This window comes from Thermobia domestica, chromosome 16 (assembly GCF_964235325.1).
Source record: "Thermobia domestica chromosome 16, izTheDome1.hap1.1, whole genome shotgun sequence".
NCBI lineage: Eukaryota > Metazoa > Arthropoda > Insecta > Zygentoma > Lepismatidae > Thermobia > Thermobia domestica.
This window is the reverse complement of record NC_137469.1, coordinates 34,640,881-34,712,969: the sequence shown is the minus strand read 5'-3', so window position 1 is coordinate 34,712,969 and position 72,089 is coordinate 34,640,881. Positions and strand designations below refer to the sequence as shown.

General features: G+C 35.9%; 2 protein-coding genes across 3 annotated transcripts; one reads left to right on the top strand and one right to left on the bottom strand.

The window, feature by feature from the left end:
• Positions 1-19,395: 19,395 nt before the first annotated feature.
• ND-B17 (NADH dehydrogenase (ubiquinone) B17 subunit) lies at positions 19,396-28,665 on the top strand. The gene is made up of 3 exons (XM_081742287.1): positions 19,396-19,684; positions 24,004-24,102; positions 28,344-28,665. Exons 1-3 carry the CDS (start codon positions 19,436-19,438, stop codon positions 28,482-28,484), a joined length of 489 nt encoding a protein of 162 aa, XP_081598413.1. The 5' UTR covers positions 19,396-19,435; the 3' UTR covers positions 28,485-28,665.
• Positions 28,666-39,759: 11,094 nt separating this feature from the next.
• On the bottom strand, positions 39,760-68,668 carry Sgf29 (SAGA-associated factor 29). 2 transcript variants are annotated; one of them, XM_081742285.1, is made up of 7 exons: positions 68,423-68,668; positions 59,976-60,129; positions 55,879-56,013; positions 53,749-53,868; positions 50,842-51,000; positions 45,106-45,334; positions 39,760-41,453 (listed from the first exon to the last, which is right to left on the bottom strand). In XM_081742285.1, exons 2-7 carry the CDS (start codon positions 60,012-60,014, stop codon positions 41,263-41,265), a joined length of 873 nt encoding a protein of 290 aa, XP_081598411.1. In that variant the 5' UTR covers positions 60,015-60,129; positions 68,423-68,668; the 3' UTR covers positions 39,760-41,262. The 2 variants fall into 2 exon arrangements, with proteins under 2 accessions (XP_081598411.1, XP_081598412.1); XM_081742286.1 differs by lacking the exon at positions 68,423-68,668 and adding an exon at positions 67,770-67,927.
• Between the last annotated feature and the right edge of the window lie 3,421 nt (positions 68,669-72,089).

The following is a 72,089-nucleotide window of genomic DNA, read 5'->3' as shown; positions in this document are numbered from 1 at the left end:
AAAACAGTTGACAAGTTCTGATAAAATTCAGTGGGATAAGTCTGGCATTGTACGTATTCAAGGAAAAACAATACCAGGTTCAAATATTATAGATTTAGTAAATGATGTTGTTCGTACAAGAAAATATTCAAGAAATCCTTTAGGTATTCATGAATTTAAAAATTTATTAGAAGATCTTAATGTTCCTAAAGAATTTATTGGTACACCTATTAGGACACCAGCATCAAAAGTGAATAGTAGTAGTAGTAGTAGTAGTATTAGTAGTAGACAACGTATTCGTAAAGTAAGAAAATCTACTAGTCCTGCAGTAGTTGCTAATTTATTTAAACAGTGGAAAGAATATAGTATGTAAAAATGACAAAATTATCAAAAATATATTATGATTATTCAAATCCTGATTCTTTATCAAGTATACAAACATTACAACGCAAAACAAAGTTATCTAAAAAGAAAATTAAAAATTGGTTAGCTTCTCAAGATGCTTATACATTACATGCACCAGCTCGTAAAGTTTTTGAACGTAAAAAGTATTATGTTAGTGCACCAAATGAAACATTACAAATGGATTTAGCAGATATGCAAAATATTGCAAAGTATAATAATAATTATAAATATATATTATGTTGTATTGATATTTTTTCACGTTACGCATATTGTGTTCCGTTAAAAACAAAGAAAGGTCCTGAAATGGTAAAAGCAATAACAAAAATTTTTAAAAATTTCAAGTTACCCGTGTTTAACGTACAAACAGATTTAGGCGGTGAATTTTATAATCGTCATGTAAAACAATTGTTTAAAGAATATGAAATTAATCATTATAGTGTTCATTCTGAAATTAAATGCGCGTTAGCAGAACGTTTTATACGTACATTAAAAGAAAGATTGTATCGTTATTTTACTGCAAAGAATACTTATCGTTATATTAATGTATTAGATCAAATTGTAAAAAATTATAATCATTCATACCATTCAAGTATTAAAATGGCACCTGCACAAGTAAATGATTCCAATGTGAATCAAGTGTGGAAAACATTATACGGAAATAAAAATAATAAAAAGAATATAACATGTAAATTTAATGAGGGTGATTATGTACGTGTTAGTAAGTATAAACATGTATTAGAAAAAGGATATTTACCTAAATGGTCACAAGAAATATTTATTGTTGACAAATGTATTAAGTCAGATCCTGTCACTTACAAATTAAAAGATTGGAACGGTGAAGAAATTAAAGGAATATTTTATGCACAAGAATTACAAAAAGTAATTATAAATTCAAAGAAAACATATCTCATTGAAAAAGTATTAAAACGTAAAAAAGGGTGGATGTATGTAAAATGGTTAGGATATCCATCAAGTATGAATTCGTGGATTAGATCAGATTCTATTCAGTCTGCAAAATGAATTCGAACTTTACACACGACTTTTACGTTACTCTTCCTTCAAATGCAAGTAGCAATCTTTTTGATAATAATACCACATCATCATTTCGAGTTAAATTGGCACAACCTATTGATTTAAGTGATGGGGATTGGGGTGTTGCATTAACACAAATTAATATTCCGTGGAGTTTTTACAATGTTGGTGAAAATGAAGAAATTATATTTACTAGTGTTATCGATGATAAAGTTGAACGCTGCCATGTTCCAATAACACCTGGATATTATTCATCAATTGAATCAATTCTACAATTAATTCCTGAAAATGTTCGTATGTTACACTATTTACAAAATAAAAATCAAGTTGTTATTAAACATTCTTTAAAATTAGAAGATCAATGTATGATTGGTGTTACACCAGGTTTACAACAGATTTTTGGATTTATTAATGAAAATACGCTTGATGTTAAAAATGTTATATACACAAAAGTTAAAAATGTTGATTTAATATTAGCACGTGGAAAATTTCCATGTGATTTAGATTATAATATTCCCAATACAATTAATGTTTGCATTGATATTGTAAAACAACAACAAAATATAGGTCCATTAGTTCGAAAACTTAGTGTATATAATGTACAACACGGTCATGTAAAATCTTTTGTATTTCACACACCACATTATGTTAAAGTTGAAAAGAAATATTTTGATACAATAGAAATAAACTTAAAAGATGAACACGGGTTAAAATTACCATTTCGTTTTGGAACTTCAAACCTAACACTTCACTTTAAACGAAAATGATTTCTGAAAGTATTGATGATAGTTTTTACATTACATTAGTTTCAAATGCTAGTGCTAATGTATATCCTACAAATAGTCCAACACATTTTATTAATCAATTAAAAAATAATATTCGTTTATCAGAATCCGATTGGCATGTAGGATTAAGTGAAGTACATATTCCATTAACATGTTATAATGTTACCGCGGGTGAAAACGTTATATGGTACAAATTTAAAAATGCAGAACCTATGAAAAGTAAAATTCTTGTTGGATATTATCCATCCATTCATCATTTACTAGAAGAATTAAACGCAATATCGAGTTTTATAAGATTTAGTTTTTCAAATGTTGTACATGTTGAATGTGATGAACATGTAGAATCAGTTACATTGTCGCCTACATTAGCTTTACAATTAGGTTTTTCTGAAAAATCAGATCTTGTAAAAGAATCTCATGGATTCAAACAACCATACATAGATATCGGATATCCACATCAAATTTTTATTTATACAGATATTATACAATATCAATTTTTAGGTGATACAAAAGCACCATTATTACGTATAGCAACAATCTCTGATATTAAATATGGAAAAGTTCAAACAATTACATTTGAAGATATTCATTATATGCCACTTGCAAAATTTTGTTTTAATACAATTGAAATACTATTAAAAGATCATGCAGGGCGAAATTTGCCATTTCGTTCTGGGACACTGACCGTAACACTACATTTTAAACGCTCTCCGGCATCTTCTAAATAATAATAATAATAATAATAATAATGAGAGCAAGACATGTTACTTATCATCGTGGGCGCGGAATACCATATTTTTCAGGACCTGTATATCAAAGGGGACATGGTATAGGTAGTTTCTTTAAAGGATTATTTCGTTTTGCTTTACAATTTCTTAAACAAGGTGCAAAAACTGTAGGACGTCAAGCATTACAAACCGGTATGCAAGTTGCGGGTGATGTATTAGAAAATCGACCATTTAAAGAATCGGTTCGTGCACGTGTAAAAGAAGCTGGTAATAGTTTAAAGACAAAAGCAATTAATAAAGTTGGGCAGTTGCTAACTGGTAACGGCAAGAGACGGTCACGCAAAAGGAAAGCTCCTGCAATTGTAAAGTTTGGACCACCAACAAAACGTAAACATATACAGGACATCTTTTCATAATGGCGTTCCTAAATTCAAATAGTTTTGAATGTTGTACCAATGAATTTGATTTCTTTTCTATACCAATGACACAAACAGCTATTGAAGCAACTACAAATGCTGAATATCGTCCTATTTCCACATTAACCTCAGAAGGACCTATTGAATTTGTTATTCCGGGAGAAACAGGTGAATTTATTCATCCTGCATATCTATATCTTTATGTACGTTGTAAAATTACTAAAGCTGATGGTACAACTTTAGCTGACGATGATGTTGTCGCACCCGTAAATAATTTCTTACATTCTTTATTTAGTCAAATTGATATTTCGTTAAATGATAAATTAATTAGTGCTTCATCAGAATCTTATCCTTATCGTGCATACATTGAAACATTATTAAATTATTCTCATGATGCTTCTCAAACACATTTAGCATGTGCCATGTGGCATAAAGATACTGCAAAAAATTTTAATAAATTAGATAATACAAATGCTGGTTTTCAAAAACGTGCTAATATGGTGAAAAATAGTAAATCTTTTGAAATGTATGGACGTCTTCATACGGATATTGTAAGTTTAGATCGTATGCTTCCTAACAAAGTAAGTTTGCGTGTAAAACTACATCGTAGTAAAGATAATTTTTGCTTAATGTCTGCTGAAAATACAAGTTATAAAGTTGCACTTGAGGAAATTATTCTTCATGTACGTCGTATTGATGTAGCTGCAGATTTAGCTATGCAATTAAATACACGAATGGGTTCGGAAACAGCCAAGTTACCTCTGACGAGAGTGGAAACAAGATCTTATACTATACCTGCACAAGTAAAGTCTTACAGCCTTGATAATCTTTTCCTGGGTAATGTTCCTAAAGGTCTGATTATTGGTTTCATCTCCAACACATCCTTCAATGGGAAATCACATCTTAATCCCTTTGAATTTCGAAACTTTAACGTTAACAAACTGCAATTACAAGTCGGTTCAAAATCATTTCCTCCCAACCCCCTCACACCTGATTTTAATAATAATTTATACCTTCTAAGTTACTATACTTTGATTTCAGGTACTGGTATATATTATCAAAATTATTCACATACTGTTACTCTTGATGAGTACCCAAACGGATATGCTCTGTATGCATTTATTCTATCTCCAACAGGAACTTTAGATGATAACACGTGGGATGTAGTACGCGATTCCCCTGTAAATTTAAAAGTATCATTTTCAGAAACTTTAACTGAACCTGTTACATGTATTGTGTACGCACAATTCGATTCTTTAGCACAAATAGACAAAGACAGAAATATTTATACTGATAACACCTTCTAATTTTATTTAGTTGAGTACAATGCGGGTTGTTGTTCACTTCTCGGCGTATCATGATAACGAAGATGAGTTTATTATAAAAGAGCTAGCCATTGTAAATCCTGACGTTCCCTTTTTTCAAAATTGGATTTTTAAACCACCATTTCCCTTAAATAACTTATCTGAGCCAATCATAAGCACAAACAAATATCTAGGTGAGAATGTGTATGGCATTACCTGGCACGAAGGGGATGTAGAATGTTCACATCTTAAGGAAATACTTCAAACATATTGTTCAAATACTACAACCATATACACATACGGAATAAATAGAAAGTGTTTTCTTCAAGAAATTCTTCAAAGAGAAGTTACAAATTTGGAAGAAATAAACTGTCCAAAGTATACTGCATTAAGTTTTCACGTTCATCGGTGTGCACATAATAAGCATCGTTTCGGACAATATAGATGTACTGTTCATGAAGCATTACTGTATAGTGAATATGTAAAAGTGTATGATTATGTGTTACATGTGAATAACAGTGATAATTACATACCTACTACAATTAAAAATAATCTTCATCATGTATAGTGATGAATTATTAAAAGTGTTACTAACTGATAAAGTGACTGGTGCAAGTGTTACTGGAACTTACCCTATTGACAAACTTCCTGTAACGGTAAAACCTCCTGCAGCACTTGTGATTAATCTTGATACATCTGATTCTGCTGGTTCCCACTGGGTTGCAGTGTACATCAATAAGAAAAAACATGGGTACTACTTTGATAGTCTTGCTATGGACATTCCCAAGGAAATAAAAAACTTTTTGTCGAAAAATACTAAAATGTACTTTACAAATATTCAACAATATCAACATGATAATTCTGTGCTATGTGGTTATTTTGTCTTATATTTTCTGCATCATATTATTCGCACTCAATCATTTGAAAAGTGTTTAAAATTGTTTAACAAGAAAATTTTGAAAAAGAATGATGCTATTGTTTATAAACATGTAAACAAATTTTTAAAAAGAAAACACAAATAATTTTTTTATTTTTTTATTTATTTTTTTTAATTTACATTTTTAATTTACAATAAAATTTTTTTAAACTTACACTCATGCATTTTATTTACAATTCCTCATTACAATCTTGATAATGCATTAGTTAATGCTGTTGATCTTTCATATTTCCACCAATAATTCAACTGTTGTGCATTACGATATGCACATCCTGATTTCTTTACAATACTTGTGTGAAAAGAACAATATTCATTAAATGTATTTCCACATAATTCATTTAATGAAGGACAATGTTTTGTTTCTAAATCAATGACATTATCTAATGCAAATATTCTTTTAATCCAAAGAGATTTCTCTAAACCTTTACAATAAAAGGTTGAATTCTTTGCGCATAATTGATATACAAGGTTTCGTATGCATGATACAGTATATCCAGTTTTGCTATTCCATTTCAATCCATGCAAATTTAATGTTAACCAGTCAATTTGTTTTTGACATCCTAGTGATGATAAATTATATTCAACTGGTGATTTTACCAAGCAATGGAAATTTACTGTATCATCGCATGCAGTTAAACAAAACTCACGAATAATAAATTCGTTATCAGACATTTTAAAATCTTGAATATCAATAATATACTGATTTACACATGGTGAAATTTCATTTGTATGAAAAATAAAAAACGGAATTATCTGTCCAACAAATTCTGTATTTTGTAAAAGATCACAAGTTTTATGCATAAAGCATCGAAATGAAATTTCACTATGTTCTTGTTCAAACACTTCAAAGAGTTCACTAAGAGTTTTGTCAAGAGATAAATACTTCACTGCAAATGATCCAGTATTATGAAAATGTCTACATTCATGAGGAAGATGTAACTTGCATTCCACGCATTCCATTGGATTATTGTTGTGTAAGTATACTTTTATAGTTTTTAATACACAGTTCACATTAATGTTTTCATCATTACATAACACACATGAAACACTAGCACTATTCGAATACATTTTTTTTCAATCTGAAATATTCGCTTTCCGTTTGTCTTTTCTTATAAAGATCTCTAGTAATTCCGGTAAATAGTCTGTATCACTTAATAATTCCACATAGGCGTCATAAAATTTTTCTCTTGTTAATAGTCCGATAATATGCGTGTTTGCGTACAAATAAAACACATCATCTTCAACACTAGGACTTGCTATAATACTCCAAGCGCGGGTTTCCAATAATTCTGGACGCGTCGTCATACAATCATGATCAAAATCATGATTAGATCCTGACGTACAACCCTCACATATTAGTGTTTCATTAAAATTCCATTTTTCAATGGCCTTCTTTATACATTCGCGATCCACTTTTTCACTATTACAACAACAATCTAAAGCCCAAAATCGTGATGTTCTTGATAATACAATTGGAGATGATGGCGGTGTTGGTGAAACTGTTAGCGCTGGTGAATCTATTGCATCAAAATCAAATTCTTCATCTGACGATGATTCGTATATTTCTGTTTCAGCATCAGATATTGCTTCAATATTGCTATTGCAAAGATCCTTCTTCTCATACGACTGCATGATGTATCTTTATATATTTTGTCTCTTATAACCTGTATTTAAAGTATTTTCATAACCGCAAGGTAATCACGTGTTCGGCAGTCCCAACATTAAAGTTATTTTTATTAGTTTGTCCCCAATTTGTGATGCTTATCTCCCACGTCCGCAATCTTCCTTTTGTTCACCTACCGTGGCGCCAAAGTTATTTCTATCAGTCTGGCGGTATTCTGTAATGTTTACCAAACGTGTCAACGGTCTTCCTTTGTATTTAAATTCAAGTTTTAGCAACGCCCTGCAAGCACACATCATCACTCCTACCCAACCGGTTTTCCAAAAGCGCGCGAAAAGTTCAGTTCATGTCTTAAGTTCATCAGCAACAGACGTACGAAAACCACGCTCTGTATATGTGCCGGCATTACATATCATACCAAAGTATACATATTTTATACACGACGTCTTTCAGATTATTACCAACGAGTAATATTTTACATATTACGAATGAGTGAAAAAGTCCCGCATGAATAAATATTTCCCTCCCATCATACAGTGTTCACCTGCGATGCTAAGGGCCCCGGGTTCGATCCCAGTACGTATCACTTAAACTTTTACACATTATAAGTGTTCTCACCTTCTTATTTTAAAAACGAGTGTTATTTTAAATAACACGAACGAATAAAATAATCACACTATAAGTGTTCGAGTAATTCATTACGAGAGGTTAAATTAATAGAAATCGAACCGTTAAATATATTAGGAGAATATCTTTTTTATTCTCTCACATATTGTTCGACAAATCTTTTATTCTCTGACATATTGCTCGTGTAATCTTTTATTCTCTCTCACATATTGTTCGAACATCTTATTTCTTCCGACTAATTTATTAGGAGAATATAAATATTAATTTAATCACTACTGCGAAAGTACGTGATACAGAATGACGTATCAACAGATTTAATTCAAATCAAACCAATTCAAATTTCCATTATTGTTTTTAAAAATAGCCAGTATAAAGTCTCTACAGACACGCATACACACTCAAAAAAAAAGAACACATGACATTTCCATGTCAGCACAACTAAAAACAGAAATATAACAACTTTCCAACACACGTAAGCAGGTCATCAAACCCTAATGACCTAATACAACCGACTGCCAACACAGCCCATGAAAGGACATGACTTTCTATATTAATTTTAGTACATAACGGTACTAGGGGAAAAAGAGCGGCGGTTCTACTCACTTTATGGTCAATTTGTCAGGAATAAAATACTGTAATATATAATAATAACCGCATGCACATGACTGGCAATAGTTCGTGTTGATCTCTTCGCGATTCGCTGCTACGCGGTGGTAACTTCAACACTCCGACTCTAGATATCTGTTTCGACTCGACGAAACCCTGCCGCCAATGGCACACTAGCGGCAATCCTTAGACGCATCGCTATATCGATTATCGACATTTACCAGCAAGTGGGCCACTAGGTGTTGAGGACGTTTATGGCATGGGGTACACATGTGTGATACAGTATATCCGTTCTTGTCATTCAAACTTAGTCTATATAAATTCAAAGTTAACTGTTACACACTGTTATTTTTTCTCGGTAACGTATCATTGAGTATATTGTTAGGAAGTGTTGGGGGTCCGAACCCGGTGCACTCCCCGTGGGTGCCCTCCTGCCGAAGCGTATGCTCCTAACCACGTAATAATCCATAAGGAAGCCATGATTAACTAGATTCCTATATTAATGCAGTTTATTAAGTTATGATTAGAGACCGGATGTTAGGCAAAATGCCTATTCTTTAATATTAAAGATATGATCAAAAATAACGTTTTAAAGTTTATATGGGGGGTTATAGTTTCAATTTAAGCCAATTTTATTTTGCCTATTTTGCCTATTTCGACCTTTACTGCCTAAATAATTGCTTTAGTGCCTAATGTTGCCTATTCTATACATTTTCTTCAAATTAAGCCTTCATTGGAAAAAATGTAATTTATATAACATAAATAATACACACATATATGGGTATATTAGGTGTTTGTGAACACAAGCACGTGATACGTGGCAATATATATATATATATATAGAGAGAGAGAGTGAACTTCAAAGATGTGTACATACTTCGGGAAGTGATTAGTGATATCAAAAGAAGACAAACAGTCCTCTTGTATTTTTTTTTTTCATATTCCGTGTCATGTACAAGTGACAGAGTGCCAACTTAGAATCGAAAATCGAATCCTGACAATTGGAACGAAACCGAAAGATGTGCGCATACTTCGAGAGGTGAATCGTGACATGAAAAGAAGACATAAAGTCCTCTTGAATGTCACGAATCACCTCCCGAAGTATATGCACACCTTTATGTCTCGTTCCAATTGTCAGGATTTGATTTTGGATTTCAAGTTCGCCCCCTTGTCACTCCGACACGACGTGGAATTCGACAACATGCAAAAGGACTTTTTGTCTTCTTTTGATGTTATGAATCACCTCTTGACGTATGTGCACATCTTTCCGGTTCTCCCAGTATATATGGAATGCATAACAAGCTTCGTTTTTATATATACAATAAAAGAAGATATTAACAAAGAAGTATGTTTCTATATTCTTTGAACATTATCTATGACTTGAATCTAGTTTTTAATTATGTTGAGTATTTATCTTCATTATTTCGAGTTACATTTTAGTGCCTATTTTACTGCCTATTTTTTAAATTTTTAGTGCCTATTTGCCTGCCTGTTTTCCAGGTTTTTAGTGCCTAAACATCCGGTCTCTAGTTATGATCCTTCACAGTAAAGCTATCCTACAGGTAAAGCAGCTAGTAACATGAGGAACACATTGCGTTACAACTAATTTCACTTACGCGAATCCTCACAATCGCTGACGTGCCTGCTCCCTTTATTGCAGTGTAGTTTTTATGGGAAATATCTGGAACTATATTTATATTGTAATGACTTATAGGTGGAGTCAATAATGGACCGAGATTTTATCCTTTCACCAATTTTATTATAAAATTAAGTCTTTTGTGTTTACAAAAGTTCTAACAACAAAGTGTCTCTATAATGACCGTAGATTGCAGGTTATTATGTTCTGTACGGATAACTCCTTAGCTTCATGGCAGCCTCCAGGGTTTAGGATAGGTTACTATCAGTTGGTCGACTGATACCAGGTCCCTCGATGGTTGGGCTTTTATCTGTCCTCTTCGGGTCCTTTCGTGAGGTCCGTCTTCTTTCGGCATTCCTCGGTGTCTTTCGTGTCGGCTTCTCGTTTGCTACGCTGTTTACAATCAATAACACGTGTTGTGTTGACATGTGCTTTTGTCGTGATGTGGGGATCCTTACAATATCTATAACTAACAAGCCTTCCTAATAATTGAATCTGTCTAAGAATGAACACCTCTCTCAAGAAATAATTCATAAGTTACTAGCAGTCATTTCCTGATGAAAGAACTAGGTGATAAATAGATGTGTGGATCCGTAAAATAGAGTAGACTATTTTCTTGGATTTAAACATTTTGTTATGAATTTCTTTTTGTCCTATTTGCTAAATTTGCACCAAATCGTAGATTAAAGAAGTATCTATTTCTTAAGTCTATGACCAAATTTTCTTGTAACAGGGATAATATACCATCAATGTATGAAACGAACTCTGGCGGCTATCCGTTTTCTCATCATGAGAATGTAATGATGATCTGTCTGATAGACCTGTTCCTAATAAATATCAGAAGTCATCATCAGAACTATTCAATTCTTCTTCTTCTTCAACCTCCACTGAAACTTCGTTTCATTCCTCTGCAAGACCGGAATACAAGGATATATCTTCTAGATTTAATCAGAAACACAAGGAAGTAATCAGGAAATGTTTATTTCTCTCTCTCTCTCTTTTTGGAGGCCCTTTGGCAAATAAATATGATTCGTATTTAGAAACTTTATTACCCAATCTTTATTCTTTACTTAATTACAGTTAGTCTATAGAGCAGTAATGTTTTCGAAGACTTACAATTCATCAGTGGAAGTACTAGATTTTTTCCAAAATTAAATTATTTTCTCGGTATGGGTTCTTTTCATATAAATTCATCATGACACCTTACAGTTGGATCCAGTTCGATTAGAGTTATCGTTAACTTCATACTAATTAATTGAATCAGTATATTAAAAAAGAAAAATCAATTAATGATTATTCTTTAGATAATACATGGAATTATATATATATATATATATATATATATATATATATATATATATATATATATATATACAGGGTGCACCATTTATAATGTCCCACCTTTATAACAGAAGAACCAACAGAGATTGAGAAGCGAAACTTTGCACAAAACAACTACAGGAAGGGGGACATATATCGATGTATTGGGTAACATCACCAGGTGAACAGTGTTGCCAACCCAATATAAAGTTATGATTTTTTAAATGGAATGACCTAAATTTAATTTCATAATTCGAATCAGCAATGAAAACAATGACGAAAGAGATGACACTTGCAGATCAGTGTTGCATACTTTTTGAGAAATATTGTAAAACATGTGTCAAATTTAAACGCCTTTAACACACACAAGGAATGAAGTAGTAACTATTTGTGCACATTAAATGAAATACTGGGAAGAACTCTTTAAAATGACTTCAAGTTTAGAAGGATCAGTTAAACAGTGTTGCCACAACAGGAGAGAGAAAAGTTAAATTTGGAAATAATGCAATAACTTGAAAAAGGTCCCTAGTACAGTATGATTTAAAATTCATACAGCAAATCAGTATGTCATAAGGAGCATTGTCGCGTTTATTTGAGAGCGATAAGTCAAGTACTTACCAAGATATTCGGTACTCTGTAAAAGCTGAGAATTTTGTGCTGTACAAGATGGTAACGCTGTTTCAAAATTCCCTTTTTTCCCTCTGCGTGGGAGAAATATTAAAGTACTAATCTGTGAATAAGTTATATTCTGTGACATGCCAAATTAAAACAAACTATTTACAATAAGGAAACAGAAAATGATTTCTATTTCATGAATTTTGTAATGTATGTTACGAATAATTGTTTCTTGATCATCATAAACATATATTTCTTTAATTTAATTTCTTTCTCCTGAATATAAGTTAGAAAAGACAATAAAACGTAGATATTAATAGTTGTAAAATTTTAATTGAAAATACATAGGCTATGTTCTCTTAAATTTTAGCAAAATTTTTCAAATCATCCAATATTTATACGTACTATCCAATTTTAGGGGACCATACACAACTTATTTTGTATTTCATTCACCACGAAATTAACTACAAATAATGTATTAATATTGTTTTTTAAGAAGTGAGTGCATTTATGGATTCATAGGTGCCGATTCCCTTATGAGGACTCAAACGTGATGAGTAAAAGTACAGTACGTAGAAATATGCCATAAAAGCTATAGTGGAACAAACACCAAACAACCCCTGTTAAGTGGCCATTAATAACAAGAAATATATGTGATCGGATAAGAAACGGAGAACCTGGTGGGACCATGAACGGTTGGATCCGTAGTGAGTTGACGAGTAAACGAGTACAGTATAAAGAAAAATCAAATCTATGCTGGATGGCCACAAAAAGCAAGGAAGTATTTAACCAAGTTAGGGCAGGGCCAAAGTAGTGGAAACTCAAGGTGTCTTTAGGGACCAGACGCGTTAGCAAAGGTGGGTAAGTTGTAAACATACTGTGTAAAGAATATTCCATAGTTCTTCTGCAAATTATATACGAGATCGTATTCCTTAGCGTAGCGTAACTTTCTGTATAACGTCCCACGTTTATAACATTTAGACTAAAGGGGACAATGATTAAAGCAAGTGACTGATGATAGAAGAATTACTGGGATGAGAATGTGAGAGAAAGCGAGAGTACCCGACAACCCCATGGACACGATGTTATCCACCGCAAACTTACTGGATCGGAAATCGTATCAGGGACCCCACGCACCAGAGGTAAGTTCTGTACCACTGATCAACCGTGCCCTCGCAGTTTAAGAAGGCATAACCACACAATTTTCCTATTATAATTCAATCAAAATCTTTTGTTATTTGTACAATCGTTCACAATAATTGAATATAGATTTGTGATATACTGCAAAATGATGTCTGAAAAGCGATTATTCTCGGAAAAATACGTACAAACCTCTGCATGGTGGTCACTAGAAACTATCATTTCATCTATTTGAACAGAACGAAGTTGGAAACTCAGACGGGCTTTTGTTCGTTCGTGTATATGCGCGTAAAGGTAAACAAGCGAGAGACAAGCACCATCCTGTCAGCTACGTGGAACTGTGTCCATAGAAAACAAACACGTCACCACGTAAAAGTAAAAACCGAAATGCTTATTTTCGCTTTGTGTTGACGCAAACCGTTACGAAATTAGAGGGTCCAGGTATAAATACGAGGGTCATTTCAAAAGTCTTGCAGACAGCCTATGCACGATCGTTTGAGTGGTTTGATCAAGTTCACTTTTAGGTCAGTTGTGGGTCAGTGTTTGCGCTTGACGATTGTTTCTATGTTTTCTGGTTTGCTTAGCTGTGTTGTGCGAAATTCAGTGGTGAACCTGCCTGAAATTGGGTTACACATAATGATAAGCGTTCCTATATCAACATCGAAACTCTATGTGGAAAGAATCCAACTGAAATTTACAATGTTTTGTTGGAGGTTTGTCGAATAGTGTAGTGGATCATAGCACTGTATTTCGGTGCTCAGCCCTTTTCCGTGAAGGTCGTGTAAGCACTGCGGACACCCCAAGAAGTGAAAGATCATCAACTGGAACAGACTACACTCCTGAGATTATTGTGAATGACATTTTGAGAGAGGTCGACGAAAACATGTAAGAAAATTGCATATGAGGCCAAAATATCTGTCACTTCACTTTACAGAATCATTACTGAGAAGCTGAAGATGAAGATGAGATGGGTTCCGCATGGTCTTAGTAAAGAGCAGAAAGCATGTTGTAAAAGAATCGCAGAAAAATTGCTTCAACGTTATCAAACAGAAGGAGATCAGCTTTTCAAACGACTGTTGAATTGATGAAACCTGGATACGAGAGTTTGAACCAGAATTGAAGTTTTAGTCGTCACAATAAAACAGTTCAGACTCTTCACGCCCGAAGAAATTCCGCTAGCAACAATCAAACGTTTAACTCACGATGATCGCGTATGATACGAATGAAGAGATGACTACAATAGAGTGACACAGGGGACGTCTATACCAGGCGTATACTACAAGCTGTTTCTGCAAAATGTTTTGCGCCCGAAAATTATTGAAAGGAATCCCGACATGCTTGCAGCTGCTGTCCTCATTCTGAACGATAATGCAAGGCCGCATACTGCTCTACAAGTAAGGGTGCAATTAACAAGTATGGATGGGAAATATTTCCCTTCCCAATATTCTATAGTCCTGATTTGATCCCACCAGACTTTGATTTGTTTCCCAAATTAAAAGAACTAGTCTGTGGAAAACGTTTAGATTAGATTGAGAAAGCTTTCAGTGAGGTGACCCGAGTGATCAGGCACCTCAACAATGAAGGTGCAATATCCAGAATACAGAATTTGCCAAAAGTTGGGAAGCTGTCATAAATAAGTATGGAGATTGTATTGACGGCCTGTAAAGGTATTTTGTACTATAAATTATTAGCTTGTATAACATCTTTCAGTGTGCAGAACTTTTGAAATGACTGTCCTACAATATATTGCAAAAAATATTCCGAATAGTTGCTAGGACATAATATTGTACGTAACGGTACATCTAAACACTAAATGCAAACATTAGAAGCTATTGGTACCATAACAAGTAACAGTCTATGTGCCACGCTAAATAACAGTATATGAGTCTAATTTCGTAATAATGTTCGCAAAATTTGCGGATCGCTAACGAACACAAACAATGCAATAAATAATTGTAATTGCATACCGAGAATCGTAAAAAAAAAAAAAAAAATCTTTACATTTCGTTAACACAATCCACTGCAGAATGAAGCCGTATAAAACATTTTAAGAGATTCATTAATTACGACCTAGCAGTTGTATATGTAAGAGAAAACTTGAATCTATGATTTTTGTGATATTAATGCACAATTCACAAATTTTTATGTTTGCTGCAGTATTATAGAAGGAATTTACCAAATGTATACTAAACTAAGCTAACCAAAGCCAACCTACGTATCCTAACTCATATTTTATGTTCAAGAAAAGAAGAAAGAAAAAAACACCTAAATAAAATTTTAATGAACCCCATCAGCACTATATTACAAAAGTTAAACATATCATGCATTGTTGTGCGTGAGCCAGTGTATAGTACATTACGTCATTCTTACTACTTGCTACTACAGTAGAGCGTCGATTATCCGAAGTAATTGGGGGACATGGGTGTTCGGATAATTGAACTGTACTGTACTGTATTCGACTGTACTTCTACAGCCAGTGCCAAACCCACAGAAGTGTGCTGATTGTAGAAACACAGCGACTGGCGGCTTGGCCGGTCAGCAGCGCCTTATGAAGGCCCCATTAGAAGCAATGTTCCGCCAGCGGTGGCTCAGTGCGGCGACTACTGTGGGAAACGGTTTGGGAATGAGGGGGATGATGGACGGTAGAGTGGGAGAGTAACAGGTGCGAGGGAGTACACAGTTCGGTTAAGCGGTCGTTCGGTTGACCGACGTTCGGATAATCGACGCTCTACTGTACTTGCATTTTGGTCAACTTATTTACCTTTAAATTTATAGTAAATATAGTGCTTTTTTACTTTTGGCGCACCAAATTTTGAAAGATTTACATGTAAAATTCCGTACTTCGCATGAAAAGACATTAAAAAATTTCTGCAAGCGATAGAGTTAAATACAAAGTAATACACTTGTATTTTATGTTTCGATGTCTAGGTTACTATAGTTCGCGTCCCTAGAATTGGCGTGTGGCATCAGCCAACAAGCTCGCAGTGCGCTGTTACTATACCTTCAGGCAGGGACGTAGGCAGGAATTTATTTCGGGAGTGTCCAAACACAATTTCAAGCTAAATTATATTAAAATTTGTAAAATTGCCCCTAAAATTAGACTAAATTTACAAAAAAGTCCGGATTTCGGGGGGTCCGGACCCCCAGGACCCACCCCTGCGTACGTCCCTGCCTTCAGGGAGGAACCTAATCATTCATAATTGTCCACAAATACGAACAAAATTAATTATGAATGATTTGATTCCTCCCTGAAGGTTTAGTAACAGCGCACTGTGAGTTTATTGGTTGATGCCACACGCCAATTCGGTTGACGCAGAGTATAGTGTAAAAGCCTTACGAGTACTTTACTACGAATAAAATAAGTGAGTGCATATAAATGATGGTTGTATTAGAAACTATTTTCCACCAGTGCTGTATTTGTGCACAGTGTACAGAAGTTGTATTTTATGTTTACAAGTGGAACGCTATGAAACCGTGACAAGTATTATTGAAACTCATATCATTACCAAAATCCACACATTTCACTATCTTTATTATTGCATATACCAATCTTCGCTGACGCACCTGCTCCCTTCGGACGCACCCCCTCTCTAGAGCTCGCGCCCTTCAGCTTCGCCCTGCCGTGACTCGGTGAGATAACATTCGTGCTTTGCATTGCAGTTTTTATGCATACACCCGGACGCCGTATTTACGCGCAAATCCTAGAAGAATTTTAATTTTTCAACAATTGATTATGATGGTCCCCTTGAAATTTAAGTTTGACAAGTTTGACAAGTTTCCATGTCGGCCAGCGCAAATCATATCATTTAGTAAACAATAAGAAGAAATTTGTGAAAGACTTGTAATTTTTGAACAATTCTTTCCAGCTGTGCTGCAAAAGTAAAGCTGCACGAGAAATATTCCTAAAAATGTACTTAAAATATTATGTCGAGCTTCACATGAAAAGCAGTAGCGCGTTTCAACTAATTCGATGATTTGTAACTATACATTCAATAAATGAGCTGACAAATACAGATAACGTACAGTTTGACAAGTTAGTGGCAAAGTAGAAATTTTAAAAAAATACACGAAATTTATGATAAATATAATTAGGTATTTCCAGAAAAAAAATGCCTATTTCATTGGTGAATATAGGCTACAACTCATACAGCTAACCTTTGTAAAGATCTATAATATGGTAGCAAAACAATAATAAATAAAAATACTTTAGAGCCAATGACTTTAAAATTTTAAGTTCCTAAGTGAGAGTTCATCTGTACAAATAATACCACATAAAGAAATTTGTTTCGTGACCTAATGGGTAATGCCAGAGACTTGGGGAACTATTCCGATATGTATTGCGTCAACGCAAAGCAATATTTAACATTTTGTTAGTGATCATCGGCATAGCAGTTATAATGACTTCTTGCATTTCTTGTATGTACAATTTCTTGAACATTGCTTCCGAATGATCCCCTTAGACGTGCAAACGAAGAAAGTGAGTAATTATCATGGTTATACCGCTTGGCTACACCCACCAGCTACAAAACAGCCAAAGAAATTGTGCTTGCAAATCATCCTTTGTATTGCTTCAATTGGAACAAACTGTTACTTATTTCATTCATTCGTGTTTAAAAAAGAAATAGTAACAAGTCGGTAATATTTACAGATAATATTGAATTGTTTCGATATTACTCCCCTAAAGTTGCACGAAAATAAGTATATTCACCGCACGAAATAGCTGTTAGGTAACTCTCGTAAACATTTTTTCCATCTTGTTGAAATGTGAATTCGTATTACTAACTCAAGAACAATTTATATCCACATTAAGTTTAATTTGTCCCTTCAAGAACTCAAATGGGTTTCATTTTATTGTATGTCCATTGATTAATGTTTTATTTCATTTTAAAAAGTTCTTCACGATTTCTCTAACGCTGAGGGAAAAAAGGGAATTTTGAAACAGCGTTACCATCTTGTACAGCACAAAATTCTCAGCTTTTACAGAGTACCGAATATCTTGGTAAGTACTTGACTTATCGCTCTCAAATAAACGTGACAATGCTCCTTATGACATACTGATTTGCTGTATGAATTTTAAATCATACTGTACTAGGGACCTTTTTCAAGTTATTGCACTATTTCCAAATTCAACTTTTCTCTCTCCTGTTGTGGCAACACTGTTTAGCTGATCCTTCTAAACTTGAAGTCATTTCAAAGAGTTCTTCCCAGTATTTCATTTAATGTGCACAAATAGTTACTACTTCATTCCTTGTGTGTGTTAAAGGCGTTTAAATTTGACACATGTTTTACAATATTTCTCAAAAAGTATGCAACACTGATCTTCGAGTGTCATCTCTTTCGTCTTTGTTTTCATTGCTGATTCGAATTATGAAATTAAATTTAGGTCATTCCATTTAAAAAATCATAACTTTATATTGGGTTGGCAACACTGTTCACCTGGTGATGTTACCCAATACATGAATAGATGTGCCCCTTTTTGTAGTTGTTTTATGCAAAGTTTCGCTTCTCTATCTCTCTTGGTTCCTCTGTTATAAAGGTGGGACATTATAAATGGTGCACCCGGTATATATATATATATATATATATATATATATATATATATATATATATATATATATATATATATATATATATATATATGATCTTTGGATGATGCAAAACATTTTGTGAGTATTTTCTCTGATGAAGAAAACAATTCATGTGTTGCCTGAAATATTCCTCCCTTAATCTAAGAATGAAAATTTCTGCTTTAATTCATTTTTTTGTTTTGTTTTGTTTTTTCAACAAACAACGTTCGTAGCCTCTTAAAACATCGTTAAGTCAATGAACCCTCTTTATAGCACGGCCAACAAGAGATGGTCTCTGACGTTTCTTACCACATGCGGTGGGTCATTCAGTCCCTACTTTGATACCAGTGTTACCAACCACGATCACTCTGTGTTATAACATTAATTAAATTGCCCCTACAGTTGCACCGAAGAAAAACCTTGACACGCGAGTAGTGGCAATGTCACTGCAAGCTGTCAGAGACGTTCTCTTACTGGACGCACTATAACACTTATATTAATATCTAGAAGAAGAAGAAGAGAATGCGATGTAATTAATGAACTTCAATTCCGTAACGGTTTCTGTCAATGAAACGCAAAAATTTAAGTTCAATTTTGCGATATTCCAAAATCGCTTCTTACATCGGAGGCTTCGAAATTTCTCATACAGGAAGTAGGCTCAGTGAAGAAAACAGTTGAGCGTCACTCTTCCTTTCTGCTGTTGTTGGAATAGTAAACATGGCTTCCCATACAGGAGGTGTTAAGCCTATGGCTATCGAGGGCCGTATGGCCCGAGAGAGAGAGAGATTAACTGGTATGACAGATGAAGAGCGTATGTGGAGAAAAAAATGGTTGCAAGATCAAATACTCTCTCCAAACGAGCCTCGACCCATTACACGTGAATGGTATAAAGCTAGGTACAATCCTATTCGTAGGGCATACCGTCTTCCGTTAGACTTGATTTTCAAGCCTTTGGTACCCTCATTGGTAAGTTTATAATAATAGTGTTTTCAGTGCAATGTTTGAACTCATATACATTAATTTTAGCCTCCATTTGTAAGTATATGTAATGTTAGTGCAAGGTAAATTAATAGTACGGATACTTTGATCTGTATGCAAAGAGTTTCTCAACCGAGGGTGACTGCTTTCGTCACTTCCAGTGTCAATAGAACGACAAAAGGTAATAGTATACATGAGAACGCCGTGATCTGCGTTTCTTCTGTGTTCTATTACCACTTCTACATGAAATACCATAAATTTTCTACGTAGTGCAATAGTAAGAAGTATCCATGTGCACAAGACATGCGATATGCGTTAAATCTCCCCCCCCCCACACACAGAGTCATAGATAAAGTACAAGGGCACTAACAATGCAGATATAAAGTACAGGTATGTTCTTTTTTATTTTCGTATCAGTCGATAAGTAAATCAAAGTCGCTTTGTTACCCCCTTCGTAAGTTCGTAGATACTCAATGAATAATCCCTAAAAGTATGAGCGTCCAGCTCCTTCGGGAACTGACGCGGCTTTACGTATACTATATCCCGACAAAATTCCGAACGGTAAAGTTACGAATTAAAACCGACAGCGGGGCCGCGGTGGCTCAGTGGTAGAGCGTTCACCTCTGGTGCTTGGGGTCCCGGGTTCGATCCCAGCCCCCGCCAAGTGAACTTTGTGGTGGACAAACACCGTGTGCGTGGGTTTTCTCGAGGTTCTCCCGTTTCCTCCTATTTTCTTCATTCCAACATTTTCATTCATTACTCATCATCACCGTCTCCTTTAGCCTAACCGGCATAACCGTGGTACGTAAAACTCCAAGATTTCATTTTTTTAAAAACCGACAGCGAAAACAACGGTGCAGGTTGAGAATAGCTGAATACAAAATGCATATTTGACAGTTACAATGTTGAAAAATGAAAGTCCGGTTTACTTTAATATTACAACTTATGGCAGCGTTTCCCAACCGGTGTGCCGCGAGGAAATTGAAACAAAATTATTAATTCTATATCAATCAAATTGCAAGACAGGGAAAAATGTATATTTGTATTTCACATTATTATGAACCTCTACTATAAATCTACAATTTTAAGTTTCATACTGACTTACTTTTCTGTACATTTTTGATGTTCAAAAAAGTAGTTGTTATCATTGTTATGACCATTATTGCTTCTTAATTGTTACAGACAATTTCGTAACTTGAAATTTTAAAATATCATTCAATCCTTGTGACAAAGCAAACGTGCATACAAATTACCTACATTTGTGTTTTAAAAGTAAAAGAGATTTATTTGTTCGTTCATTATTTACTGATTTTCCTTCTTCGTGAAAGGTTGGATACAGTTTTCGAAAAAGGAATTGTATTTTTAGAAACCTGAGTCCTATATTTCATTGCAATTGTTGTCAAGTTTTAAATTAGAATTGAAAATATGCATAATGATCACGGGGGAAAACCAGTGATCGAGCTTTCTTCTCTGTGAGATGATCAGTAATCACAGAGAAAAAATACTACTATATTTTATATTTACAAATAATAATAATATCTATGAGTGTGCCGCAAGAATTCAAGTTACACCTGTAGTGTGCCGCAAGTTGAAAAATGTTGGGAAACGCTGACTTATGGTGTAGTTTACGAGAGCTACTTCCCGTTTGGGAAGGAGGAGAAACGCCATACTTTTAGGAATTATTCATTGACTATTTAGGATTTTATAAAGTAGGCAACAAACTCTTATTTTAGAATGAGTAAATAAAAAAGGATAAGTGAAAGAACTCTTTAATTCTCCATGGGGAACCAGTACATACTAGCAAAGCTTATCAAGCACGATATAAGTGAGAGTACGAATATGTTGCCTTGAGCCTTGATGCATTATTACTGTTTGGAAAACTTATTTTACTTTGTCGTTCCTGGTTCACTCAAGCAGAACGTTCTTCCAAATATAAAATTTATAGGTAAAATACGATATGAACATATAAGTAATTACTGTCAGTGCGCAAAATATTGAAGTGAATTTTGAGTGATAGTGAAAGTATTGTATGTGTAAGTGCTCTTCCACTATCCTTGTTTATGCGTATGCCCCTGTCGCTAACGTGCCTTCTCCCTACGGGCGCACCCCTCTGTTGCGCTCCTGCCATGACTCGTTAAATAGCATTCGTGCTTTTTAGGGACCACTTACACAAGTTGGTTCGTGTTTTATGCAATGTACTTTTTATGCCATACGTCCACACTGTGCTTATACTGAGACCACCTGAAGTTAATCTGCAAGTAGTAATGAAGCTCCTTATTCAGTGCATGCTCTGCGGAAAGAAATAGCTACAAAACTTTAACCTAACCTGAAAATGTAAGAAATTTGTCAAAATTTGGTAGAACCGTCTGCTCGAATAATGCCGTCGTTCTTTTCTTTTTTCTTTTTCTTGTTTGTTTTTCGTGTGTTACAGAGTGAGACAAGAAGGAATAGAATCTAACCTAACAATCTATAGTTATTAAATTGTGCTCTTGACTTAAAACTCAAAATCTTACCTTGTACCCCTAACTTCCATTCGTGTTTAAGTGCTCATACTAGACGACATTTCTGTTCTCGCTAGGGGGGCGCGGTGGCTCAGTGGTAGAGCGCTCACCTCCGGTGCTTGGGGTCCCTGGTTCGATCCCAGTTCGCGCCGTGTGGACTTTGTGGTGGACAAACCGTGCTGATGGGTTTTCTCGGAGTTATCCCGTTTCCTCCCACTTTCTTCATTCCATCATTTCACTTATTTCTCATTATCACCGTCTCCTTTAGCATAACCAGCATTATCGTGGGACGTTAAACTTAAAGATTTCATTTCGTTTTTCTGTTCTCGCTGAAATTGTCAAGTGCTGATGTGTCACGAACATGAAACTATTTATTAATACATTCGTGTGTGTGTACAAACCTGTAATAAGTAAGCAAACAAACAATAAATAAAATAAAATATCAGCAGCGAGTGTAAAATTGAATACAAAACAAGAGCGTTAAAGTTCAGGTGAACTGGGGTGATACTGTTTTATTATAGGAAAGAAAGAAACAAATGTTAAAGTGCTAATATTGTACATAGAGTTTTCAATCAGAAGGAATGGCTCAATTGATATTTTAGCTATCTGAGTGCACAAAGGATAAGTGATATTTACTCTACAATTTTGCAAACTATAAAACGGCTTTAATCAACCAACGGCAATTGGACAGAAGGAAGTAGTCAGAGTAGTTAGAAAAATAACTTTGACAGAAGTGTACCATTAAATACTCAGTGTCGATTTTTTTTCTTTCTGATTATGGGCTCCGAATTATACACAATGTATTCATAAATAGTAGTATTTCCTGGTTGTGACACACTGGCATTTGACAATGGTTCCAGGTAGAACAAAAATATTGTCTAGGATGAGAACTGAAACATGAATGGAAAGTTAGGGGTTCAAGGTAAGAATTTGAGTTCTAACAGACTTTAATTTACTCAGGTAAACTTCCGTAGTTAGCATACCCCTTAAATGAATCAGTATGGCAAGAGAGTTATGAAATGTTATATTTCCGAAACAAATTCACCACTAAAATTAAAAGCAGAAGAAAACTATATAATAATAATAATAATAATAATAATAATAATAAAACGGTAAATGCGTAATCCTTCGTACTTTAACTTTTCATTGATCTCCTTCGAAAAATATAAATAAAATACTACCAAAATTTAGGACTTCATTTTAGCTTAATACTTTTATTATATAATCACCAAATATTACTCTGTTAATTCGTAAAGGAAAGTGCACAATTAATATTTGTGACGCTGCAGAGGAACCAGTAAAGGTTAGTTCTAATATAGACCTAGACAAATTAAATGGGAGAGTATACCATTTTGAAGGGTTGTAAATGTTTCAGGATACAATAGGTGCTTCATACATTAGCCAGCAAGGAGAAGTGTTTGCCCATGTCATAATATTTAAGTAACTTCGAACGAATGCGCGCTCTCCCTCTCGTCTGTTTTTTTTTTTTTTTTTTTTCCTAATTGTATAACAAAAAAGAACTCTAAACGCCAACCGACCAATAGAGATACGGAGAAATTCAAGAAATAGAAAGACTTCAGAATCATTGATTTTCAGCATCAAGTACTATTTTTTCATGTGAATTCCGGATAACCTAGGTTCGATGCACGGTCACGAGACCATAAATTGATCTTATGTTAAACCATAGCTCGTATGTATCATGTGCTGAGAAAGGACATCACGCTAAAATTGGCTCCATATATTTTATGTATATTATTTTATTATTTCGTTTTCTACTTACATGGATCAATCTAATCTTTCTTTCAGGGTGAAAAGGCAGTTATAGCTAGGTGGTGGGCAGGAAAAATAGGATTAATCCTATTTGGAGCTTATGCTATAACGTACTATTTTAAATATAATCAAAATGTAAGTATGTTAACACTTTTTTTGTTTTTAAGTGTAAGTTTGTTTCATACTTAATCCTCCAAAAGAAAGTTTACTCGGAAGGGTGATGAAAATTCATCAGGTCCTACAGTAAACGAAGGATTGTTGACCAGGTGGTGCACATACAACTGGGTGGTACTGGGTCAGCTCTCAAAGCCATTATTTCTAATTGGAGCTTGCGAATTGTCTGGCTATACGGAATCAAAACAGTGTAATGTTCAAAACCATTTGACTACACACGATTTCGAAATATGAATATCGAAGAGGATAAAGTAATTGAGAAATACTCAAAGAATTAGCAAGATATAGGACAGTATGTTGTAGAACTTATAAAAAAGAAACAGATTTTTTAGCTTCCTATGAGATACTAAGCATAGGACACATTTTGGTTATCCCATTATAACCGGTGGTTTAGCTGTATCCATTTATGATTGTTAATATTTGTTATTTTAGTGGATGAATCGTAGAAGGAGATGGTACATTAGTGTACGAATAGAGGACTTTGAGGTAACTCGACCGAGTAATACATGACTCTATTCCTAAAAATACGATTTGTTACCATGTTTCTTCTCACTTAACTAAATATTAACTGGGAGTAGTTTGATAGACAGCGGTGAGATTTTGAAAACGAAAAAAAGTTCATGAGAATTTATTAGATATGTTTTCATATAAAATAACATTTATCCACACATCAAGCATGATGCTTAACTATAGGTTGATATAAATTATATAATTACCATAACAACTATAAGAAGTTTATTCAAAAATCTAAAATTCTGAGCTCCCTCGTGGCTAAGAAGTTAGCGTATGTGCCTTTGTCGTGGGAGACCTGGGTTTGATTCCCGGCAGGAACTCATGTGGTTCGAATCTTACGTTAAGCTGTAGATTCACGTATCATATACTCTCGCTGCTGAAAGGGACGCTAAACTCAAAATCAAATAAAAAATACATCGTCTTTTTGATAGAATACACGTCATATGTGAAATGGTTTGTAGCATTGTACACATAATTTAGTTCTGCTCTTTCGCACTGTGGATGTCTTTTCTGGTGCAATTATTACCTTGAAATTTCTCCTCCCTCGGCAGGAAGTGTCTTCACGTTTGGCTTACATTAGAAAGACAATGCTAGCGTAGGATTTACTTGTACTCCCTTATATTTAACTTTTGAAAATGAAAAAAAAGTTTACTCCACTATTCTCCATGGACGGACGTAGTTGCGTAACGCGAATGCGAAATTTAGGGAACCGAGATGTGGCAGTTGAACATTCTCAGGCGTGTATCCCTTTGTTTTATTTTTACTGTATTATATATATATATATATGGAAGAAGGGGATATTGGGAGGTGTGTTTTTTTAAAAAAAAACTTTTTTCCCTCACAAGTTATAGGCGTTTTTCTAGTTTTTAAGAACTGATTATATGTTGGAGGTTCTTCTGCACCTACTGTGGTTGTGGTAAGCTATCGGCTTCTTTACTTTTGATGCTGCAACCTTTTTTAGTTGTTGGTTGGTTTCAGAATGATTAAAACCAATGCCGGTGCACATAAACCTGTGAGTGTGATTGGGTATAAATAAAGAAAACTTAAGCTTTCATTTGATGTATATAACTTGTATTCCACTTAGAAACTAATAGTTTTATGTGGCCTAGAAGAAAAATACACCTTTGTTTATGCAAAATAAGGAGTAACTTATTTCTAAATCTAAAATATATTTGAATGCCTTTTCAAGCCTTCCAGTTATTGTTTATAGCATAGTATATTGTTCTGTGAACGTAATCCAAAATGTATCATATCAGATAAACTGTTAAGCGGTTAAAACTTTGGCCGAAAACGTAAAAATAAATTTAAAAAAACAGGCCGTTATTTAAACAAACATAGGAGAAGGTAATAAGACTAACACTAGATAACTATCAACTATTACAAGAGAACATGTGTTGGAACTCTGGATTGATAAACAGGTCCTATTTACAGCATCAGCACTATTGGCATAGGCAACGGCCGATGGAGGTCTAAGTTTAATAAAATAGCTTAATAAGCGCAATGCACTATGAAACAAAAGTGTACACCACAAAAGACAAAGATAGCATAGCATTTAAATGAATTCTTTAATAATAATAATAATAAACTTCAGGTTGAAAACATCAAATTTGGAGACGGTTTCCCCTCTTACATTTTGTTGTAACTCTGATAATAACAGAGTTACCCTATATCAGGGGACTTTTGAGACAACTTGTATATTAGAGGTATGTTCAGTGCCTCATTCGAAAGGACATGTAATGGTGAACAACTTTTATTAGGGATGTTGAACCTGTAATTTTGTTACAAAGTTACATAATTACTCCGTTTATTATTATGTCTGCCGTAAATGACTATCAACGGCGGCCATATTGGATTTAACAGCCTTCCAGATTGAATATTCTTGAGGACTTTTTTAAGTGTGCTTAGAATGTGCTCAGCATCATTTTGGCGCACGTTTAATTTCTATTGCAATTTGTTCAAGGTTAATCATTATCTTGACTGGACTAATAACGAGTAATGGCGTCTTAATATAGAATCTCTCTTGAGTAACAAGTTCTATCTTTGATCTTATTACTCTGTTGTAACTAGTAATTACAGATGTACTACTTTAAATTGGAGTACTGAACTCGCATAGTCTAGTGTAATTTAACGCTGTGAAATGAAACTTACTCAGTTGTAGATAATCAGTCAAGATCACACCTTTATGGTCCCAAAACACCTACAATATGACTTTGCTGGGTGCTATATTTTAATTTTTTGAGGATGGGAGTGTAGGTATTTTTCAGAGTCAAATAAATAACCCATCATTCATCTATAGTTATTAGTACTAATCTGTTTACAAAAGCGAGCGGTCCTGGGTTCGATTATCGTTGGGGACACTTAGTCGAAACAGTGTAGAAAGCTTTTTTAGGTCAGCCACCCTGAATGAGCCCATTCACATCAGGCAAATGCTGGGATGGTACCTCTTATAGGTCCCAAACCGCTTCCTTCCTTCCCTTTCCCTGGATAGTGTGCTCGCCGAGGGACGTCATCCCTCATATCTGACGGGCTAAATAACCATAGATGCCGGAAGTCCAGAAATCTAAAACCTAAAATCCTGTTTACAAAAGCATCCTTGTCCTAGTATAAATCCAAAATGCTTTGTGCACATTGCTGTTTTTAAAAAGATTCAACAATCGGGCGGCTCACTGTTGGAAGATAATTAGTATCTTAACTACCTGCTCATTGCAATGGGAAGAGTAGGAACAAAAGATGAAAAACGAGTGTATTATGTGATTGATATGTTCTGTTTTGCTTGATTTTAGACTGATCCTATTTCGTAGTTGTATAGTTAGTAGATTTTGGCGGGAAACATAATTGGAATTAAAGTACACATCCTGTATTGGTAAACTGGTATGATTTATAGGATATATATTTATACAGGGTGTTTCAAGACAACACCGACAACGTTTGGGAGATGATTTCTGACACCAAAATAAGACAAAAAGTATAGACCAACTTGGGTGCAGAAGTGCGTCATTTCAGAGTTATAGGCTGCTGCAAACATGAAAAAATGAACTTTAAAGGTCCATAACTCCAATACTATGAGACTTACCGTAGTCAGGTCAAGACTTCAGTTAGGAACTAATATGTGCGCTATTCAAAAATGCATGTTTCAGACTCCTACAGTACTCACGCAACTACTTTTTGGAGGGAGTTTGACTACGGGCATATAATTTGAAGTACTCACCAACTACCTCTACAAAAATTGTTGCGGAAGTACCGCACGGTTCTAAAACATGGATGTTTGGATAGAGCATACACTAGTTCCTAAATGAAGTCTTGACCCGACTACGATAGGTCCGATAGTAATAGAGCTATGGTTACGGGTAAAGTTCGCTATTGGTAAAGTTCGTTTTTTCCTGTTTTCGGCAGCCTATAACTCCGAAGGGAAGCATTTGTGCACCCAAGTTGGTCTATATTTTTTGTCTTATCTTGGTGTCAGGAATCACCTACCAAACGTTGTCGGTGTTGTTTTGAAACACCCTGTATATGATACTTATGCTTGATATCGGAAAATGATGAAATATTAGTCTTTCATATCCGCTTTGAAAAATTCATTTTGTTAAAAATCTTTTGCGTTATGTTAAACTGTGATCTGTTACTGTTTAGATCTAAGCAACATTTTTAACTTTGCATTTGTATTTTCATTTGAATACTTTCTGTTATAGGATTGGACCAGAAAGGGCGGATGGTATGTGATGACGGCAAGACGTGCTGTGTATCCAGGTGATCCAGAATTTCCAAAAGTATCCGATCGTACAAAACCATCGGATTATGCTAATCGAGGATTTAATAACTCACCAATCTGAGAACATAATGATAATTTAAGTAGATAATCAGAAACTTTTGAAACTTCAGTGTTGTGTCTAATGTAAATAACAGGCAATGTAGTTGGTTTCCACAGGGCCTAAATGTAGACAGTTTCAGCTTTGAATGTGTGTGTATATATAGAGAAAAAGACCTTAATAATAATTGCTTTTGTTAAATGTTCTTCCTGAGTTTATTTTAATTGGTTCCAAACCAACCACAAAGTTGTTTCACAAAATAAACCGTTAATCTTCTTTAATAAAATGTGCGTATGTGTCATCAGCTTTTCGCAAAGAAGTCATTTAGAGCCACCAAAATTTGTTCACGGATATATCTTCACCAGGTCTAATAACATACCAAGCTTTTTTGCCTGAGGTATGCCACATTCTCTCTAGGTCTCCATTGTTGCTTCGCGATAGTCATTGTTGGAACTATAAAGGTAACCAAGAAAGTTCTGTAGAAGTCTGTGTTACATTGGCCTTCACAGCGTGAGTTGAATGCGGATGGAGATAAGGCAAAGTCAGTTTTTATGGGTATAACCAACATACTACCTGGTTGTGGCAGTTCAGTTACGCCGTGAACTTGCGTAAGGACAGAGGGAAGGGCGTCATAAGGGCTTGTATGCTTTACCAGTTCAAACTGGGGTCAAACGCCGACGCAGCGGGGCGGAATGTATACCAGGTCTTTGGTGAGAGTGTCGTGACTACGCGGACAGTGCAGCGGTTGTTTAACAAGTTTAAGGATGGTGACAACACTCGAAGACGCACCACGTGCTGGAAGACCAACACATGTACAAAATGAAGATCTTCAGGCAGCAATTGAGGCGAACAGTAGCCAGACATGTGAGGAATTGGGACTATAATTCAAGGTGGGTGGAGAAACCATTCGGCAGCACCTCCATCAACTTGAGAAGCACTACAAGTTGGGTCGATGGGGTGATTTGACTCCGGGCCAGAAGGTAACGCGATCAGACATCTGTGTTTCTTTGCTGTCTCGTCTGAGGAAGGAGCTATTTCTGGACAGGGTGTTGACATGTGATGAGAAGTGAGTCCTATACGAAGCTCCACGGTGCCGTCATGATTGGTTAGCATCCTATGAACGGGTTCCAAAACAGTCGAAACCAGCACTGCACCAGAAGGTCCTCCTCTGTGTTTGGTGGACTGCTCGCGACATCGGGAGCTGCTACCAGCTGGTCAGGGCATCAGTGCAACTGTGTACTGTCAGCAGTTGAACCGTGTTCAAGAAAAACTCTTGAGCCAGCACTTCTGAATCGCAGACGCTGACATTCTACCCTTGGATGGGAAACACTGTTGCATCCGCCATATTACCCGAACGTTGCATCGTCCGATCATCACCGGTTCCGTTCCTTGGACAATCACCTTAGAGGATGCCAGTTCAAATCCCTAGTAGAGGTGCAACATGCACTTGGTACCTTCTTCGCTTTACGGCCCGTTCTACCGCTATGAAATCCATGGCCTTCCAGAAAGTTGGCAGAAGGTTGTCAATGCTGATGGGGACTATTTTTGATCTTCCAGGTACGTCGTAGGTGACATATCGATGTTCGAAGGTGGTGGGTTAAAAAGCGACAGAACTTTCTTGGTTACCTTATAGCTAACGAAAAGGCGCCGTCCCACGTGCTTGGTTAGGAGACATAGCACACCAGTGCACAAAGCGTATACCAAGCAGAGCATGATAAACTGTCTTTGTGCTATGCAGCCGCGCGTTATTCTGCTGGAATATGGAGTCTCACATGTGTGCAGAAAAGGTCGGACAGAATCGACTAAGTTATGAATGTACGATACACTAGTCACACATTCCTCAATGAAGTCTGCCTGAGGTAAGTAGTTGTAGCTTCCTGCCATATACCAGAACGTCAGGTGTGAGTCTTGTGTAGCAAATACGAACACGCTAGAGTTTTTCACGTGCACGTCTACGGATACGCGCATCATTGATTCCCCTCTGTAGTCACTTCTGAAAACATTCTTAGTGATGAGCAAGTGTAATCGTGGAAAAGAATGTGGGAAAACAGGCTTGCATCCAACAATCGATTGTTTAGTGTTTGTATGCTTACATGAGGTGCCACGGTAGCTGTGATTGCACCAGTGGTAATAGTCTTGGTAGAACGGCCTGAACGTAACCCCTGCTTAGTCCACGCACAAAGGCTCGTAAACTGGGAATGTTATGCCTTCCATCTTTCTATTAGCGGACCACTGACATACTAACCCCGCAAATGGCCACCTGCCTCTCGGAGCTCTACTATACAACCACCTTCAAGTTCACTTAATTGCACAATGGGCATTCGCTAGTCTTTGTGGCATTTCAGAGAACTTATTCGTACACCTACATGCGTCATGTTAACGGACAACATTCACATACCATCGTCATCCTGCTCCTAAGATTCCCGGTGTGGTGGAACCTTCAAACCAACATGAACACGCTCTCCACACAAATTGTGTGGTGCGAATACCGTTCGAATCAGATAATGTTTACGGTGTTCCTATATGCGTTTCCGCCAGTTTCCCATTTTCTTCTGAAAATTAATTTAAAGAGCTTATATTTTAGAGCTGATAAACGAAACTGTCAACTTGTATGTTGCATTTTTTATTTGTTCTAGAAGTTATTTATTTTGCAGGTTTTTTTTATTTATTTCGATGAAGAAAACAGCTGAATCCTTGACGCACTTTGGTTTCTGGACCATAGAAGATCCAGGCTTCGTCCACCTTGTTACGTCCCCCCTCTCTCTCGAAAAATTTCACTAGATTTTTCTTCATGTATACCCTTTGTTCATGTGCTTCGGAAGTTGTGTGTCTCGTCATCTGCTATGCAGGTTTTTTTTCTTCATGAACTAATGTTTCTATAGCATGAGGAGTTATTACGGTGGATGCATTAATTTTGGGATGACTTTTGTATCATGAAACACAGTAAAGGAAAGAAAATGAAGAGGTATTATTTATCTTTTTCATAAATAGTGAAAAGAACAACTGTATGTACCATGAATGCTTTTATGGTGCGTACTAACAGCAGAGATAGGTATGGAAAGCAAACTAGTTATGAAATCTTAAACAGCCAATAGCTTTTAAATCCACTTGTTTACATGTATATAAATTATGAAAATGAAAAATAACTATTGCAACAAATTACATATCTTCTCACTGTATGAATCTTGGGATGGATCCATTTTAACTACTCGTACAAGGTTAACAGGATTTCTGGCTCTAGATTGTCTTGATACTGGATAGAATAAAATGTTGAGCTTTTTCGCTTGCTTTCATGGTAATGGCAAGTGGGCATTTACAAAGAATTGGAATCAAGACATCCATGCATTAATTCTTTCCAGTCCTTTGTCATGTGGAACACTGCATTTCATTTTGTTCACCAGTCCAATGTCGAGTGTTAGTTGATTTCTATGCTACTTACTATATCTAGTGGACAATAATTAAACCATTATTTTCATCCGCTTCAATAGATTGCATTAATGTAGTAAGTTTTAACATTTGTGGAAAATAAATCATTATATTCTAAAGATTTAATTGGCAAATTCATTGAGACCTGTTCAGATAAATTCGGGAAATATAAAAGGACAGCAGAATTAAAATATTACTCTGAAGGATCATTTCTCACTAGATCTCACATTTCACCTAAACTTTTTTATTTCATAGATACGTAAACTAACTTAAATTCCCTTTGAAAATGTCATGAAATTAGTCCTTGATATCTCTAATTTGAAACCTTTGGCATAGGAGACCCGGGTTCAATTCCCGGCGGGAGCTCATGTGGTTCGGATTCCACATTAATCAGTAGGTCCCGTCTCATATAGCCTCGCTGCTGAAAGGGGCGTTATCTTAAACTCAACTCTAATTTGAAACCTGCCTTTTCTACAGGTCAAAAGGCCTACCTACCTTTTCTGCCACAATAAAAATAAGTCGATTTTGAATAACAGTAAATCCCTTTTCTCCACCACCGATTGTGTTCGATGTGAAGGCCAGGATCCAAACAATCGCATAGTAGCGTGGTTTCCTTTGTAACAAACTTATGTATAGACTGGAAATGCATCACCGCTTTGGTAAATTTCAGAAGATCCTGCAAGGTTATGTGGACGGCGTCGAGCAAGTGTTTAGAAGTCCAAACTTACAGTAGTTCGTTGGTGAGGCGTCCAGGATATAACAGGGTTGGACGAAATTGGGATCACTCAAATTACAGTCTCTTCTGCCTCCCTTGCGTAGAACACCTGCGATGATCGAGGCAGTATGGTTGAAGGCCTTACCCATGTGGATCCATACATTTGTGGTCTCGTTACCGTACAGGTGAAGAATGTGCGTGCCATACAGAGGGTGCACGACATTCTGGAAGTAAGCTGCGTTAATTGTGGTGTTGAAAGACACTTCGATGAGTGGCACTGTTCCACGACTACAATATGCCGGCAACTCCAGATATCTCTTGGAAAAATCATCTTGGAGTACAAAATCAGAACGGCTGTTCAATGGCAGATAATAGAGCAAGCTCTCTTGTCTCATCTAGGCACACCACCAATTTCCATTTGTCCACTGCGAGGCGAGATATATTTAATACAATTTCATGGGGGTCTTGAATCTCTCTTGGATTTGGCGCTCTGTGAGGCGATGTCTGCTCGCTCACAATACGAGATTTTTCCGGATGATATTGGAAACTACCTTTTGAGATTCCGTGTTATATGATTTAACTTCTCTGCTTTGGGGAATTCTTTTACACCGTTTCACTGTTTCTGAGTGGCTATAATAGGCGGCAGAAAGTCCTCAAGTAAACCCTTTCCAGAAAGCTGTCACTTCTACATTCATCATGCCACGGACAGTGCTCAGCTGATACTGTTCAAGTGCAGTGCCCAATGTATCGGGACATAACATTGTTCGGGAGGGCCAATGAAAGTACTGTTTTTATCGTGGACAACCTTCTGTACAATTATTTAAATCTATTCCTCATTCCTGGCAAATTTCATGTTCGGTGACGAATTAAAAGATAAAAAGACAATTCGCACCTGATACATCAATCCATGTTGGTTTACATAATAGTAACCATTTTACTGTCATTGTCCGATAATTTCTTTCGTTCTTCTTCCTAGTGCTATCCGTGCAGTATCAATGATGCTTAAAATCATGCCGCCTTATGCAGAATCGTTTTGACGTATGCATAGCGTCATGCTAAAGGCCTGACTACTGGAGGAAACGTATGTTAGTCGAACTCTTTTAGTATGGCACTAATCGCGCGTCAGAAATACACTGCATAAGGCCCGTTATGTTTATAACTGTTATCGGAAGAAGAAGACATTCTTTACAGTGACTTCATAGGCCACTACATCTTGAAATATGGCGAAACAGGGCAACATATTATTTGCAGTTTTTTTTTTTTCCCCATTCATTCATTCATTTGAACAGGAAACTGGAAACATCAAAATTCTAGCGTATCAGTTATATATAAACTTGGTGCACACCTGTATAGGCTCTCGTATCCCTTAAACATTTTTTACTCAAAATAAACAAATATAAAACTGCTATGTATTAACTACATATATTCTTCCAATACGAAAAATCAGTATTCGATACCATATTTTAGTACTGGATTTTGGGATCGAACCAAAGATACTTCTTGCTCGAAAAGTATTGATGATGCAAGAAGTTAACAAGTAGTCATTAAGTGTACTAACTCAAGACTAACTTAAAAGTGGGGATGTTCCATAGTAAATTATTTAAATAAAATGAAACGCTTCGATAAAAATGTTGCAGAAACCAAATTATAAAAACGTAATAATAAAAATTATATACAGAATTAGGTTAAAGGGTGAGTGAGTTAAGGAATGCTCTGACATCTTGGCATGGAAATTTTTTAGTATTTTCCTGGAATTAACAGAGTTCCAGCCATCCAATATCAATTTCATATTCCTATTGGGGAGATCCATTCAAAGTCCATGAGATCCAAGGTTTAGGTCTCAAAGGATCTGCGTCTGATCCCTCTCTACGATACGAATGAGTAGCCAGCACTAGCTCTGGCCCTAAAGTAAGATAATTGATTTCGTTATCTTAAGTTTTTATATGGCGACCAAACGTTTCATAGACATGATTCTTCCTAGTTCCTGGTTGTAGCAGACGATGTTAGGTGCTGAGCTAAGAAAGGTTAGGTCGACAGAAAAGTTATTATTTAAGAAAAGCTAGCGAAGGGGTAGTAGAAGAAAAGGGAAGTGTTTCTTCCGTTTATTGCAGTCTGTCTGTACACATGAAATACATTAATTTGCGTCTTCTTGTGATGCTCTGATATACGTAAACAGACTTAACTGTCATGTGCTGGTTTTCCGGGAAGGCTTATGTTACGAATAGTCGGATCGAATCGAGTCAAGGCAGGTCCCAATACCACTAAACTCCCACACCAAACTCGAAGTCAAAATGGTAAGATCTCTGATGTGCAAAAATTTCATATTCCTGAGGGAGTTGATTGGAAACTGCTGCGCCACTGATTGTCTAGTATGGCAATACTCGATAGCAACTGGAAGAGGTGGTGAACTGTAATGTCGAAGTCATCTCAAATCTTCAGTTCAGGCGTTGATCTGTTGACTGGGTGGTCATTCTTCTGGTAATTATGCGTATAGTATGTACTGTATCATGTTTAGCTAGGGGCGCCGGAATATATTTTACGCGAAGGCCGGGGAAACAGAGACCGAAAAAGTTGAGAACGTGAACTGTACAGTTACACGAGGTGTCACGAAAGTTCAGTAATTACCAAAAAAAAATTCGATGAGCGTCGTACAGAAAAGGTGTTCAATTAAATTTTAAACCATCGGTGTATCATGAAATTTTAGAATTTAAAAATCACCAACGATTTAATAATTAGTTAAAACCAATTTTGAGACAGGCTGTAGCAGACAACGTCTCCAACAGAAACAATAATGTTCAATACTATATTACAGAGCCACTGCTTTATCGAAACATAGACGCTTAGATCAGTGGCGTATTTACGATTTCATCAAGGGTGTTCAAGTACTCAATTTCATTCAGGACAAGCGTTTTTCTAAATATAGTAAATTTTATTTTTCCATATCTTGCTCCAGTGGAGGAATGGGGGTAAATACTGAAAACCTCCCTGGCATATGCCAATGGCTTACACTACTATGATTTCTATTAAACAATTGTGCCGTCAATCAAAAAAGGTTGGGGATCATTTGGTGCGAGCTATACTTCGAAGAAATAATATACTACATGGATAAAATCAACTAATTATGAAATTTTATACTTTATACTCATAGAAAAAGAGTGAATATAGCAAATAATAATGAAAACTCCAAATATAAAAGTATGAATGATCAGGGATCATCAGCGCATAGGGCGGCCCGGGCAACTACACTGCCCTTGAATTTTTAAAATATGTATGGCCAAGTGCGTCATCCGATAAAATTACGATGTTCTAATCGATTCGATCACAGTTTTTAAATGATCATCTGCAGGACATCAGAAAATGCAGCATGGATAAAAGTATTCCAATTATTCCCTCCATCAGCGTGAGATTTGCGACTAGGCAAACGGTCTAGGCCCGCTGAGCTCAGGACCGCAAGAAAAAAAGAAAAAATCAACCTTTGGAACAATATCATTAGTGGATAGCGTATCATGAGGTAGTGCAGTGACGGCGAATGGGCCTTCGATCATAAATTGCCTAGGCCGCAAAATACCTAAATCCGCCATTGCCCTCCATCTACGTATATATTCAGTGTATTAGTTAGTCCCGCTGTCCTTCAGTTTATCCTGTAATATCCTTGTAGATAAATTGGCAGGTGGGTGTGTAAAGTGCGTTAAGTCAAAAGTTAGTATTTTAGGGAAGTCGCTTTTGAAAGTTCAGGTAGCTATAAATCCAAAAATCCGGTTTTGGGTTTCAGACATAAATCCAAAAAACAGTCTTATTAACATGAAGGGCTACTACAGCTAACCACTTTCCCAAAACCGGATTTTGGATTTATGTCTGAACATTCAAATGCGATTTCCCTAAAACACTAATTTTTCACTTAACGTACTTTATACACCCAACCGCCAATTAATAGTGTTGTAAAATTCAAATTGTATTTTCTGAGCAGTCTTACGCAAGCGATAGCTTCCTGCAGCGGCATAGCGACGTAAAACTAAAACATTAAGGTTATTTATTTATTTTTCAATACTAGTTCAACTTGCTTTGGTGTGGAAGCAATTAAAGGGAAAAGAAAGCATCAGAGTTCGCTGAAAATGATTTTATTATATGCTATTAAAATCCATTCAGGTGACTTGCACACAATAGTGAGAATAATTTTGTTAATGAGCTGTTAACGAATGTTTTCGAAACAGCTCTTCCCGCTGGTATATTGGCCAGTCCGTGAGCCATTATGTACGTAGTTCCGGGTTCGATTCCTATTCAGAGAGCGTTGAAAATTCCAACGCATTACGGTGGTTCCAATTCCACCTTAATCTGTAGCTCCTAATACAGCATAAACTTGTTCCTAAAAAAGGGATGCTAAACTTCGTAGACATTTTCGAAGCATTGTACGTTAGGGATTTCATAATATAGTGTACTATAAACACACATCCAGAGCAGGGGCGGATCCAGGACCGACTTCTGGGGGGGCGGTGGGTTGTCATACTGCTACTTTTAAGGGCTCCAAACTTTGGGATGAGTTTTATTTATATATATAAAATAAGAAAGTTTCCTCTTCTGAAGGGGGGGGGGCGATTGCCCTGATCCCCCCCGGATCCGCCCCTGATTCAAAGAGAGAAAGAGAAAACGCTGTAATCACCTCACCTCTACTGTCACTCTCGCGAAGGCGAAATACACAATAGTGGTAAAGTTGCTAATGCAACATCTGAACTTTCCGCTAGTTTCTTTTGTAGGATATTAGACACACAAACCGACAAAATTAGTAAAAAGAAATCGTTCTTCAACAGCATGTTATAACAATTTAACATTTTATAGAGGAAACTCGAAAGGTGATTTAAAATAAAAATAAACAACAAGAAAGTAGTGTGCTTCTGACACTTACAAATCTATCTTAAAACAAACTAGACTGCCAACCCTGAAAAGACGAAGCAGCTCCCGTCTTCTGACAGGCTCTACAAAGCGAGTATTTATTTGGCCCATTAATTGAGCACAGCTCATATTTCTACGCTTCTATACGTTGATCCAAGGAATATGGATCTAACACAGGGATACTGTTCACGGTTCTGCGAGACGGTCAACGATATGTCTTTGTAAAGAAGGATCTATTTTCGACTTGAAAAATTTTATATATATATATATATATATATATATATATATATATACAGTGGAGTCTCGTTAATTCGAACTTGGATAATTCGAAATATTGGATAATTCGAACAGAAGTCCATTCCCCTTGAAAACTGTATTGAAAACAATAGTAAAAAAATCGTGGATAAATCGAACTTTTGAACCTATGTTTTGGATAATTCGAAGTAAATACAGTTGAAAATTGTTAATGTTGGACAGATGCAAACAGAGAAATACAGTTTTAACGTGTTTTCAGTTATCCAGATGCAGCCATAAGGAAAAGTAATACAAAAGATAAATAGAAAATCTATCTAATTATAAAGATGAAGGTGAGTTGGGGAAGAAGTAAAGATAGAGAACGTGTGCCAGTCTCATCTTGTTTCAGAATTGATTGAAAATTTAAGATGAAGTATTGATAAAGTCAACCAAATGTTATTAATATCATATTCCACGCAGTACATGAAATTCAAGATTTATTGACCGTACAAAAACAATCAAATTTAAGCAAATGAGTTTACGACTTCTTAAATTGAGAACAGAATATTCAAATTGTTACTGGTGTTTAATTGTTTGGGCTATTCAATGTATGTTGTAGTGTTGTACGTAAATATATTTTCCATTGTACACGTAGTTTGAATTATGTGGAGTCAATGTCGTTTGTTAGTTTGCGATATTCGATCACGCAAATAATAAGCTGCTTTAAAGGTAAAGTCTACATCATATGAATATGTTTTTGATGCACAATACTTTGGTTTGTTTGTTGTTATATATGTGAAAATGAATGTTGTTGGTTAATTCGAATTTTGGATAATTCGAAGTTTTTTCGTGTCCCCTTGGACTTCGAATTAAAAAGAGTCCACTGTATATATATATATTAGGTTAGAAAAAGACCTAAACTTAATGCACTTGAAATTCTAACAGGTTGACGCTATCTCCTCTGTCTCTCCTCAAGCCTCGCTACTGCCGGTGGGAGCTCATGTTCGAACTCCACGTTACGCAGCTAGTTCGCGTTTCATAGTCCCGGTGCTGAAAAAGAACGTGAAAGCAACCCAACCACTTTATTATGGCTGCGTTATATGCAAAATCAAGGAAACAGATTCTTTTCTTATACCATATTCTTTATAAATAAAAATTCAAGAGATTTGTCATTTGCTATTTGTTTCCAGAAAACCTCTACATCCGGGGATACACGTTGAATGTTTCAAGTAGTTCCACGATTAACAAAAAATTGGCTACTTACCAATGAATCCTCCCTTGGAAAGTTTCAACACTTTTTTTTTCTTTCTTTGACGTTTCGGAACTCTCAGCTGGTTCCTTCTTCAGTGGCAAGGTGAAAAGGATTAAAGCGGAAAGGAGATAAAAGGAATAAAACAAGAAATACATACCACTATATAAAGGTAACGTACAAAATGGATCCAGAAATGAGCAGAACAGAGTGATAAAAAGGAATGAACTGAATCAAAGAAAACGCGGTGTCTATGTTACGTCACTGTTGCTAGATTCAAAGTATGCATCAAAGGTAGGTACCCAAGTTCGATCAATGTTAACAGTATCAAGGTTTAATGCAGGTTTGTATTTGTATATATGAATAAAAAACGATTCCTTAATTTCCTTTTTTTTTCTCTCTTCTTTTTTTCTGAACTTATTATCTTAACCTCTTTTATATTGTATGAATGTGGTTTTAAATGGAGCGCCAAACCCGACATGCCTTCTTGGGACTTTTTTTTTATTGTCTAACATGTTCTTTAACACACGTGTTAATATTCACGTTTTTTTTTTTTTTTTTTTTTTTCATAGAAAATATGTTGGCTACCAGTTTGAGAGGTTATTTACAGAATTATTTTCAAAAACACTATACAATCCAACTTATTCTTTTAATGCTAGAAAGGCTATAAAAAAGCATTCAACTATTGTTATTTGTTTTTGTTTGTTGGGTGACCCAACACTATGATTTAAAGGAGTCATTGTTTACGAAACGTACCACACGTCAGTACGTCACTGAAACCTATGGCATCAAAACCTAAAATTTATTACTAAACAAAAATAAAATTTCTAAAAAAAATGTAAACATTAAAAAATGAATTGTTTTAATAAATTCATTTTTTTTTTAGTCTTTTACAATATTTTATTAAAAATTTGAAAATATGCTTTGGAATTAATTTCATAAATTTACAACAGAATTTTTTCTGCTTCAAACTAAACACACTCACATTTCGAAAAGAAATTACATATTACGGAAAAAATATACACAGGACTTTACTATATGAAACTAAGTTCAGTCAAAGCAATTAGTCAAGAATCATTTTACGTCACTTAGAATATATACACTGCGATAAATTGGCCAGTCGGATTACACGGAAGCGCTGATGTTGCTTTTAAAAAGTTCAGTTTTTGTGCGTAGTAGAACTGTAAGTCAGCACAGAGTATACATACATAATCAATGCGTTTGTTCCGACAGGCCCTTTGTCAAGTTTTATTTGAGGAAGTATGGAAACGTAACCGAACTGAGTAATTATGTTAGGACTTGTTTTAACTTAAAATGGTGCATAGTATTTACATTAATTTGAACGTTTCAGGTGTCATTCATTCCACATTATTTACCAAACCTAGTACCACAACTGAAATCACTATTGTCAAAAATACAGAAATCTTGTTCAACATTCAGCCTGAATCCCACAACTATTATCAACAGTACTTGGTGAATAGAATACTAATAGTTCATAACTTTCAGTATCCCTATTAGCTGAAAAATAGTACAGTAGATTGTCTGAAACTGGTGTATTCAGTCCTCCAATTTAGTCCTTGATCATACTGTATGCATTATACTTAAAATCATGACTGCAAAATGCACTACAATAAAATCCCAAATTTTAACTACGCCTTTTTCCACTTCAAACGACCAAGTGCTAATTTCGAATTTACTGTTTATCTAATTATTATTTTTAGAAGTCCAAGAAATAAGCCTAATATTCCGGTCGACTCTACCTACTGCACACTCACGTTAAGTGAATAGAGTCTGTTCTAACATTATTCAATTACTTTTTAATATTTCCTCATAAAATTAAGGCTACACAAAGCTAAGTTGTATGTAAGTGTAGAAAAATGTATGACTTCTTACAAAATCAAATCTACAATAATATACGTATTAAATTCCGTCCTATACATATACAAATATCAGGTATTATATATAGTGCATGACCACCTACCATGCACTGAAATAATAACAGCTTCGGAAGAAATTATGTATATGAAAATAACAGTACTTAAAACAGAAAAGAGGAAGATATGGGAAGTATTATGTTTTATAAACACAAAATAGTTCAAATCAGTGGCATACATACACACCACTTTCACAAACGATCACATATAAAACACACCAAAGGTAAAATGAAGTCCACTTCTCACTGTGACTACTGATACAATTATCAGATTATCATCAACTTTTCGCACTTGAATGTTAACTGAGATCATTATAAAATAGCTGTCCACTAAAAAAAATAACGCAAACCATGTCTGTTATTGATCTTTTTTGCTCTTTTTGTCTTTGATGGAGATCACATATCGTTGAGCTACTGTAAGTGCTGGTGAATAGCCATCTGGATACGAGGGGTCCTCGAAAAGCACTTCATACTCATCGGTTGCCGTAGCTGGAAGTTGGTTTACTACAGCCTTATAAAAGCATGTGGTTTGGGGATATAAGGCCATCACTGAAATGAAGAAAGAAAAAAAAATACAATTTATTGCATACTCAAGTAAAAATTTAATAAGTTGTGTGGTATAGTTTCAAGCTTTTCGCTCCTTGAAGAACACAGAGGATTCTCAACCGAACAAATTTCAAAAATAATCCTTTTATACACTAAAAAGTTTTTTTTTCTTTTTGCGCGGGAGGGGGGGGGGGTAAAATTAAGAAATGAGACTACTAAGTATGAAAGTTTCTGAAGTTTTTCTGGATAATATCAGAAAACTGGCTCGCTACAACCGATTATAATCAATCGTGCAATCCATAACACACGAAGAGTGAAAAAGTGACTAACTGGACCGTGACTCGAATCCGGGACCTCCTGCATACCGTGCCGATACGTTAACCATTACGCCACCCACTTTGCTTCCCAGAACAGCCATTCACTCTCTCACTCTCGAGGTTGGTGCTCTCATTCGGACCAAGAAGGTTGTACCACACACCCCTGCTGTGATTGGACAATCCTGTGTCCATATACCGGGCACCTTATGACGGTTGTGATTTCATATATACTGATGAAAGGAGGAAACAAGAGATTTTCGCACCTATAGAGGATCTGGTGTGTAAAAAAAATCGGTTGTTGTTTAAATAGAAGTTTTATGGAAATTATATTCTTACGAACGAATACGCTAATTCTCCCCTAGAGGCTTCGGCCCGCTGTGCACCACAGCAAGGGTCTATCAACCTTTTTTCACTATATCATTTAGCGGCAGCACGCGTACCACATGTTAAGAAACCATGTAACATAGGTTAAAATTGTGCTTAAAGGAGCAGTTCGACTTAGAAATGCATTTTTTACAATTTATTTCCATTTGTAGAGTTGAAAATTCTAAAAGGAATGGTGTTTGTTTGATCGCGATACATTCAGTCGTTAGCGAGTAACAGAGGAAGAAAGATCTTGTGATGACGTCATAGGTGGGCAACGAGCGAGAGCAGGCTTACATACTACACAGTGCCAAGCATTTCGTTTGTGAGAGGTGCGGTGGCACGTTCTAAGTGCGGTTTCCTTTTCCAGAACTGATTGCAAAGACTTACAAATATCATCTGCATGTAGAAAATGATATCTGATGGTGGGCTGTACAAACGTTTTTATAATATTATCAAACGTATCCTATAAAGCATGAGTTCAGCGTTTCAAAAAAAAAAAAAAAAAAAAAAAAAAAATCGAAACCAATGTGTCAATAGATGGCGGACGAGATTGCTGCAACACCTAAGTACCTTTTCTTTAATCATTCGATTCCCAAACATAAGTATGTTCATTTTCACGTTTTGTTGCAATTTTTAACGCTGACCCTATTAATTTTGTGCTTCTAGGTATGTACAGGAGCGTAACATATGAGGCAAAAATGAAATAACATCTGTAAAGTTTGCCAGAATACGAAAAAACACTTCACCGGTTAAATTTCTTTTATTCTCATAGCTGTCCGCGGAACAACTCTCATCACCCGTTTCATCATCATCGTCACATGATACAGAAAAATTAAACGATAGATCAATGTCTTGAGGAACAGTCATTTCCACTGATTCCTTCTACAAGCCGGTATATTTCACTCCCTAATTCACATTGTATAGCTTACTTCTAAAGCAGTATCTTCAGAATCATGAGTGACATCGTCTCTATTACCCTCTAATGCCTCGTCTTGACTACAACCATCAATCGCGTCTTGTACGATATTTGTACGTTGGTAACTGGACATAGATCGGTGCTAGTTCAATGGCTCAGATTTTAAACGTTTCAATAATATACTTGGAACAACATTCTTTCTCAGTTTGCGTGTAAATAATTCTCCTGGCATTAGCCAGAAGTGGATCTAGACGGTAAAAACTCAGGGAGGGGGAGTCAGAACCCAGACTATGTTTACTAAAAACTTTCAAAAATATCTAAATAATAGCTTAAATCAATTTTGTCACTCAAAAACTGGGGGGCCTAGGCCACCGGCCCTAGCCTAGATCCGCCACTGGCATTAACTTTTCTTTCAATAAACTTGACTTCTCGAAGGCAGGCTCTTCAAGATGTTTGGAACACGAGTGATTTTATTTGGTACATTTTTTTCCCATTGATTTTCTTGGGCCATAATTTATATTGATCTGGTGATTTCTCACGACTTAGAATCATAAGAAAAGATACTTTACGTCCTCAGCTTCAATTGCACAAGAATTACAACCGAAAACACAGTAGGTGTTAGGCATTTCTACTTCACTTCACAGACACAGCACGCACTGTACTAACACGTGTTTTGTACTTCACACTAGTGTTTCTTTCAGAAAAAAAAAATAAATAAAATAAAATAAAATCTGGCGGGGGGGAAGGGACACTTAGTATTCGGAGAGGCACATTATTTTTACACAATATTATTATATTTATTACATTATAGACGTATTATTTTAGTCTCCTCCGGGGATTTTCTCAGAGCTCTGGGAGACAGTGCCACACTAAAAACATGTCTGGAAGAAACACTGTTTCGCACAACAAACGTAATTACTGCTCTCTCTCTCTACTCTTTTTTTTTATACTAATGCTATAGGAAAAACAACTAACAAAAACTTCCCTCAAGAATTCAACACAGAGCAAGACTGCTAACAAATCCAAAACACAATCTATTAAATCCAATGCACTATTAAAGGTTTATCAGCTGCGTGCAAGAGAGTGGTTGCTGACTCACATTGAGTTTCTCACGTATCCCACCAATGACGTCAGCATTTACGATTCATCAAAAACAAATGCCTGTAGAAGCTGAACGAGAAGGCCTATCAAGATATAAAAAAATACGGGTCTCGTTATTTTTTGTTTCTCTTTCTATTGCACCAAACTTGTTTTTAACTCGAACTGCTCCTTTAATTAATACTTCTAATTGTTTACATTTAAATAATTCATAATTCTTTTTTAAGTTTGTCTATCATCCACTTTCCCAAACTCCATACCATATTTATGGAACTATTCAAAGTCTTCCGTTATAAATAACGTCTATTCTTACGAAGAAATAATTTCTAAGCTGACAACACAGACATCTTTTTCCTAACTTTTGTTTTTAAAATGGGGTGTCTTCAAAGAAGTTCAACTAGTTTATATTTTGATGTGTCATATTGAACTGTTTCTTTCTTATGTATGTAGTGTCTTCTTGCCTTAATGCATATAAATGCCGTGTTATGAGCATTGGCGGATTTAGGTATTGTCTGCTGTGGGAGTGATTCTTCCGAGGATTAGGAATATCCCTCAGTCGAGTGGGGATCCAGGACCTTTTCCACAGGAAATTGTTAATATAAAAACTCGATTTGTGAGCATTTTAGTGTATAATTCTGAATAATAGAGCATAAGAGGATATATTTTTAATTTAATTTAATTTATTTATTTTAGAAAGTTGTTGGCTAGGAATCAAAGTCTCTCCATGCCTCCCCCCCCTTTTTTTTCGATAACTAAACAGAAGCTCTCCAGTGGTTTTTAGTCATTATGAATAGAAATGCAATCTTATAGGCAACATACTCTCACTGTATTTCAGCATTTAGATGGAACATATCGCCTCTGCTTTTTTTCCACTTCGAACACTGATTGAGATAGATGGCATTTGAATTTTTCTGAAAAACCTAATGGATACAGTAAAACAGAAGAGGAGAATACTTACCAATGGATCCTTTAGGGAATAAGGCATGTGGATCAGTGGCAGGATTTGCCCTCATCAATGGCAACGGAACCACTCGCCGGCGACTCAACGTGTGTCGATCCTTCTGCTCCTCATCTATGTCATCCACTTCATATTTATTTGTACTTGTATTGTAAGAGACAACCTCGGCCAAAATCCAGTTTTCATCCTCCTCCGGACCCTTCACAAGAGCGGCCACCATGTCACCAACCTGCAAATAAACAACAGATTTATTATTATTCTGCAAATACATAAATAATTACAAAAGAAAGAAAAAAATTCCGATAACGTTGGCTTTATGACGACGAGGAATTAACGTATTGGATACCTAAAGAATCTTTCCTGTAAACTCAAATTGAGAACTTTCTTTCGTTTCTACAAGTCAAGAAAATTAATACTGTTATTTCTTCTTTCTTGGTAATTTTGAAGTTGGGATATATTGAATTTAATTCATGTATCAAAACAATCAATCCTTTTTTTGTTTTTCCTTGTAAAGATCACTTCGTCCACAAAACGAAAAAAGTTTTTTTTTTTTATTTTTTTATTATTATTTTTTTTTTAATACACTTGAAAAATAAGTTTTTCTCGAACTATTACTCACTGCAACGAAAGGTGAAAACGGTTTCCAAAGACATATATTTTAAACTTCGCATATTAAAACAAGAAATTCGAAACTGAAAACTGACTTCTAAAACTTAAAGAATTGGGCTCCAGCCAGTTAATTGTTCATTTTAATTCGTGCCACTGGACAAGTATCACTAAATCCTGTTCCGTGAATCTAATCAAACAATCAGAACCACTTCGTGCATATAAGTGAATGTCACATCACGTATTACAAAACATGTAGTTACTCTTTTTTATTTTTCTTACTCACTTACATTTACGTATTTCTCTAAAAATACTTCAAATTAGCAGTACTCTTTTCTTAAATCAGTACTAAAAATGGAAACAAGTTTCTGTAAAAATTTATATTGTATATTTTACGTTTTATTAAGAATGTTGACGAATCAGCACGTTGCATTAGTTTCTTTTTTCTTTCTTTCAATAAATTATCTCACTATCATTTGACTATATTTCAAGATGGCTCTGTCAACCTGAATGTTTCAGAGCTACTTTCCTGCTATTTATTTTTTCTTTTTTTTTTCGTAATTATTATTCTACTGATGACCCTACTTACAGCGAAAGAGTTTATAGTGACACTATTTAGAATACAAGATCTCAGTCTGTGTGTAACGCAAATTTATAATAGTATATAGTTAAGATAATAGGTGTCGTTACCGGCTTGATGCCAATAGATGGCGATAGCGTGCAGCCAACTTGCAGTTTTAAAACTATTGTGACGATTTTATTGCAACTTAAAAGCCACGTTGTTATTAGGATAAATACAGAATCAGAGCTTTTAATTAAGCACGATTTTAAGCTATACTGTACACAGGGCTGAAGGCGAAACAACTAATCTTTTACAGTGCTTGATGCTACTTTTTCTATTTTCCCCTCCCATTTCGAAATTCCTTGTTAGGACTCCCTAACACTATTGTTGAAACAATTTCAGTACGAATTTCCACAAGAAAACCGAAATATGGTCTGTTTTAAGCCAAAGGAGACTTTATTTGAATTGCTCGAAAGTTGATTATGAAAGGAAAATTATCGGACAATTGCACTTCTACTAAAAACAAGGTTTCTCAAAATGTGGTCCTCGAAGACTGCTCTTATGCTTCCCTTAGATTAAACATTAGTTATAAGAGATAAAATATCAAATTCAAGTAAACTGCGTATAACATGCTATAGCTGAAAATCACAAATAGGTACAGATTGTACAAATTCTAATCGCTTACATAGATGTATTATTATGAAATAGTTTTGACACTTCATTTAACTAAACTAACTCTATGGTCTATGGAACCCGGAGGTTCAATGCCGCGTTCACAAAAGCTCTCCACTGACTTCTATCCTTAGTCAATTGGATCCAGTTTCTACTTTGTATTCCAATCTCTGCGAGATCCATCTTAATGTTGTCCTCCCATCTGCGTCTGGGTCTTCCTAATGGTCGTTTTCCGATTAGTCTTCCAGTCAAGACTTTCAAAGCTTTCTACTTTCTTCCTTTCTAGCTACATGACCCGCCCACCTAAGCCTCCTAGACTTGACGACCCTAACAATGTTAGGTAAACCGTATAAATTATGTAGTTCCTCGTTATGAAGTTTCCGCCATTTCCCATTCCCGTTCCTCCTGGGTCCGAATATTCGTCTCAGGATCTTGTTCTCAAATACTTTCAGTCTATGTTCTTCCCTCAGAGTAAGCGACCATGTTTCGCAACCATACAGAACAGGCATGATTATCGTTTTGTATATTTTAAGCTTCAGATTCCTCGACAGAATTCGCGACAACAAGAGATTTTGAACCGAATAGTAACACGAATTCCCTGCTTTTAGACGACATTTAATTTCTTCGTGAATATGATTTTCCTCTGTTAATATTGATCCTAGATATTTGAAACTAGCCACTTTATCAAAAGTATTATTTAATATTTTAACGCATCCATAATTTGCTGTATTACGGTCCCGACGCACTTCCATGCATTTAGTTTTCTCTGTATTTCTTTCTATTGTTCTCCTATCATCCCCTATTAAATTTACATCATCAGCATGTGCCATAACCTGGTGAATACCGTTCAACTCTAGGCCCTGGTTGCTATCTTTGATTTTCCTTATAGCGTATTCCAGAACAAAGTTAAATAATAATGGCGACAATGCATCTCCTTGTTTCAGGCCATTTTCAATGTGAAAGCTCGTGGACAAAAATTCTCTTACCTGGACTTTACTTTGGGATTCATTTAAACATATCTTTAATTAATCTAATTAGCTTTCTTGATATTCCAAGTTCTGTAAGAACGTTGTGTAATATTTCTCTTCTTACCGAGTCGTACGCCTTTCTAAAATCAATAAATAGTTTATGTACCGGGGTATTGTATTCCCACCTTTTTTCGAGTATTTGGCGAATGGTAAATATTTGGTCGATAGTTGATCGATTTCGTCTAAATCCGCACTGATGATCTCCAATAATTTCATCTGCATATGTGGTCAATCTTGCTAATAGAATATTTGAAAGGATTTTATAGGATGTTGACAGAAGAGAAATGCCTCGATAATTATTAGTCAGTTTTGTCGCCTTTCTTGTGAATTGGAACAATGATTGATTCTTTCCACTCTTTTGGCAATTCTTCCTTGTTCCAGATAAGGAGAATGAGTTTGTGTATCTTGTTCCACAATTTTTCGCCTCCAGCTAAAATTAACTCAGCCGGAATTTCATCTATATCCGGAGATTTGTGTTCCTTTAATTTCTTTACAGTGATTTCTACTTCTATTTGGTTGGGTTCTGGATTATACGGTTCTGCGGTGTGTATTTCCCTTTCTCCATCCCCACTAGTTTTAGGTTGCGTGTTAAGCAAATCGTCAAAGAAATCTTTCCATCTATTTAAGATGCTATCCGTATCAGTGAGAACTCTACCGTCAGATTTCTTTAGTATATAAGCACGAGCTTGAAAGCCTTTCTTAAATCCGCTGATCCCCTTATACATGTCCCGGATGTTTTTATTTTTGCTATTATCTTCAAGTTCCTTAATTTTAGCTTTCAAAAAATCGCGTTTCTTTGTTCTAAAAGTTTTGGAAGTTTCCCGCCTGATATCGGCGAAATTTTGTGTAGTTATTTCATTCGGATTTTGTAGCCAACGTAATTTTGCCTTTTTCTCTTCTCTGTTAGTTTAATGCATTCCTGGTCGAACCATGGTTTGTTCCTACGTATTTCCGCGTGTCCCAATTTTTCTTTTGCTGAAATTTTAATGCTATCTCTAATTTCAATCCAGGTATCCTCAACACTAGTGCACTCCGAATCTTCTAAAGCCGAGAATCTATTCGAAACTTCAGTCTGGTATTCCTCTCTTACCTGGCCCTCTTCTAATTTCTTTAAATTGAATCTCTCCGTTTTCGAACAATGAATATTACCTTTATTCAACGATAATCTTTCTCGTATTATCGCTGCAACCAGGTAGTGATCAGTGTCACAATCAGCCCCTCTAAACGACCGGATATCAATTATGCTAAATTGCCTTCTTCTATCTACTAAAACGTGATCAATTTGATTATGTGTTTTCCCGTCTGGTGATGTCCAAGTGTATTTATGAATGTCGCGATGTGGGAATTTTGTACTCTTCACGATTAGGTTTTTGGATGTTGCAAAGTTCGAGTCTAACACCGTTGTCATTACATTCCTTATGCAGACTTTCGTTCCCTATAATCGTTTTGAAAATATCCTCTCGTCCTACCTTCGCATTGAAATCCCCTAATAGAATCTTCAGATGGTATTGCGGGAGTTGGTCAAATATCCGTTCCACTTCTTCGTAAAAACTGTCTTTTATATCGTCATCTTTATCTTTGACACTTCAATTACTAAAAGTAATACATATACAGAGTCTTCGACAAAAAAATAGTGAGACTGCTGTACAGTACTTGGATGATTGTTTGTTGCAACAGTTTGTTTTCCCACAAATTAAGCTATGGAAACACCTATCTTTAAAATTATCTTCCAGTACGATGGGGCACCCTCTCACTTTGCTCGTATTGCTTCATGTACTTTGGGTGTTCAATTTGGAGATTAATGGATTGGACGTCAAGTACCAGTTTCTTGCTCTCCAAGAAGCCCGTGACCTCACAACGTTGATTTTTTTTTCTTGTGGGTTCTTATAAAGACATTGTGTACCGTGTTAAAATAAATAATGTAATCTACGTGAAGCAAATACCAATAAGTCAATTGGTAGTCTTACGCCAGACATGCTCAACAGGGTTTGATGTGAAACTAATTATCACCTGGACGTGTCTTACTGTAAATAGTGCACACATAGAAACATAGTAACATGCAAACGCATTTTAACATGTTTTTTGTTACAGTATAATCGATTTTGGTAGTGCTGCGTTTGTCGCTGCACTGTATACCCTATGCGAGTCGCCAAACAAAACGGCGACACCACACAAATACCATTCTCTTGCTCAGTAGCCCCAAGAAACGTCACGATTCCTTCTCGAAGATCCAGTGTGTATGTATTTTCTTTTTGTTAATACCAATGGAATTGCTATCAATACTATTTTAAAATACACATAAATAAACACATATATAATGCTGGTATATGCTGATATTGAAAAAGAAAAAAAAAAATCTTCCAAAGGAAACAAAAGTAGGATGATCGGTAGAACATTCTGACTAATAAAGGTGGCCTTGCCGCAAAAAATTTGAGAAACGCTGCTCTGTAACATTGACTCCAAAATTGTGTGCGACGGCAGTTTGGACTGCTGTCACAATTTAAGGGAACAGAAGAAAACACTGCACAATATAAGAAGAATGATCCCATATTCCAATTCACGGAAGTATGAGAATGACTAGGATTCTCAGTTCCTAGTCATAGTGAGAACTTTTTCATTATACATACTGTAAAGTCCCCCCCCCACCTAAAAAAACTGCCCCCGACTTCACAGCCATACATACTATAAAAGCTTGGATGACAAGTTCTTAGCAGTTCTGGAGAATACGCATATGAAATGTTCATTAATCTGAAAATTAAAAAGGAAAACTGACATCTCTTAACCATTGCACTCAAGAAGAGTAGATTAATACAAACGGTCATAGATACATACATATATAACATGCAAATAGAAAAGCCACGGTCCTACCTTCGCTATGTAATTGGCATCTGCAGGTACAGCACCACACAATGGCGGAATTTTCTCTCCTGGTTTGCCCACCCATAAAGGCAACGTCTGAGCAGAATTTTGTAGCATTTTCATTAATGCTCCACGCCGAATGGTCTCTTTGTTTCCAGCATTTCTTGCCTGGAATAAAAAATGTACAAGAAAACTACAGTAAAACCTCAGTTAATACAGTTTAATTTCGCAAGAACGCCTTTACAGGACTGGCCAACATACGGAGTATTTATGGCACATGCCATATCTTCGAAAATTCCTCACATATGCAACCTAATAAATCAGGAGGCCAGTTTAACATGTTTCACTCTCTTAGGATTTCTCATTTTTTGTTATGTAAATTCACATTCTAATAATACTAGATGATCTCCAACAGACACGAAAATTAATAAAATATGAAAGCTTTTGAGAACACACATTTATAAAGTGTACAGAATATGACGAAAAGTGTGAATCTTGTTTTTAAAGTACCCTGGTAACACGTACGCAGGGAGTGGGTCCTGCGGGTCCGAATCTCCTCCAGAAATTCCGACTATTTTTGTAAATTTAGTGTAATTTTAGGAGATCTAACAAATTTTAACATCATTTACCTTTATATTGAATTTGGACCCCCCCCCCCAAAAAAAAAACCTTTTGACTTTTAAAAAAAAAAAAAAACTGTGTACCTGCCTGTGGTGCTAACATTTTCAAAATATGTTAAAGAGTAATGAATAACCTTTATTGTTTTATAGTGGTATCTTGTTGAACGGCCTGACTGGTGACCTCCCCAAAATCACCTTAAGTTTTTCTTTTATTTATTTATTTATTTAACAATCACCAGATACAGCTCAGAGGCAATTTTACACTGGATATTCAACATCAACAATTATTTTAAAGTTTATTCAATTTGACTACTAAATGTTTGCACTGGTAACTTATGCACTCAAAAATTTAATTTTGTACAGCGATATGATACACTACATGAGATATTCAATCGTGAGGAAGAAAAAAATCTTGCGACAATAACAAATTCTTCCAGTGCAAATGTGCAGTGCTTTCAAAAACTATTTTCTTCATACATTTTTGTTTTCGCATAGTAGTGAGGTTCATTTTCATAGTACGAAATGTGGTTTTAGCAATTGTCACAAGGTAAAAGGGCAAATTTTAAAAGTAAAAGACGGTATTTCTGAACGTATTTGATTAGTTTGCGAAGAAAAATAATATACCCAATACTATCCAAGAAACTACACTCCAAAAAGGATGCATTGAAAGAAGTATTTACAACATTCGAAATACAGTACAAACTGTTCTTTAAAAACATTATAGCCATAAACAAATTTTACAAAGAGTGGTTTCCCGCTTTCCTGTTCACGCTTTCCTGTCCCCAGAAGACCTCTCTACTGCATTTAAATCCTTGGTCAGTCTTTAGACGGATTTCGTGTCACCTTAATGCACTAGCCCCCTATCACAGAACGCCACATCAACACCAACAATTTTGTGCCTTACCAAATAGAACCTGGAACCACCTAACTAATCCTCAAATCTTTAGTACTTGTATTCTTTACTAAAGTTGTATTTGAAGGAAGCTACACTGAAAGTGTACTATCAAGATATGATCTAGAATTATATATTACAAGGTAAATTAGTATTTGGCTGAAATTATATGCGGTACGCATATACTCTTTACTAAGAGGCTTGTCAGGAAGGTAAAGATACAAACGGAAAATATGATATACATTAAATGTATTGGACGCAAAGGAAGCTACAATGGAAACACTGCTACAGACAGAGGCTATTTCTCCACATACACACCATTTTTTTTTTTTTTTTTTTTTTTTACTTTTTAACTTTTTCTTTTGCTATTGTTAACTATATTCTTTGATTTTTCAATTTTGTATCATGTTTAGGTGTTAGATAACGCTTTATATAGCCTTAACTTCGATATGTAAAAATAAGTCGAAATAAATAAATAAAATAAATTGTCCAAATACTTGTTCAAACGCAGAACAAGTTTCTGAATCACAGAATCATAAAAATGCGGCGCCTGTATCTGGGATCATGTTGTGAATATCTTCATCGAAAATATCATACCGATCTTCTGTGAAGGTAAGGCAACCATTTCGTCACATTTTGCCGATTCATTACGTTCCGGTACACAGACATTAGTATTCGTTGGACGCTTTCCCTGTGCCTGCAAAAACCTAATCAAGTTGCGCACTTCGTATTGCCACTGCCATTTCCAACGCGTGCTCCTCGCACAAGACTTAGCACAACAATGACGAATCACGCCCAATCGTTGTCGTATGGATCAAGATTACTGCTAGTGTTGCCAACTTTGGTACACATTTATCCCCTAACATGCAAATGTGTTTGTGTCCACTTTTCTGACAAGCCCCGTATATAGACTAACCTTGTTATTTATATTTCTATGTATATTTTTAAAATCAGGTAATGGTAGTCTATTAGAAACATTCTGACTTTAAACGGTATAAATTTTGCTATAGACTTAACGATTTTTTAAAAAAATATATACTGTACATATAATTTATTTCTTAGCTCATATTTTGGAAATCTAAAATTCTTATTTGAAGAAATTATTTATATTGTCGGTAGTAGGAATGCCATTTTCTTCTATCTAAGTATATTTTTTAAAGGAATAAGTTTCAAGGAGTGGGTGGACTGTCTCTAGCAGTGAAGTGAATTACCTGTAACAGAATTCTTATTAGTTCTTTGATCTCTTCCTCCTTCGGCACAGTTTACTTTTAGATACATAACTGGTTATCTTTTTTATGAATACCTAAATTAAGTACTTTATATATAATATATATATATATATCTTCTAAGTAACACAAATAACAAGATTGGCATTAATCTATAATATTGACCTGCTTTACTTACCTGAATTCGTCTTTCATTCCTGATCGAACGTATTTCATTGACTTTTGTCAGAGCCTTCCTGATTAACTCCTCTTCCCTTTCTGCGTCTGCTATCGCCGCTGTGTAAAGACTCTTCAGCTTCTGTTATCAACAAGAAAAGCAATCAGAAAAAAGGGCTTTTTTAAATATGTTTTCAATACATATTCAATATACAACAGTGTAGCAAAAAATCCAGGTTTGGGGAAGCTTTGATTAGATGTGTGTCTGGATGAAACGAAGGTCGCCTTTATAGGATTTATATATGTTAGGCTAAAAATGAAATAAATAAATAATATACTGAAGTATATTAATATATGTTAACGAGTCATATATATCAATTTGTGATGGTAGTGCTAAAATAATGTCGAATTTATTACCTTTATCTTTTTTTCTTCTTTCTTCATACAAATCGTAACTTCTGTGTAAGTGTAGATTACTGTCTTTATATTGAAGATTTACATAATATTTAATTTCTTAATTTTCTACTGGATTTTCGCGCACATGAAAATCTTAACAATTCTCACTATTAAAGATGCCAATAATTAAGACCTAACATGGTCTCTCTCTTTTTTTTTTTTTTTTTCTTTCTTTCTTCCATGACCCACGTTTGTGCCGTGTAGGCTAAGGCTAAAGGAGACAATTAATGAAAGCGAGTGATTATGAAAGAATTACTGGAATGAAAATGTGAAAGGAAACAGGAAAACTCCGAGAAAACCTATGGATACGTTGTCCACCAACTCACATAGCCTGGGATCGACACAGGTATCCCTCGCATTACGGATGAGCGCTCTACCACTAAGCCATTCTGTCCTCCCACATTTGGTCTGATATTTCCAGACAGTCACAACTAGAAATTAATGAATGTAAAATAACTTATTTACCTTATTGTGCAGTTATTTTGTATCTTTTCCTCGTCACAGGAACATATAGTAGGCATCAAAATACCCGCAGGACTCAATAAGTGTTAAACAAGTTTACATATTCAGAAAGTTTTTGGTAATGGGAACATGGCGATTCAAAAATCAAATATGGTTACATTTAGCGTTTTTCAGTGTTGTTTCCATTGGTTTAGTCATCAAATAGTTTTAATAATTATACATTTAAGAGTACTTCTTTACCGGGACTGAAAAGAACACAAAGACATGTCGTAAAGGAGCAGTTCGAGATTTTTTAAGAAATATTTTCCTTGGTAGTTCTCAGAAGGCATTAAAAGTACGAAATATTGGAGAAAAGAACAAGAAAAAATAATTTTAAAAAATAAAATGAATAAAACAATAAGGTAAGCAATTTTTATCTTACATTGAATAATATTAGTGCGCAAAATTATGGAAACTCTTTCTGTAGTTCGTTCTTTTGCTTCGTTCTCAAGTAGACAATTAAGTCAATCCAGCAACAGTAGAATGGGCAGGTCTTTCTCCGTAATTCAAAACTATTTGAAAACTGGAGGTTACCGAGCTGGAAGGAAGGAATATAAATCAAGATTTAGGATAAGAATTACCATGTTCCAGGAACGCCTCTGTAACGTAATCACAAAGCCGCATGCCTTCCCAATTAATATGAACAAAAATAATTAATAAAAAATAATTATGGACATTTATTACTGCATAGGGAAAAGGAGTGATCGAACAATTTTAGTTACTTTATTATGGACTTCGCAACCCTGACTGATGTCCATGAGAAATTCATCAACATAGCATAACTCACGATGGGTGTCGCAATGTTACCCCTTGTCCACGTGTTCTGGCTTGGCTCTTTCCCGTGTTAGCCTGCCTCAGAGAACAGCCCTTGTGAATAAAGTAATCATTCTTTTAACGTGACAGAAAAAAACGTGCTTCGTATCTACCTTCTTGCGGCCAGCAGGAGAAGAAAGGAAGTGAAACCCTTCGACTCTGCTGGTTTTGCGTCCTCCACACGATGAAGGTGGGCGTAGAAAGAAAAGATCTGCAAGTCACGGGAGAAAGAATGACTCATATCATTTCAAAGGCGACATAACTTCACAGTAGATTTTAGACGAAAGATTGTTTAAGACGCTCATATATAGCATTATTGAGCATGTCAACATGAAGAACCTAAATAACAGTGAGGTTCACTTCATTTATACGTTCTTCGTACCTGGTAATACGGAGTGACCTTCTCCTCTTGTTGGATTTTCTCATGAGCCTTGGCGATACTGTTTAAATTATGTTCACTTCGCTTTCTTTCTTCTTCGATCTGATGGACAAGCGTATACAGAGATTTCAGTCTTTCCTGAAAAATAAAGTAAAGGAATTAGATCTACAAATGCATATTCGGTAATCTGATTTCATTATACATCACGGCTCAAATACTAATTACTAGGAACAAAAAACTGTTACCATTCTGTTTATGTTATTTCAAAACGAACAAAAAACTGCATTGAAACCAATTCTCTCTTCCACTTCAAAATTCAAACTTCTGAGCGATTTCTACTCTTTCAAGCTTTTCGTTTTTCCTCAGGAGATCTAGTCACTGACTCGCATGGAAAAAGAGGTGTAGAAATACTTCACCGTGTGACGCAGATGCTCTGAGTCAAGTGCATTTTTATGCTTCGTGATCAAGATTCCAGGAGGGACTCAAAAGTTCTGAAATTTAATAATCACTGAAGAGTTTGAACTTGAAGCAAAACTATTAATAATATTACATATTTCTAAATGGAGATGTAATTAATATGTAGAGAAACATTTGATGGGCTATCTTCATTTTTGACGAACTATCTCCAAAATAATGTTACAGGCTTTCCAATACTAATGAAAAAATATAGGAAATCATGTCGAAAAATATAGGAGGTTCCGTAAAGCTGTGAAAAAGGAACATTCGTGCATTTGGAACATTGAAACAACAAGGAACAAAGAAACTTATAACAATATTTCTACCTAGTGGAAGGAATACTTCAATTATCTAATGGGTAGAAATAAAAAAAAAAAAAAAAATCACATGGAAATTACACCAATTGTTATATGAACATACATTTTACTCTAAATATAACTAAATGGGTAATTATCTCGTTTCAAAATTTTATACGAGTTTCTTAGTGTTTTCGTACGCAGCTCACCAGTACTAAGCAACGACCATAAGGAAAGTGTAAAAGTATTGATACACTTAGTCTTCAAAATCACTATTCCATTGAACTTTTTAATGAATATGACGAAACTAGTTTCTTTTTTGTTCCATTTAGTAGGTGTATGAATACTTTTTGCGCTAGCTGTATATTGTTTGGTGTAATTATCTTTACTACCCGTTTCAGATAGGATTGCCGTTGTTTATGGTGGCAAAACAAAAAACTAAGAAGTAAACAGAACGCAGCTAAGACGTGACAGCCCACTCGTGATTCAATAATCTGCAGTGTTGAAAACTCAGTACGTTTTATCAAAAAACATGGTACGCTCTTTGTTGAAACAAGCATGATTTAAGTTAGCGATGGGCATGTGACTGACAAGGATTGTTTGCTTCAACTGCTCTCTCTCTCTCTCTAAGCCTATCTATATTTATATCTCTATCCATCTATTTATCTCCCGCTCTCTCTCTCTCTCTCTCTCTCTCTATTTCTCTGTCATAGTCACAGAACTCTCAAGCCGGGGCTTGCTGCCAGTGTTCGAATTAACGGCGGATGCCGGGAAAATCGCTCTCTCGTGAAAGCTTATTCCCGGCTCATATAATGAAAATACACAGCATCACTGATAGGAATAATTAACCCGTCCTAGTGTACTAAGATTTCCTTCTCTCGTTTAAAAAATTAGTTCGAACATTGCTTGCTAGGGTCTACTACATGCCAAAAAACAAACTGCAAACGAATACAATTATGCTTGCGTATCAGTTACACAAAACAAATAGCAGGTTTGCCAGTAGAAAAACCAACCTGACCATTGCTTTCAATTTGCAGTTTGTAGAGGTTTTTATCCTCTTTACACATCCATTCACCTTTCACTTTCGTCACATCAGATAGTTCATTCAATGAATCAAAGTTTTATTTCTTTCTGCAGCCTCATGCTCTTTTAGAAGGTTTTCTAACTTTGCACAAATGGCTTGATGAGATATATAGGGAAGTTCAATATTTTGCTCCATAGGGTTTTAAGATCCACAGCAATTATACCGATCTTCTCTCTCCGTTCATTGGCAGTGGATTCAAAAAATATGCGACTCCGTTCATCAAGAGTGCTTCGTAAAATTCCAAGTTGCATCTTCTTGACGGTGCATGAAACCGGACTAAGTTCTTTGTCCAGGTTTCCTTGTTCTCCGTGTTCGAAGAACTCTTCTTGAACATGTCTTCTACTCCGCAAGAGAAATAGAAAAGGCCTTAACGTAAACATTAAATAAGTTACAAATTAAAGAACCTGTTATCGGGTTTTCATATATTTTATTTAAAAACAAGCAAATAACAATTACACAATATGAAAAAAACAGACAAAATATTACCGGTATATGCTCAATTATAATCAGTGGGAGAGTGCAATGTAGCTCGCGAAATAATACAAGGATTTCTTTACAGTGAACTCGACATATATCTGCATCTAACCTTCACTTTTCGTACCTGTTAAACCCCATTCGTCGCCAGATTAATAAATGAAAGGGTCAGCTTGTAATCAATAATAATAATAATAAGTAGGTCGCCACAAGTTACATATAAATGTTGTTAATATGGCCTACATAACATTTCAAAGTGGTTTGTGCGTGACCTTTTTCAATATTACAGTGGAATCAACGCCATTTTAGTCATGGATAGATAAAAGTTCATTCCTTCATGCTACAGGAAATATTTTTTTCAGAAAAAAAAAACTCAAAAAGTCATCACCCTAATGTACATATATTTCATGTTTTTAGGATGTAGCACGTTTCATAACATGTTCCGTACCTTGTGTTAAAACGTGACGTTTTGTTCAGTTTGTTTCCGATACTGTGCATTAGCAACACTCGCCAATACAGAGACAGGCGGCGCATGACTCACTGTTGACTACATCAGCGCCCCCAAATAAACAACGGCACTCCTGGATGAAATAGGTAATAGACAATGACCAGGAAAGGACAAAACAGAAGAGTCACCATTCAACCGCCCTACTGTGGAGATAAAAGGTCCTCCAACCACCCACACTTTATTTCCGTATGTTATTTTCACAAGTGGAAGTAGCAATGCCACAAAAATATAGGAGGTTTCGTTAAAATGTAGGAAATATAGGAGCATTGGAAAACTTGGTGTTGGCTCCCAAGTCTTTCGCACACGTAATTAATCATATATTGGAAACAGGAACATTACCATAAAACGCATTAGGGATATTAAGGGCGAAATTAGTTTTTCTTATTTTAGGGTTGTCTTAGAGTTTGAAAAGTAACTATTTGCATGATGCAAAAGAAACAGAAAACTCTGCGTAAATCCAATAACAATATAAAAGGAAAGAAGTGGAAGCCAATGCATTACAAAGACTTTGTAACAGATATAACGTCGTTACAAATGATTTTACACTTGCTTTCACCTTGTTTAATTTATGTTAGTGGATTGCATATTGTTATTGTTTAATTTATTTCCATTTTTATGTTTTCTTTTCATTCTGTTATACTTCTCTGCTTTAATTTAAATGCAATTTTTACCATTGGCTGGTATATAACTATTTCCTCGAATTATAATCCAGATCCATTTGTTTCTTATCCAGACCCATTTGTATTCATGCAGTTATACATATACAACTTTACTGTATTACAATGGCTACTTTCACATGTATCTGTACAGAATTTTCAGTGATTTGAGAGAAAAACTAGATACAAAATACTGAAAATTATGCCATATTTTAAATTCCCTCTTTTTAAAAATTTTTCTCTTCTTTTCTTTAAGTACACGGAATAAGTCTGCCGATACATAAAGTTTTCGACTTGTAAAATATAAGTCTAGTGTTTCACAATAATCACTGTCGTAATCAAATATAAAATAAGTCTGGATAAGATTAACTTAATTCATCGCACTGGGATTAAAGAGAATAGAATAGTAAGTATCACAGCAGAGCATAAATATTGTTCGTTGAAGTCTGATATTTCTCAAATACTTTTTTTCTTTTTTTAAAAAAAAATTAAAGGAAAAAACAAGTAGTGCATTTGCATCATACAAACAACATGTAGTCCAAAATGAGCTCTTGTTGACTATAATTCAAGTTTTAACCCCAGCGTTTATCCACACACATTAAAAAAAAGCAAGAAAAAAAACTCACCTGGACTTGGAAGGCAGCAGTGTCTGCAGAAAACGCCATTTTGTTAGCCGATGTTATGACCTATTCATAACCTTGTACACATATGCCGTTGGGAGACGAAAACACCAGCTGCTATAACATAACCCCACGAAATAAGGACTATAGCAGTCAAGATCTGAAATACAACAAAAGAAAATAGATTATTATTTTTATATATCAAAATACCACTTTCATATAGGAAAAACACAAGAACTAGTCAACACACTGGTGAAAGTCCAAAATGAAATAGATCTTCAACTTAACGTCCCACGATTATATCCTTTGGGCTGCAGAAGACACATAAATGATCAATAAAAGTAAGAGAAATGAGAAGGTGGTAGGAAACGGGAGAACCTCGATAAAACTCATAGATACAATGTTTTCCACCATAAACTCACATGGCGTGGAATCGAACCAGGGACACTTATTACAAGTGGTGAGTCACTAACAGTGAACCACCATGCCTCCTGTTGGCAATAAATCTATCTTTGAGTTTAACGTCCCACGATTACGCCTGTCAGGCTAAGAGAGACGGCGACCCTCTGCCAGTAACCATATCCTCTGCTTTCGAAATTCCGGGAATGTTCAATATATATATAAATAAGTATTCCTAACGTTTCTTAATAACTACGTACGTTGTTTACATTACGAAATTTTGTAACACACAAAATAATATTGCTTATATAAACTACTGAAAATTATTTCCATGTGTTGCAGACATTGTGTTGTATTTTTGAACTTTTATTTCCCATCTTCTACCCTTTAAGATAAAGAATTTATTTCTGGGCATTGCTGGCAACCACGGCCTTTAGCCCGTCACGCACGATGGATAGCGTCCCTCGGCGAGGACACTATCCGGGGACGGAAGCAGCTGGGGACTTGTATGTTAGGTATCATCCCGAAATTTGCCTGGTGTAAAGGGGACCCAGGAAAAGACTAGCCTATAAAAATGTCATACCTTTCCAACGGGAACCTAATCCAGGACCGCTCACACCAAAGGTAAGTGCGTTAGCGACTAGGCTACGCGGGCCTTTCCGGATAAAGAGGAGGAGAAGTGATGGCGAAAGGACAATAATACATAACAAAAAATTACATGTTAGAACAGAAAAGACTGCGAACGGTTTCGAGGCACTCTTCACCTCTCCCTCGGTGCAACTCAAGAAGACTTATTGCTACATAAAAGAAATGTTGTCTGAAACTTTCTGCTTATCCATCCTGTAGAATAAGAATAATGGGATAAGTTTGTAATTCAAGATACCATTTCCTTCTCTTCCTTATATATGTGTATTCAAAAGTAGTATGTATTTCTATGTACGATCACAAATAATCAATTCTTAAGTTAAGATCTTGAACTAGTATTCACATAGTAGTCTTGAACTGCGAATCACTCAGCAAATTGATAATGCAATACATATCGACAGAAACTTTTTAAACTTGAAAAATTCACACACATACTTAAGAAGCATACACAGATTTGAGAATAAGAACTACGAACCAACTTGCCACGGTTCTGTACAATTCAACTTTTTCGTTTCAGAATTCAATATTTCAAATCGATGAAAAACTGAAGATCAGATTACGGTAGTTGTTGCACATAACAAAATTCATCTCTGAGTGGCATTCGAATCTGCGAGAGGCAGGTCTTGCAATCGCTTATGTCTTTTACCAATCGGTTCAAACTCCGCTAGAAGTATGACTCGGATTGGAAATGGGGACTTGAATTCGATTTGAAAACTAAACTGAAGAACTAAAAGGTTCTTCATGACCTCTGTGTTGCGTCGAAACAAAGCTAAAATCTCAATTACAAGTCATACAATTAAAAAAGAAAAAAAAATATTATTTTATATCTGCAAACGCATCTAGGAACTAAGAAATATTTGTAATCGAGAGGTAAACTATACTACTTCATATTGGATTAAAATGATTGGTTTTGAGTGTCGTTCTTTATCAGCATTGAGGTTATATGACACGTGGACTTACAGTTCAAAGTATAACCCAAACCAGGGTAATGTATTCAAATTTAAAAATTCTCCCACCGGAAATCGAACCCGGGAACCCGTGTATTAAAGATGCGCGCGCTAGCCACTACATTACTGGAAATGACTTTCCTTTAATCACTATTAAACATGAGATCGCGTATTAAGATCCTTCATAGATGCGAATCCAGTGAAATTCGGAGTCGGAGATCTGGGTTCGATTCTCTGCAGAAACTTATGGGCTTCTGATTCCACATTAAGCTGTTAGGTTTCCATTTAAACTAAATGAACGAATGCACGGCTTCTTAACAGTTTTCATGGTCCAAAAAATTTCAATTTCATGGTCAGAAAGTTTATTAAAATAACCTTCACTGACTGCTCAATGACAATAAAATCACCAGGTATTGCTGCTGATATATATAATTATAACATTAATAATAATAATTATCATGATTATTATGAACATTTTAGCGATTTTCAAGGTTCATAACAAACTTCACACAGGGTTCCCACTTTCTTTCGCAAAAAAATTCCAGGACATTTCCAAGACGTTTCCAGGACAAATCACCAATTTTCCAGGGCTTCGACACGGGAAGGTATAATAGGATTGCAACTGTAAGTTCAAAACTCACAACAGTGAAATAAAAAGTACAATAGCTTATGCAATGAATATTAATGCAAGGACAGTATTAATACACAATAATTAAATACAAAAAGCGGAGCATAATGTGCTGCTTTTCTTCGGTGGCCTCATAACTCCCCTTATAGCCACCCGATCTACCCACATCCAGCACATGTATTTTCATTCTTTCTACATAACATTTTCATTATGCTCCGAACAAATTTACAAACAACAAAAATCTGTTTTTCGTACATGGCATCTTCATTGGATGACAGTGTGACAGATATAATTAGGGGGAAAAAATGGAATTATATTACAAGTTTTTTAACTGAGTATGGAGTTGTGTGATTTTCTAATCTATTCGCATAATCTATTTCTTCTTTAGCGACGTTGCTCTACGGAAGGCATTTGACTTTGTCAATAAAGTAGAGCTGGATCTCTGCTCTGCTTCATGTGCAAGAAAATTAAAATTTCTTTGGTATAGCAAAGAATTGAGTTTCATCTAGATATGACCTTGTCACCAATAGCATTCATATGAAATTTTACAGAAGAGTAAGTACTGTTGCGAAAATAGACTGATTATGGAGGATTGATACTGGTACAGAACACAGTTTCTGGAGGATAGTGCTAGTGACGATAGCATCCAAGAACGGGTTGACAGACTAGTGGATGAAAGAAGAAGACAAGTTCTCCCAGCCAACCACCCTGCTGGGAGAAAGCCCACCAAACCACCCACACATGCATGATTATGACAAATTATTATTCAGCACAAAAACAGGAATAGCAAACAAAAATAGCAATCAATTAAAATCTTCATTATAATTATGAAAAATCTGACATTCAATATTTCTGTAAATATCAAGGACAGAAAAGCATTTCCGAGGACATTTCCAGGATTTCCAGGACGAGTGGGAACCATGTTCACAGTTGGGTGGGCACCTTGCTGTAGGTCCACGTTTCGTACAGTCTCGTGGCTGGGAGGCAAGCTTAACTCTAATCCAACCCATGAATTTACTGAAATTCAAAGAGTGAAAACTAACTACTGTGCTACGAATCGAACATATGGCTTATGGTGGTGCGTAATCACTATGCTACCCCGTCCATTCTTCGGCCAGCACTATTGAAGATAAGCAATCAAATTAGCTACATGAACTGTACACAATTTCTATTTTGCTTCATATAGCAATGGATGAGTTGTAAAACACATCATATAATTTAAAAAAAATGATCAGTGTTTTCTTCAAGAGTAAAAATATGCGCCTGGTCAGGGGATGGACTAGGTAGCCAACTCTAACTTGGATTCAACTATCGGCAAAATAGCCATTTCACTTTTTGAATACTATTGAATCATGTTCGGTATTTTTCACTCATCTTCTAACGGAAGTCACCTTGGATGGCATGTAGTATCTCCCCCAGCTCGTTTCACGGTTCCAGAACCGAGTACCTTGTTTTTGTCTAAATTGTGATAAAGGCAGAAGTACAGGGGCCCTGGGGGCTTCTAACTACCTTCGCTAGCTGTCCCTAGCTCAGGCATATTTTGTAAAGTAAGTAACACACTGTAAGTCTTACATGTGCAAGATTGGAGGAAGGGGGGGAAATACTAAATATCAGCCGTCACCTTTAATATCGTATAATATAATCCAGTCTTATTAGCATTTGCCGGGAACAAAATTCATAATAAGCATCTTTGTTCATAGAACTGCTATATTGATTTCCCTTAACATACTACAACTCCTAATTGATTGACCTGAACGTGGTATACCATCTTCGAAAAGTAGTGGATGAACAAACATTTTTTCTGTTTCTGGCTTTATTTGGGAAGTCAGTGGTTTTAGGGAAAAGGCCAGACAACTAAATTCTTATTATACTCCGGTTTTTCTAAGAGGTCTATTACTTTCTCCCAAACAAAAATGTTGAAATTTGAAAATAAATAATACCTACACACACAACTTTCTATACGACGTTTTTATTGTAATTTTTGGCTGTGTCCAACTCGTGTTTTGATGTAAATACTGATAGAGTTCTGAGTATATACACTCATCGACATTTGCGGAGTTTGCTTGTACTGGCTCCGATCTAGTGAAGCTAGATAGCTCTGTCGAAACAACTTGGGACAATTTTAACAGGATGCAGTCGTTAGTAAGTTCTGTCTTTCAAAAGCATATGTCAATTCATTCAGTTAAATCAGTAAAACTGTTTGAAATAAGATTTCGTTGTGAAATGTCAAACGATTTTCCCACGATAGCTGTCAGTCATCTGAGGAAAAGTTTTACTATTGCAAAAGCATTTTTATATACAAAATAAAACATTATTATTATTAATAGTTAAGGATTTATAAATCTTTGCATTGTGTTACAGGGGACAGGTCATTAGTGTCGACTTCTTATAGTACTAATCACTCAGAAGCGAATTTTTTCCGTAGCACTAGTAGATTACTAGTAAAATCAATCTCAGCTACATCGTCCTTTGCATAAATTAATATTGCAGACGGTTTCGATGAACCCTCTTCGTCATCAGCGATATTAACAAACTACGCTGCTTTATTGGTTGGCTGGACTGCTGTTTAACGTCCCTTTTCAGCAACGAGGTTATATGATACATGGGTCCACAGTTTAAGATGTAACCTCAACTACCGTAAGGCGTTTAAAATTTCCAGGCTTCCTAACGATAATAGAACCTCAGACCCCGTGCACGAAAGGTATGCGCGTTAGGAACTAGAGCAGCGGGTAGGGTTCGCTGCTTTATTAATAACGTAGTAATGTTCTGTTTGATATGCGGAACAATATATGGCTACGTACAAGGAAGGAAAATTATTTAGTCCTTACAGCGGTATTTGTTGTGAAAAAAAAAAAAAATATATATATATATATATCTAGGAATTTTTGAAGAACGTTTCGATCAGCAGTAAGGCTACATAAGACGTAGACTTAAAGCTTAACGTGGGATCCGAACCACATAAGCTTCCACTAGGGGCCTGCACACGCCATAATCTTTAGCCCGGGCCCGGCCCGTGAATTTACAATGTGAGGCCCGACTCGAGTTCGAAATATGTTTTAGCCTTTAGGCCCGAGCTCGTGTAATAATTAATTGAGCAAGAATTACAGATTTTAATAATTAATGCAAAATTGTATTTTTATTTACAGCAATTAGAGATTTAATTTTGCAGTTGTGCTTTAAAAGTTCTCTAGAAAGAACAGTCCAATAAACATTTTTGTACAGTATACTTACAAAGTTAGACCCGAAAAGGCCCGAGAAATATGGTTGTATATCTAAAAATTTACGGCCCGTGCCCGAAGTGATATATGCTTTGTAGGCCCGAGCCTGAGAGTCCGTGCAGATCTCCAGCTCCCACTGAGAACTGAATCTTACTTAACATGACTACGCTAAGAATCAAACTGCTGCTTCTAATATCTAGCTAGAACAGGTTGGTGCGTATTTCGTGTTTTTATTTGCACGAATAACCGATTTTGTGCATATTCATCGTCGCTTCGCGCCTGCTCCCTGTGAATGAACCCTCGTGCGAGACGAACTTCGCCCTGCCCTAACACGGAAATACGAAATGAAAAGAAATTTTTGAGTTAAAACGTCTCATGATTATGCCCGTCAGGCTATGGGAGACGATGATTAAAGCAAGTAAATGATAACGAAAGAATTGAGAAAGTGGAAGGAAACAGGAGTACATCGAAAAAACCCACGAGCACGATGTTGCCAACCACAAACTTACTTGGCCGGGATCGAACTAACAACCCTACGCGCCAAAGGTAAGCTCTCTACCACTGAGTCACCGTGCCCCTACCCGGAGATATTTACAATTCTTGCATCTAATAGCCACCTAGCATAGGTTTGTTCTTTTTTTTTTTTTGCATGAACATTTTTTTTTGTATGCCTACTCCCGAAACATTTTTTTGGTGTTCCTTCAGCCTGCTCTCTACGGATCCACCAGCTTTGCCCTGTCTGATGCAGAAAAGATATGATTTTTATCAAAATTATCCGTGCTTTTCACATGAAGTATTTGCTTTTATGGCATATTATTTTCCACGCATATTATCACTCTAAATAAAATTATTTGAGCACGGACCAGGAAAATATGAGCGCATAATGTCTTAGGGATTCACTTGAAGAAACACAGTTCAATAATTTATTTTGAAATTGATGATTTTTTATAAATCTGCATCCTATCCCTGGATTCCTAGTTTATATCTTCATTAGATACCACCGCAGATACTAAACCATTTTATGATAACTATAAATATGGAAACAATGTCAACCATTGCCCACCTTTAAAGGTATTATCATCAAAGCAGTTACCTGCGGGTAATCAGAAATTCCTATGAACACGGACACGATGAACGGGATCAGTACTCATTAAGAATATTCCGTCGTAAAAATGGTAATTTTATGCTTAAAATGAATGAGTGCATATGAAAGAAGATTTTATAGGATATTAAATTTCACTGATATTGAAATTCTTCACAATATAGGAAACCAGTATTTCATGTTTACAGGTGCAATGTTACAAGCGTGAAGCCATTAGAAAGGCTATATTAGTATTAAAATAAATGCTTACAATTATGGAGTTACAAGTGTTCAAATCTACGTGATTTTATCCTGTATCAAGTGTTTTCCTTGCACTATTTTCGTTGTTACGTATATCCTCCGCCGCTGACGCGCCAGCTCTGTCGACGCACCCCTGTACAAGCCTCCTGCTGCGATCCTCTCTGAGTCGGTTAGATAGCACTGTCGATTTTAGTGGCCATCTAGCACAAGCCTTTTTTTCTTGGTTATGGCTTATCTTCCAATGCATACTTATACTTGTAAGCGTAGGTACTCGTGAAGTTAATCTGGACCCATGAATACAACCTCTATCCTATGAAATCTTTTAAGGCGCCGCGAGAGAATTCGGTGATGAAATAATTGCATATAACAGCATTACACATAGCCTAGTAGAATAGAACGTAGTCATTTCTAGTGCACATCAGTTTTTACGCATATTATAAATCTGTACGCAATTTAGGCCATGCGCCTGAGTAACGACAGTCCAGAACGCCTTAAAGAATAACTGAAAGCACGAAAAGTGATTTTTTTTTTTTTAATTTGACGGACTATTCTTAATTTGCACCGAGCATTCGAACCAAGAACATCTCAATTTTGAACTGAAAACAACAAGTGTTCACCTACCTCCCTCGATAGTTTGGTAACAGTTGGATCACTATTTGTAGCGAGCGCTGACTGATCTCTTTGAATCATATAAACGCAATAACTTCGAACAAGGTATGTATGGTGCCGCTCAAAATAATAAGTTTTTTACAATCCATTTCTGCTTTTAAATAAATAAAGTAACTTTCATTTCGGACAGTGGAAGATTTCAAACTAGTCAAATATAAACCAATGAAAATTTAAAAGGCTCAGATAATTTTTTTTTTTTTTTTTTTTTTTTTTTACTATTCTTAAAATATAACTTATATTCTAATATAACTTGGTAGGCCCACGCATAATTAATGTTCTCCTTTCTTTTTTGAATAATCACTTTTAAAAAGTATGATTTTCCCGTTTTAAACTATAATTACAAATAAAATAACAAGAATCTATTTTTATTTTTCCTGTGATACAACAAAACTGACACTGCGTTTTAGAATAGCGTTTACAAGAAACAAAAAAGATTAAAACTCAGGATTCCTAAGTTGGCACAGTAATGTACGTATGTATTTATTTGGTGGACCTGAATTCATACGTTAAGCTTTGAAGTATGTGTGAAAAGACATACACGTGCAACTTAATTTCATTTTCTGTGCTTAAATGTTATTTTTCAGTAATGAAAATTTACCACTTACACAATTGATGAAAAACTCAGCCTTTTTTCTTCTACTAAAAAACAGACGTAACATCAGTAAGATATTACTTTTATAAAGTAATTTCTGTTTATAACATTCACTATCCTTTTGTTCTTCACAGCATCACAACCTGCTTGCACGAACTCCGCTCCGAGAGAACAGACCAGGACCCAATAGGACTTTGTCACAAAAATTAAAATGCTTTCAAAATATAAACGTCGATCTTAATGATAATATAAACTCCCAGCAGAATTGCCAGCTCCATCAAAATTCTCATATTCTTAGATTTTTCTAGTCATGTGGCCAAAATCATCTTAGGAAGTACAGTGGGCTTTCGACATCTGTGGTCATTTTACAATTTTAGCCCATCACATATAAAGGGTGACATTCTTCGGCGATTACACTACTCTAGGAAGTGGGAAACGAAGGAAGCGGCTCGGGACTTTTATGTTAGGTACTACCCGACATTTGCCTGGTGTGAGTGAGGAAACTCCAGAATAAACCTTACTCAGGATTGTCCTCTACAGTTATCAACCTGTTGGTTTGCAGCAGCTCTCCAGGTCGATCTTCTAGTCTTTTCAAAGTTCGGGCAGCCCAGGGGCGGATACAGGCTGAATGTTTGGGGAGGCGGTCATTCGAAGTCAAATCAAGGTAGGAGTGTATTGAAAAAAAAATAGCTCTTCTGTAGAGTTAACTTATTTAGAAATTGATACTAATGGATTACAAATAATAATAACATACTATAATAATAAGTAATAGTAGAGTAATAATAATAAGAACAAGAATGCAAATTCCTTTTTAATCAAGACCATTTAAATATCTATTCATAAGCTAGTTTATATTACTTCCTTCTACCTATTTTAGGTTTTATGTTACATATATAATACAAAGGTAAAAATTCTTAGGATAGGTTTTATTTTTAAAATAAAAATATCGAATTCTGTGGGGGCAATTGCCCTCCCCCTGGGGTAGCCAGTGTCCTCCATTATTTGGTTGATGAATAGTAGCCGTGGTCAGCAACTGGCATTCCTATTCTCCACCGTACCTTCGACCGTGGTGTTCGAACTTGCCTCAGAATGTGACCTATTCAGATTGTTCTTTCTTCCTTGATATTTCCCACAAGTACAGCCTTGCCTCTCCAGCCCCAGCTCTCCGCAATACCTCGTAGTTGGTCACTTGCTCAACCCAGGGAATTTTCAATATACGTCGGTAACTCAGGATGCCTGGTTACTCAGCCATCCATCCGGTTATGCTCAGGATGACTGGCCTCAAAATGCTTTTACGCCCCCGGTTATGCCCCCCCCCCCATGTCCCAGGCTAGATCCACCACTGCTTGCTTTACAATTGGTAGGATCCGAATTTTAATCCGGTGGCCAATCATTCTGACTGAATTTTCCCCTCATGTTTACAAGGAGAATAATAGGGTTGTTCGATTAAATATACCGTAGGCTCTGGCCGATTTCCTTCTACTACCTATCTTTGACATATTCTGCCGTTCCACTGGATTAACAGTATTGCCAACGTAACACAAAGTTGTAGTTTTTCAAATGAATCTATGTTAAGTTGTTACATAAAATGTGTGTCCTAAAAGTCATGAAATATATTTTTTCTGTGCCCCGCTAGGTTACAGCAAGTTTGGGTGTGTTGAATAAGTTGGGCTGGACCTCGGCTTTGCAGCGCACTCTAGATCAGTCTCCTCCGAGCATCGGTGGCTTCACAATCGCTGATATAGTACAACACTGTTTTGAGACTACGTCATTCTGCACAAAAATCGACAAAACCGTTGCACAAACTTCTGCTTCTTCGTATATGCAAGTTACGAGGTGGATGAAGAATTTCAAGTGGGGCCAGGAAGAGATGGACGATCATCTTCGCTCTGGACGGACATCAACAAGCCAAACTGATGAAAATGTGACTCATGTGAGTGAGTTGTTGAATGCTGACCGTCGAATGAGTGTTCGACTGTTAGCTGATACTCTGAACATTCCGAAAACCATTGTGCGTTGCATCTTTACGGAAGAATTGAACATGCGAAAGGTGTGCGCTAAGCTGATTCGGCAATTGTTGTCAGACGAGCAAAAGGCCAATAGAGTATTGATCGCGTGTGAACTAAAGGAATGTGTGGAAATTTAACCGGATTATTACAACAACGTCATTATCGGTGATGAAACGTAGACATCTCAATACGACCCAGAGACGAAGAGCCAGAGTGCCAACGAGCACACCCCGATGTCCCCGAAACAGAAGAAGGCGAGAATGAGCAAATTCAAATTGAAGACAATGTTGATGGTCTTTTTCGATGTTAAGTGCGTGATTCACAAAGAGTTTGTACCTCAAGGACAGACCGTTACTGCTGCCTACTACGTAGGCGTTCTGGAAGAATTGCGGAAAAGGACCATTCACGTGCAAAAAAGACAACACGTCTCGTCGGTACCTGGCTGCTGCGTCACGACAATGCACCCAGTCACACATCCCTGTTTCCAACCTCGCTCCAGCCGACTTCATTTTGTTCCTCAAAAGAGATTTTCGTTGAGACCTTTGAGGAGACGTACTGGGCATGGGAGAGTCGATGGAAAAAATGTGTAGATGCTCATGGACAGTATTTTAAAGAATATTAACTCTTTGTACAGATCCTTTTTAAATATATCATATTTCATGATTTTTAGGACTCACACTGTATTTTAAATACATATGTAAACTAAGACCTATAATACCACACTTATTTTTCAGTATTACAAATTAAGGAGGATACAGTATTACAAACGTCGATAAACAACCAAAATTCATAACCTTCTACAAAGGGAGCACGGTGCTTAGTGGTAGAGCTCTTACCTCTGGAGCGCGTTGGCAATAGTTCGACCACCAGCCAAGTAACTTTGTGATGGAGAACATCGTATCCGTGAGTTTTCTCGGATATTCCTATTTCCTCCCACATTTTCATTCCACTAATCAATTCATCATCTTCACTTCATTAATCACTCCTCTCCCTTAGCCTAAAGAACGTATTCGTGGGACGTTTAAGCTTCTACAACAGAAATAACGGAAATGAAATGGACTGGGCAATTAGATAATCACAAATACGCTATTTTAAGCAGTATATAGTAACCTTTATTGTTGTTTTTCACATCTCTGGTATGGCTTAAGATATCAAATTGCTGTAAACGGCATTATGAGTTTCGCATCTATTAAAACTCATTTACGTTGTTAGGTGTCATACTTATACAGACAATGCACTTTAAAGAAAAAAAAACGCCTATTTAAAAATGTCAAATTTTCAAGCAAGTACGTCTTTGTCCGAAGTACGGATTTTCCGAAATCCGTTATATAATGATCATAGTATTTAACACCAATGACGACTCAGGAGTAGTTAGGGAAGCAAGGAGGTTGGTGTCCCCGGTTGGTATCGTCCGGCCTCTGAACTGCTCCTGACACGTAATATAGGTCAAGTAATATAAAATTATAAGTTTTGGTATACAAAAAAAAAAAAAAAAAAAAAAGCTGCCCCAAAAAATGTCATTGCCCCTCCACTTGCCTCCCCCTTTTAATAAGTTAAAGCTGGCGTAGTCACCATGTTTAATACTAAGGTATTTCGAATTTGAATGTGAATTGCCTCATTCGTCTCATTTGTACTATTCACTGTTGTAGAAGCTCGAAAATTTTGGTTCTT

Bases quoted from the DNA above. Each gene is read 5' to 3' on its own strand.
- ND-B17 (XM_081742287.1), top strand. From the start codon at position 19,436: ATGGCTTCCCATACAGGAGGTGTTAAGCCTATGGCTATCGAGGGCCGT. The intron at 19,685-24,003 runs GTAAGTTTATAA...TCTTTCTTTCAG, and splicing joins AGCCTTTGGTACCCTCATTG to GGTGAAAAGGCAGTTATAGC. The intron at 24,103-28,343 runs GTAAGTATGTTA...TTTCTGTTATAG, and splicing joins ATTTTAAATATAATCAAAAT to GATTGGACCAGAAAGGGCGG.
- Sgf29 (XM_081742285.1), bottom strand. From the start codon at position 60,014: ATGGCGTTTTCTGCAGACACTGCTGCCTTCCAAGTCCAG. The intron at 56,014-59,975 runs GTGAGTTTTTTT...TTTATTTTTCAG, and splicing joins CTGCTGCCTTCCAAGTCCAG to GAAAGACTGAAATCTCTGTA. The intron at 51,001-53,748 runs GTAAGTAAAGCA...TTTTTATTCCAG, and splicing joins GGAATGAAAGACGAATTCAG to GCAAGAAATGCTGGAAACAA.